This window comes from Theobroma umbraticum, unplaced genomic scaffold (assembly GCF_002168275.2).
Source record: "Theobroma umbraticum cultivar Fairchild unplaced genomic scaffold, ASM216827v3 scaffold_4.1, whole genome shotgun sequence".
Classification (NCBI taxonomy): domain Eukaryota; kingdom Viridiplantae; phylum Streptophyta; class Magnoliopsida; order Malvales; family Malvaceae; genus Theobroma; species Theobroma umbraticum.
In genome coordinates, this window is record NW_018397258.1 from 6,580,950 (window position 1) to 6,652,702 (window position 71,753).

The 71,753-nt window shown below is 33.3% G+C and overlaps 5 protein-coding genes and 2 pseudogenes across 9 annotated transcripts; 3 read left to right on the forward strand and 4 right to left on the reverse strand.

Moving 5' to 3' along the window:
- Positions 1-1,456: 1,456 nt before the first annotated feature.
- LOC110414440 (mavicyanin pseudogene) lies at positions 1,457-2,583 on the reverse strand (annotated as a pseudogene).
- A 3,444-nt stretch (positions 2,584-6,027) lies between these two features.
- LOC110413338 (mavicyanin pseudogene) lies at positions 6,028-7,018 on the reverse strand (annotated as a pseudogene). Its single transcript, XR_016351051.1, has 2 exons — positions 6,542-7,018; positions 6,028-6,443 (listed from the first exon to the last, which is right to left on the reverse strand). The product of XR_016351051.1 is annotated as a mavicyanin pseudogene (transcript).
- A 16,174-nt stretch (positions 7,019-23,192) lies between these two features.
- On the reverse strand, positions 23,193-25,547 carry LOC110414017 (mavicyanin-like). The gene is made up of 2 exons (XM_021425075.2): positions 25,097-25,547; positions 23,193-23,731 (listed from the first exon to the last, which is right to left on the reverse strand). Exons 1-2 carry the CDS (start codon positions 25,263-25,265, stop codon positions 23,349-23,351), a joined length of 552 nt encoding a protein of 183 aa, XP_021280750.1. The 5' UTR covers positions 25,266-25,547; the 3' UTR covers positions 23,193-23,348.
- A 5,487-nt stretch (positions 25,548-31,034) lies between these two features.
- Positions 31,035-35,638, forward strand: RRF (ribosome recycling factor, chloroplast precursor). 3 transcript variants are annotated; one of them, XR_002444958.2, is made up of 12 exons: positions 31,035-31,221; positions 31,301-31,454; positions 31,584-31,653; positions 31,752-31,847; positions 32,244-32,341; positions 32,683-32,794; positions 33,588-33,629; positions 34,127-34,183; positions 34,305-34,355; positions 34,696-34,801; positions 34,993-35,049; positions 35,182-35,638. XR_002444958.2 is itself a non-coding variant. In XM_021424868.2 (11 exons), the coding sequence occupies exons 1-11, from the start codon at positions 31,134-31,136 to the stop codon at positions 35,197-35,199; spliced, it is 843 nt and encodes a 280-aa protein (XP_021280543.1). In that variant the 5' UTR covers positions 31,035-31,133; the 3' UTR covers positions 35,200-35,638. The 3 variants fall into 3 exon arrangements, 2 of the variants coding, with proteins under 2 accessions (XP_021280543.1, XP_021280544.1); XM_021424868.2 differs by lacking the exon at positions 34,696-34,801; XM_021424869.1 differs by lacking the exons at positions 34,993-35,049; positions 35,182-35,638 and having other exon boundaries at positions 34,684-34,775.
- A 4,814-nt stretch (positions 35,639-40,452) lies between these two features.
- Positions 40,453-46,522, forward strand: TKL (TIC-like protein). Of its 2 annotated transcripts, none has more exons than XM_021423975.2 (12): positions 40,453-40,868; positions 40,958-41,266; positions 41,358-41,515; positions 41,615-41,897; positions 42,003-42,342; positions 42,429-42,504; positions 42,614-42,703; positions 42,785-43,007; positions 43,124-43,190; positions 43,303-43,369; positions 43,504-43,893; positions 44,080-46,522. In XM_021423975.2, the coding sequence occupies exons 1-12, from the start codon at positions 40,772-40,774 to the stop codon at positions 45,850-45,852; spliced, it is 3,873 nt and encodes a 1,290-aa protein (XP_021279650.1). In that variant the 5' UTR covers positions 40,453-40,771; the 3' UTR covers positions 45,853-46,522. The 2 variants fall into 2 exon arrangements, with proteins under 2 accessions (XP_021279650.1, XP_021279651.1); XM_021423976.2 differs by having other exon boundaries at positions 42,788-43,007.
- A 610-nt stretch (positions 46,523-47,132) lies between these two features.
- On the reverse strand, positions 47,133-49,840 carry FAP1 (Chalcone-flavanone isomerase family protein). Its single transcript, XM_021423977.1, has 4 exons — positions 49,394-49,840; positions 48,701-48,950; positions 48,188-48,279; positions 47,133-47,793 (listed from the first exon to the last, which is right to left on the reverse strand). Exons 1-4 carry the CDS (start codon positions 49,782-49,784, stop codon positions 47,654-47,656), a joined length of 873 nt encoding a protein of 290 aa, XP_021279652.1. The 5' UTR covers positions 49,785-49,840; the 3' UTR covers positions 47,133-47,653.
- A 13,386-nt stretch (positions 49,841-63,226) lies between these two features.
- On the forward strand, positions 63,227-71,662 carry GA1 (Terpenoid cyclases/Protein prenyltransferases superfamily protein). Its single transcript, XM_021425519.1, has 16 exons — positions 63,227-63,398; positions 63,492-63,605; positions 64,446-64,532; positions 64,651-64,739; positions 64,894-65,197; positions 65,351-65,534; positions 65,723-65,937; positions 66,042-66,162; positions 66,233-66,345; positions 66,450-66,676; positions 67,911-68,026; positions 69,052-69,150; positions 69,403-69,657; positions 70,122-70,245; positions 70,439-70,633; positions 71,152-71,662. Exons 2-16 carry the CDS (start codon positions 63,503-63,505, stop codon positions 71,383-71,385), a joined length of 2,466 nt encoding a protein of 821 aa, XP_021281194.1. The 5' UTR covers positions 63,227-63,398; positions 63,492-63,502; the 3' UTR covers positions 71,386-71,662.
- The last annotated feature ends 91 nt before the right edge of the window (positions 71,663-71,753 follow it).

Sequence of the window (71,753 nt, forward strand, 5' to 3'; positions counted from 1 at the left end):
TACTTTATTTTTAACCCCAACAATACCAGCAGAAACAAGGTTGTAATTCACTCATCTGATTCGTCTCTTTCCTTTTTCAATTTTTCCTTAAGAACACAAATAACCTTCCCATCAAAGTTGTTGACACCTTACAATGATTTCCCTTCTTTTAAGTTCCAAATTTGAAATATTGAGAGTGAGAATTTTATGTTTTAATTGTCGAGGACAATTGTTTTCTTCTCATAAATAAAGGTTTACTTTTAACTACAATGTGATTTACCAGGTCATCCAAACTAGTAGTTAAAGGAAACAGGCGAAAAAACCCTCTGTGACCCAGATCTCCAACACCCCCCCTTCCCAACATTTTTATTTTAGTACGGAATAAACCCATAAGGTATGATAAATTTGGCAAATATGGGACATGCATCTCCTTGGGCTTGGAGAAGACAACTGCCCCAAGCAGTTAATGTGAACCATCCTTGAGAGGTATTCTTGCATTCATGATGGGAGTTCTACCAGCATCTCTGTAAGTTTGAGAATGTGCATCAAGGGCCAACGGCCATCCCCCACTCTCAAATCAACTCGATCAAAATTTGTCCATGATTTGTACGGAATCACAAGGGCAGAGAAATCTGCAATGATTTTGTTGGCAACTTGGGCATATGCTCAGTTCACAAGCAAAAGAGGATAAAAAATGTTTTCCCCGAGTGATTATGTCCCTTTTCCATTGGATTTCTTCCTTGTATGGGGAGGAAAAATCGTTAAATTATCTTTGGTGGAATTAATTTCCACTCAATTTATGGACATTGGTCCCATTTTTTGCATTTATCCCATGGATTCTATGCATAAATAATAACCAATACAAAAAGTTCCATTCTTCATTCCAATTGGATTATCAAGGGACAAAAGTAAAATACTGAAACCGTAAATCCATAATGCATCATCTCTACAATCCTACTGGGTATTTGGGTATCGCCACCCATGCTCATGCAACAGTAATTTAGGTGAGGGTGAGCTAGCTAGGGCCACAGCAAGATTCACGTCCAACCTTTCAGATTAGCCATGATGCTATACCATTAGACTGAAAAGCCATTAAACAATCGCAATCCATTGATTGAAATTCAAGGTCAAATGGAAGGTAGGTTACTGCAAACATTTAATTCATTGAATTTAAGACCATCACTCTTCAAGAGGAGAGACCAGGCTAGTGAGAGGCCGGTTGAGAGGATTGCCGATCTAACTTTTAACAACTTTTTCTTTTTCTTTCTTTTTTTTTGTTTTTTTTGTGGGGCGGGGGTGGGCTGTGTGAAACAATTTTTATTCCAAAGCATTTTTAAAGGAGATGGATTTATAGTGACGGAGACAGTGCTATTGAAAGTTTGTCTCTCGTTTGCGAACAGTTTAATCCAATGAAACTTGTTTTCCTATGAATGAAATTCCAACAAGCTAGGTAATCTAAAGAGAAGTTATCACCTAATCAAACAAAATATGCAAGGACAACCACAGCCAGGGATTTAATGGCAATCTGAACAATGGAAATATGGATTGATGAAGCACTATTAGTACGAGCACTGCTTGGAGCTGGATTCTTAGCTGCAGGAGATGGTGGGAATGGAAGTGAATTAGCTGGAGCAGGGCTGGGGCTGGAAACTTCATGGACGTAGATGTCAACCTTCTGCCCATATTTGCAATGGTTGGGGAAGCCGCAAAGGAAGTAGCGGTGGCCAGGCTGCTTCAAGGTGAACGAATCATTGCCAGTATAGTAGGTTGCAATTGGATTTGTTGCATTACATTCTCGGTAATTTGGTTCAGTAACTTCCTTCACATTGTGAAATATAGCATTATATTCAAAACCTGCAAAGTGAATTATTTAATACAATATCAAAGAAGCTGTATTTTCTTGTAGAGCCAAAGACTAAAAAGGTCGGGTTGCGTGGTTGTAGTAGGGGTTGAATCATAGCACGAAAAAGTTCAGCCGCAGACGAAGCAAGAGCAGGGGGTAGTTATTTCACGAATGACGAAATGACTTCTATGAAATTTATGTAGCAAGCAGTCTTAGAGTAGAAACCAAGACAAATCAAAGGCATTTTTGTCTATGTTTGATTAATGTGATTAGGAGCTGAAACAAATGTTAAAGTAGATATTGCTAGACATGAGACAAGGGTTTAGGATGGGCTAAGCCTAGTGCAAAGAGAATGAGAAATACAATAAATCATATAAAGGAAAATGGATCGCCTTGTCCCTTAGTTTGATCCTTCTGTTGTGAGCATCAAAATTTTCTCTTAATTTTAGACAGATATATTAGTCGTATAGCCTAACAAATGAATAAAAAAACAAATGACAAACTTACACATACAAACAGACGGAATTTGGTAAAAAGAAAAGAGCAAGAACACCAAAAGAAAAATACAAGTTGTTTCAGAAACAGAAGAATAGCTTACGAATAGTGTCAGCAACACAAAATTTCTTGGAAGATGCCCAGTTTTGGTAATCGAACATTGGATGCCAACCAGAAGCATCACCAACCCTGTAAACAGTCCCAAAACAGATAGCAAAAGGAGCAATTATCATGAACATAAGCATTGCATTTTTAGCAGAAACCATGGCTTAACCACAAGACGTGGGGCTGAGAGAGGCAGAGGGATTTCAGGGCAAATTAATGACAGATTGATGACTGATTGACTATCTGTTGTTGGAAAAGTTACCCTTTTTACAGCAACATGTCTGATGCCAGCTTAGGAAAAGAAACGATTCTTTTGGAAACAATTAAAAAAAGAAGAAGAGGAGAATACGTTTAGGATATTTGCAATCAGTGTCGTAAATGTAGTGAATTTAGTGCAATTAATTGTGATTCTTTTTGATAAACTAATAAAGGAAATGTTAATAAAAAACCTCGGACCATGAAAGAATAAAATTAAAGAGTTGAAAGGACCATATCAAAATAGCTTGGACATGACCTATTACATGCTTTAATGTATGAATCACAATCTTATTATCTTATATACATATTTTCGGTGCTTCCCCTCTCAAGAGATCCTTGAAACCCATTTCAATTTTGCTATTGCACTACTTGCTATAACTAATTTCGCCTATGTTTTTTACTTGAAATATTAATACTACCTCCTCTCCTCTGTCCTCACCTCCTCCCTTCCCTGTCCCGTTGATAGTCTTTTACTAGAATTAGTGTCTAAGCTTCCGTCCGGTTTCTTTTCCAGCTTTATTTTCCTGCATAATGTTGCTTTCGTTTTATTTTTCGAAAATGATCTGTTAAATAAATTATCACAACAACTAAAAGTCAAGGGAATTCCTGTAGGTTCTTTCACCTATCTTCTTTATATTAAGAGTTCAGCAATGGGTTGAAGGTTTAGTTTAATATTTATTTGGTTCTCTAGATGGAATTTGAATGCGTTAGATTCGCAAGAAACGCCAATTTTTTGATAGTACAAACAGAGAAAACCATGTAAGGTGCAAAATTAGATTGAACATTTGTTTAATCTAACGATTAAACAAGCCAATTACCATAGGACAAGTCCAAATTAAATAACAATAAAAAAAAATTTCCTACCCGAACCAAGTTATTGAAGTAAAAACCAAGAAACAAAATGCAACAAGACTCAATGCCCAGGGAAGCTTAAGGAGTTGGGCCAGGTGGCGACATCTCTGACTGTGGGTTTGCAAGTGGCAAACCTTAAGGAGGTACGCTTTGGACTTGCTTTTGGGCCCAGGAAAGATGGCGTGACCAATACCTCAGCTTTGCTTGGCAGTGGCCAGGAACTCAGCCAATGAAGAAGTAGTCGCCGGGCCTGTCGAGGGAAGGGGGATGGAATCAGAACCAGAGGTGTAGGAGGCGATAGCGGATGTCCCGCCGCATGATTGGAAATCGTTGAAACTCACTTGCTTCATATTGTGAAATTGACTGTTTTACTCGAAAACTGCATGATGAAGAGAAGGCAAGCAATGAGAATTGTCAAGTAGTAATAAAAGGTGTACACTGTAACAACACGAAGAAGCAGTCTCTCAAAAAAATAAAAAAATAAAGAAGAAAAGGAGAAACAGAGGAAAATTGATAATTGCTTAGAAAACTTACGGAGAAAGTCGCTGATCCACTTGCTCTGAATCGGAGTTTGAAGAAGGGGAATGAGAAATCAATATTTCTCTTCATACTCCAACTAGCAGAGTCGCCGACCTTGTAAACGGCACCAAGGAGGACTCCAAAGAAAGCCAGCATCAAAAGGAAAGCCAGGATTCTCTTAGCAGAAGCCATACTCGAACCACGATTATCAAAAGAAATCAATTAACTGAAGAGCAAGAAAGCAACAGAGAGAGCAAGACTGTAAAAGAAAGCGTTTGCAACGAGTTGGTTAATTTGTGAAGACAACCCACGGTGCTGGCTCACTGGCTCTATAAATACATGTATCTCTTCAAGTTTTGCATGAAAAGGGGTTTCCCATACCAAAAAGGATTTGTATTCTGAAACGGATGCCCACAGTAAAAAATACGATATACTTTTGACATTAATTATTATTATTTTATAATTGGTTATTTATTTTTCCAATTTAAACAAAATTTACTTTTTTTTTCTTCTCTAAAATTTAAAAGATATATTTACATAAAACTCTTACAGTTTTGATATGTTAGTATCCTTTCTATGGATAATGTAGTCATTCAATCATAGTTTTTATAAATAAAGTAAGCACTTGAACGTTAAAAGATAAAATCGCAAGATAAAAAAAATGAAAAGCAGATAAGATTTACGTAAACTTTCTTAAGTAAATTTTGGTAAAGTTGTCAATTAAATTAAGTTATGAAAATTAAAATTGAGAATTAAAACCAAGATATTGAAATATTGTTTATAAAAATATTTAAAAATTTTAATTGAAAAGGTAATTATTAATATCTTTGCATAATTTTAACAAGTTATTAATTTTTGTCATAATTTTTCAAATTCATATGAGTGAAAAGCTATTGTGATGTTTGTCCAAAAAAATGGAGAATTTGAACATTATGATATTAATTTCTCTCCCTTTGGTGCACTGAAGAACATATATATATATATATATATATATCTATATATAATATTATTATTTTAGTTATAATAGAACTTGATACTTGCATACATTTAATCTCAAAATGTCATATTTTCATAAATTTTCTTGACTGTCCATGTGAGTTTGAATTCCTTTTATTTGTAAAATTTTTGACATCACAACAATCTGTCATGTGTTTCATGTTTCACCAGGTCATGCAACATTTAGTTGATTTCAAGAATTAGTTTATCTTAGTTTAATTCCAAACTCAAGTTGCATATACGATCATTTTGAAGAAAATATTAAGATAATTATATAAATTATTTAGTTAAAATTATTATACGATACTATTATCTAGTTAGATTACAACATCTTATTAGAGTTATACTGTAATATTGTTTGTTAGTTTTAGTTAAATTATGAATAAGATTAGGAATCATTTTGAAGAAAATATTAAGATAATTATATAAATTATTTAGTTAAAATTATTATACGATACTATTATCTAGTTAGATTACAGCATCTTATTAGAGTTATACTGTAATATTGTTTGTTAGTTTTAGTTAAATTATGAATAAGATTAGGATTCGCCATATATAAAAGATAATTATACAAATTATTTGGTTAGAGTTATTATACAATAATATTATCTAATTAGACAACACTGTCTTATTAGAATAAGAATATTTTAAGTAGAGTTAGAATATAAATAAAATTAAGATTGACTTTCTAAATATATATACTTTATTTATCTATATAACATATACATAATTTAGATTTCTAAATATACAATTTAGATCTTTTATAACTTATATAATTTTATATTATGTAGGATTTTTTCTTCTCTAACAATTGTCATTGTTTTTTACCTATCACGTTCAATTCAAACACTGTTTCATCAATTCAAAAAAGCAGATTAACATTATAGTGTATTTCAAACATGCCTGTCATCAGTTTAAGCTTATTTATAAATAGAAGACTGTAACATTGGCACAATTACTTAGAAATGAAACCCAATCGGCTAGTAAACGATGCCAGTAACACCTAATCCACATGCAAGGACTGCCAGAGCGGCCCAGACGTTGAACAATTTGAGAGATGGAGAACTGCTCTGAGCTGGGCCTGGGATCGGTTCTATGCTCTCTGGACTGGGTGCCAACGCCTGATCAAACTCTGAGCCTGACTGTGGTAAGTGATTAACACCGGAAGCAAAAGGTTGAAGGTATTCCTGGCCGTGAGCCACCTCAATGTGAAGCTTTTGCCCGCTTAGACAGTGGCCAGGAAGACCGCAGATGAAGAAGAAGTGGCCGGGCCTTGTGAGTTCGATGGTGTCAGAACCCGAGGAGTAGACTGCAATCGGAAATGTTGCGTTGCATGACTTGAAGTTCTGGTGTGTCACACGGAGCACGTTGTGGAGCAGCTTCTTGTACTTGAAAACTGCAATCAAATTAAACCAACTTTATCATGTAACCAAATCATCAAATACTAGTTGAAAGGAGTAGAAACCCAGAGGATCGGGGAGCTTAATTAGTTACCAACAATGTCGCCAACATGGAAGTTCCTGGTTGCAGCCCACTTTTGGTAATCAACTGGAGCAACAATGTTCCATCCACCAAAGTCTCCGACCTGGTGCACGGCCCCCATTGAGACTCCAAAAAGCGCCATCGTAAAGAGTAAAATTGCTGTATTCATACCAAACGCCATGGCTCGAGTAAAGTGTGAGGGATTTGAAAATAAAAAGAAATTGATGATGGGGTGAATATGTGAATAATACAACCTTAATATATAAGCCGGGGGACTCTGTTGATTTTAACCAAGGGAGACTCGATTCTAGAAATGGAAAAGCATGCATCTTCTACGGATTTCTGTAGCAAACAACACTTATTTACCAAACTATACATAGTTTATGTTCCTACTGGCCCATTAGTGAGGTTGATATTATTAATGTGGGGACATGGATTTAATCCTAAGAATAAAAATCAAAATGGTTACCTCTTGGGGGCCCAAATGAGTTCGAGGGAAGTTGGTTTTTTAGCCGAAAAGGGGAAGAAAGAGGGGGCGTCTGCCCACTCCTTCCTTCTCCAGTGCCTACTTGTCGTACCAACACCAAATTTAGCCCAATTACAAGCTGAGTCACTTCCAATTTGCTCAAGTTGAACTTCATTCCAGATCCAGCTAGGCTTCCACTTGATATAAATAAATAATTTGCATTTATGCAGTCTCTTTCTTAAAGCAACATTCGTTCTAACTCTAAGAAGGATAAAAAACTATTTGTATTGTTTCAAGTTTTGGACATTGTGACAATCATTCTCTCTCACCAACGCATAATACTACTTGAGTAATCACCCAATATGTGGTCATTGGGCCTTTTGTTTTAATGTGGCTTAATTCAGTGGAATTCCTAACCACTAAAAGACTGTATATTTAATAAATTGCCTTCAATTTGTAAGATGAGTAATTCAAAGTTGAGAGTAATATAATGCTCTTTTGGGAAATCAAAGGAATGCAGCTTTTCCAAACAGAAAGGTTGACCAACGTGTTGAACCATCTTTTACCTGGAATGATTGGATCACCAACCTAAACAAAACTGTCAACAATAAAATTGATCTCATTTTTAATTTCATCGCACAATATAAACTATCGTAACATTTTTAATTGACAAGTGAATTATTATATCTGAATTGTATTGATGAAAATTCTAGATAGATATCAACTTGGACTAGTTTGAGGTGTGATACATTGTCCCAGATGAGTCATCCTTCAATTCTTACAACAATCAAACTCATTCAAAGGAGATGTAAAAAGTGAATGTACCTAATAAAGAAGATCCCATCTCATTTCAAGCTAGATTTCTCTGGCACCAACAACCAAGCAGAGTGTAAACCCTTGATTCTGGAGTTGTATAAGGGCACTGTTGGTGAAGTCAATGACTTGTGCATCCATGGAGACTCTAATCTCATTGTAAAATAAAGAAATGGTGAGTTTTCTCTTAAAGAGCCTATGTTTGCATTATACAGATTTATTGTCTTGTCATTTTTATAGAAATTCTCAAAGGTGAGATGTGAACATAGTTCAAGATTGATGAATAGACATGTAGACACATTTGCTACTCTAGCTTGCAAGATACAAATGCAGGAGAAAGATCAAAGCACCATTTCGGTATTGAAAAGAAGGCTTCCATATCCATCCAGTGAGCTTATACAACCCTCCATCTATGAAGAAGAGGACTAACGTGCACCTATGGTAAGAGACTTACTCAATCCAAGCTCTACATCTTGTACACACAAATTTCTCGTCAAAATTTCTTGACTTGAAAATTATGAGACAAATACAAATATTTGATGATGTGAGTGATAATCTCTGAAAATTCCTCTGATTAATTTCTTCACTTCATTTTCAAGAGTCACGAACTTGGACTTTGTCTTGATCACGAACTTCGCCGCTACTTTATCACGAACTTCGCTGTTGCTTGATCACGAACTTCGCTGTTGCTTGATCACGAACTTTGCCGTTGCTTGATCTTCACCCCAGAAATCTTATATTCTTCTTGATCTCTGAAATGCTCTCAATCTTCGAATGCTTCTCTATCTTCAAATGCTTCCGAATGAATCAAAATGACTTGGAGGAGCCCCCTATTTATAATGTTAAGTGGGAGACTTTGATGAGAATGAAATCTCTTTGAATTATCTCTAAATTATTTTATTTAGAGATAAATTATGATGCTCATTGAAAGTCTTTTGATTGGTAGGACTTTGAGTCCTTGAATTTTGATTGGCCGAAATTAGGTATTATCTCTAATTTATTTAGAGATAATTTCAATTTGATTTTTATCTCTAAATTAATATAATTATTAGAGATAATTTAAATGACCAATAATTAAATTTTAATTGGTCAAAAATATGAAGATTATCTCCAAATTATTTGGATTTATTTAGAGATAAATTGGATGACCAATAGCTAATATTTGATTGGTCAAAATATAAATATTATCTCTAAATAATTTAGATTTATTTAGAGATAAATTGAATGACCAATAGCTAATATTTGATTGGTCAAAGTATAAATATTATCTCTAAATAATTTAGATTTATTTAGAGATAAATTGGATGACCAATAGCTAATATTTGATTGGTCAAAATATGAATATTATCTCTAAATTATTTTGGGAGATAAATATATACCAATAGGTAAATTGGTTCAACTATATGTCTTTAAAAAATCTAACCAATAAATTAATTATTTTATAATTAATTATATGGTTAAAATATTATTAAATCCACATGGCAGCACGTAATTGGCTGATAATTTTTTTTCTTCTACACATCTATACCACGATTAAAGTATTTCACTCTCATCCATGGTGTGTGTACCATAAGGGAAGCAATGGAGTCTTAGCTAGATGCATTTCCAATCATGAAGTAGAAGAAAAATTGAAAGCAATGTATGGACAATGGTGCGGAGAGGAAAGAACACCGTTGCATCGATTACTCGATAAAGTAGGGTATTTTTGTCCAAATAGTCCAAAGATGTGCTCCAATTTCAATAGCCTTGTCCCAAGTGTTCAGAATATCTAGATGTGCACGAATGTCATTTTGTACGAAGTGCGGGTGATTGGCGTAAACCTTACATCAACTTTTTTTAAAATGGAATTCTTTTAACAAATTTTCCAAGACGCAAGACAATTGAAGAGAAAAGCTCAACGGTTTTTCCTTAAAGGGAATGAATTATTTTGAGTATCATTTGCATGACCTCCATTGAAGTGTGTTTCTCCAATTGATGTAAATCCTTTATTGGAAGAAGTTCACATTGAAAGTAGTGAAGAACATGATAGGGGAGGAAGCTTTATCAGAAATTGTTGGATCTTGGATATGTTTGGCTTACTATGGAAACAGATGCAATGATTTATGCAAAAAAATGCCATGAATGTCAAGTCCATGGAAACCCTATACATACTCCAATTGTAGTACTTTATAGCATCATCATACCTTGGCCTTTCCATACTTTGGAGTTTGACTTGGTTGGACCTATTGGTCTTTTTTCTAAAGATATACATGGATATTTGTAGCAACAGAGTGCTTCACCAAATGGGTAAAGGCTGTTCCCTTGGAGAATGTAATTGGATTGGCTGTAGGCAACTTCATTAAAGAAAAAATCATATGTAGATTTGCAATACCCAAGCATATTTTGTCAAAGAGTGGTACCCTATTTGTTTACTCTAGTGTAAAAGAACTCTTAGCTTTTTATGATATCGACCATGTGAGCCTTTTATTACCCTAAAAGTAATGGTCAAGCTGAAGCCACCAACAAGACTCTACTTAAGATGCTGAATATAATGGTACATGATGATCTTAATATGTGGCATGATGTTGTTCTTATGGCACTATACGCATATGGAACTTCTAAGCAATGACTTACGAACGTTACTATTTTTTCTTTAGTATACTAGACAGAAGTTATTTTGTAAGCAAAAATCCTAGTTCCATTAGCAAAATTGGCCCTAGATGTTAAAATGGACAATGATACTTTACGAATGATGGAATTGGAAACATTAGAGGAAATGAGGGATAAAGCCAAAAAGAACTTTTCCACATATCAAAGAAGATAGAGTAGAGCATATGACAAATTGGTAAGGAAAAAAAGCTATGAAGTGGGTGACTTAGTACCCTGTGCAACAAAACATATTAGAAGAGAAATATAAGTACCAAGTTTAGTCCAAGGTGGAAAGGATCATACATTGTTCATAAGGTGAATGTGAGTGGATATTGCAAACTAATGAATTTAAAGACTAATTCTGTTATAGTACTAGTCAATTTCCAATACATTAAGAAATATCATGTATGAGAATGCCATCCATTATTTGTCTCCTTTTATGAATGACTTCTTAGAGTAAGCTTTTGTTTAATTGCAGTGTATATTTTAAAGTAAATGCATTTTTAGTTGTACCTTTATCGTTTTCATTTTGGCTGTCTTGCGATATTTTAAAGTAAATTCATTTTCACTCATAAGCTTTATTGCTCTTACTTTGGCTATAATATTATTGTTGCACTTGGTCATAATCTTTATAGTTTAAATTTTACACCATATAATTCACATTATCAGTTGCAAGCTTTAACACTCATAATCTGACTGTAATAATATTACGTTATTAGCTGCTAGTTTTATCGCTCACTTTCTGGCCATAGCTTACCCTTCATAAATAGGTTGCAGCTATGAATGCTCATATAAAGGATATGTTATTCTCCTTCATACTAGATTGAAGATTATTCTCTTTAATGTGAAGTTGAAAATCCCTTTTGGCAGCGCAAAATGATACTTGTGAAACATTCATATGTTTGCAAATAATGAAATATAGAAAAATGTATCTCAGTTTATGAGTGAAGAAATAAAACACGAAGAAAAAGTAAATATTTAGCATGAAAAATAAGTCTACAATGTCAGAAAAAGAAAAACTAGAACAAGTTAGTTAAGTATGAAGTTCAGAGGGGAGAAGGATCTATTATTCTCAAAATCGAAATAGTTGTCTAATTTTCCTTGCAACTTTATCTTCCTTGCATCAAGCTTTTTTATCTCTACCTCTATGCTAGGTTTGTCAAACCTCGTCAAAATGTATCCTTTGGCTTTGACTATACAAGTGTCAAGACATTTAATTCGACAACCAGAGTTGAGGACATCTTCCATGAGATCCACCATTTTCTGCAATTCTTTGAAAGCAATGTTGCCTATGGAGAGGAAGCAATCTCTAAGGCACTACCCAATATATCTATATTAGCTTTGTTCATGAATTTGCCTTTAAAATGCCAAAATTCACCTTCTACATTATAGATTTGCTCTAAATTCTACAAGTGTTGCGACAAGACTAGAATGCTATGAAAGTTTTCTAAATGAGTATCAGAAGTATTGTCTCTACATTCAATCATAAATAAAAGAGGATGACACGAAGTGAGTAATAAGAAGGGGTGTAACAATACTTAAATAAATAATATTTATGTTATTTGAAATACTTATAAGAGAAGAAGAAGCATTGTGGATACTATTTAGAACACCCTGAAAGGAGAAGGAAAATTATGAGTAGTATTCAAAACACCCTCAGAAGAAAAAGAATTGTGAGTAGAATTTGGAACACCCCTAGAAGAAGAAGCATTGTAAATAGTATTCGAAACACCCCTAGAAGAATAAGTATTGCAAGTAGTACTCGGAACACCTTCAGGAAAAGAAGCATTGCAAGTTGTATTTGAAACACTCTTAAAAGAGGAAACGTTGCAAGCAACACCAAGAATAACACCAATTCCAAAGTTATTCTGAATGTTTTGGGTAACTCCAAAAGTTTCCCCGGGAATGGTATTTGCATTGTTATATTGAGGCATCCTAAAGCTAAAATCAGAATTCACATCTTGAAACAGTCCCAAGAACATTTAAATTAACTCTAGTAGTGGCATTGACCTCATCACCACCAACATTTTACATAGTAAAAGGTAGAAATCGATCATATCTATTAGACTTTCTTGTATAACTTTACCGTCCACTCCTTTTCTCAAACTCAAATATTCATGTTTGGTAAGCCTCGTTTCAACTGACTCATCATTAGACTCATAATCATTTGTGTGGTCACATGATTCTTTTTCATTTTTAAACTTTAAGATATCTTGTCCCTCTACCTCTGCACTTAGAGTTGACTCTTCCTTAAGAAAAAAAGAAAATAAGAGTAATATCAAGGTGAGAATGTAATGAAAAAAAGAGATGAAAAGAGTAAGAAACAAGTTTACTTAGCGAGAGGTTTTGTTCCTTTTAAAGAATCAAGTGAAGCGACACGTCATTACTACTGATGGAAGGAGCATGCAATTGCACTTTAGGATTAGGCATAACAAACAAGGTCCATTCCTAAAGATAGTCTCCTTAATAAGTATATCAACTAATAGTGTAGGCACCTATTTTGTCAAAGGCTGAAACAACATAGCTTTTGAACTTATCCATATTATGATTAAGCACACCAATAAAAAATAAGGAAGTACAATAAGAGAAGTTTTTAAGAAAAAAGGGTCTAGGTGAAGTTGATTGATTATACCCAAATTGACGCGCCATTCTTTAAAGAAAGTATACTTCGATAGACAACAAATCGATATTAGAACCTAAACTAGTCATCTTAATCATGGAAGGTAATTGAGAATAATGAATCCACACTAAGAGGTTTAACCCACACGAAAAACTTCCAACATTAAATGTTTGCCCATCGTAATAAATTGTTGGATCACTAAAACCATTGGTTGATCTCACATAAGGTTATGCAGTATATTGATCTGCCTTATCCAACACCTTAAGAATGTTCTCTTTATAAGTCTGCTCATGCCATGCCCAAGCTTTATAATTGTCTTTTAAAACTTTATTTGTAGAGGAAGACACAGAAGGCTGATACGCGTTAGAAGTGGAGGCACAACTATGAAATCTCTCCCATTGACACATCTAAATGAATGATACATCAATATAAGTTAAGACTCTATAGCGACCAACTGATTTAGCAATTTTAGAGTGATATAAGTCTAACCTCTTATATAAAGATCTCAAGTATAATGGAGTAAGAGGAAAGCTCATACCTTTAGCAATCTTGATCGCATAAGGAATAACTGAAGAAGACATCCCATCATCTAGACAACTTGGGAGGACATATTGAGCCAACCGTATGATTAACAAAGCCACTAACTCATGAGCGTGATCTAGATATATAGGAGGATTGCTCTAGCCTTTAATATTGAACTTCTTATAAAAGAACCTTACCTAGTTAGAAAAGTGTGCCACTTTGAAAGCTTTAACCTGGCTCTTAAACAAGTCCATAAAGAATTTCTTGACACTTTTCTCTTCCCTAGAAAAAAAAATGAACAAAAGTTATCTCTATCAGCACAAAAAAGTTTCAAAAGAATGCGCATGTCTTCAAGAGTACAAATAAACTCTCTTCAAGCATAATTATAGTATGTGAAAAAGTACTCTACCTTGCAAAAATAATGTGCCATACTTTAATTCTAGTCTCCCTACAAATACGAAATTTAGTGGTGACTCTTACAACATTAAGGGCTCTAGCATTACTGAAAGCAATCACATAGGTGAAATTCTTTCAAAATTTCTGTACCTATTCATCTTAACCTAGGACCTATAGTGATTTAGATCCAAATTTAGTGACAGAAAGTGAGCATTCACCGCGCTTAAATTTGAATTTCATCCCGATTCTCCCTACTAGCAGTTTCTTAGAAAAAAGAGCAATTTTTTCTTTTTTTCCTTGATAATACCATCATCTCAATTCTCCCTCCTAGCATTTTCGTAGAAAGAGAAGTTGCAATAGTATTCTTCTTTTGCTTTCCTAAAGCAACCCTACCAAGCTCACCATAGTGAACTTTTGAGGCAAAAAGAGTCTTGGCCATAAGATAAGGCCACAAAATTTCTACAAGCATGAACAACAAAGACAACTAGATAAGTATTTATGCATTATCATTCCTACTTATGCACTATTACATCCTTCAAAATTATAGAAATATTCTATGTTCATTTATTTGTTCTTATCTTTGCCCTCTGTTTTTTTGTTTATTTCTATCTTTATGCCAAAAGAAACAAGTAAAGAATATATATATATGTGTGTGTGTGTGTGTGTAAATCACTAAACATATACATAAAAGAAATTCCTATTTAAGGAAAGGGGTATAACATCAATAATAATTTTTTTTTCTTTTCCTTTCCTCTTTATGAAAGTTTCATTATAACAAATGAAATAAATAATAATAATAAAAAAATTTAAAAAAAGAAACTGTATAAATAAAACACAATTTTGTTATAACGAGAACTTACTTGTTTAAAGAAACCTTAGAAAGAAATTATAGAAAAATAGATTGTGAATTTCCATAAAACTCTTCTCTCTAATTTATGGTTTTTGAGGAATTATTTTCTTAGTAAGAATCTAATACGTTAAATTTTCTTATTGAATGCTTTACTACATCTTGTTGTTTTTCCACATATATCTTAACTTCTTTTTCCTGTCTTGAACTTTACCTATTAACATACTAAAAAAAATACATAGAAAGTTTGAAGAGAGTTGGTGGAGGAATTTCTCATACTATTTATCTAAACAACACATTTTGTTACTAAGTATTAGCCTTCTTGATTTCCACTGTTTTGTTAAGTTTTATCCAATTCATATATAGTTTATTCATATGCACAATTTTTTCCCAATCTGGTGGGCTTTAAAACTGGAAACTTTCTTCTAAGAACGACTTTATTTCATTAATCATATTAAATATTTCCCTTTGAGGTTCCTCAATGATTCATGATTTCTTTTTTTCAAAACTTTGCTTCTTCACCAAAAAGAAAACAAAAAGTTAAGTAAAATTTAGACAAATACCTTAAAAAAAATTGAACAATATGTTTGTATTTCATTCAAAGCTTGTACAATTCAGTCCATAGATTCCAATGTTGGTTTTGTTGGCAAACGTTTGCAATGTTCAAGTACTTTATCCAAGTTTAAATCACATGGTCGTATTTAACAAAGTTGGCTTCAGGCTTCCTCAAACTTTTTATAAATTAATGGCATGAAGTAGTTCCGCCAAATCAATTTCTATAATATCCAACATGATATCATTAAAAGGCTATGAACTCTTTATTATCTAGAGGATTTATTTTATAAATCAATAGCTTTGTTTGCCGACAAGGTTTGATATTAATCCAATACTCCAATTATGCATGAAATACAACAACAAAATTTCATGTAGGGGGCAAACACAGAAATGCCCAGGGACGTTTCAAGAGTGGAAATGCTGCAGAAATGCCTAAGGGCATTTAAATTGCCAAAACGCTAAGTGGTGTTCTAAACATAGAAACTATTAGAATGAGACTTGCAACCAATTGAGATTGGTTAAAGCTTAGTTCCAATCATGCAATCATATCATTCACATTGATTGATTAGAGGTTTTCATTCATCAATAAGACATCAATGATGTTGGTTTTAAGTTTATTGGATGAAGCCCATGAGATTAATATATCTTACAAGAAAATTGTATTGGATTACAATTATGAGATCCCTATGCATTAAGTATAATCTCTAATGTTCCTTGTTGATGTATTATTGAGACTGGAAATGAATAATGCTAAGAGATTAGTGCATTCTATGTTATTTACTTGGAAAGTAAGTAACTGATCTCATAGATTGAAGTATAGAGATACTTGAAACTATAATGTAGGCCTTTGTTCCATGAACAAGTTCATTGAATATGACCCGAAATGAGAAATGCATTTGGTATCTCACTTTAGTATCTATGCAAATATTTCTCATGTGTCAGTTATACAAATATTCTTTAGACTTGATGCATTAAGTTGTCTTATATATGGAGTGTTGTATATTTAATCATATCCTTATGGGTCTTGCCAAGGATGCCAAAACAAGATATGGATAGTTGTAACATAAAGCATGTGAAGGCAAAGGAGTGATCAAAAAAAGAATCATCACCCCAAGTGATTTATGGGACATATCATAACAGTTCTTGGTTGATATTAACTTGTTAAAGTCCTTGGCAAAGACAACTTGGAGATTACTAAAAAAGATTTATAAGTCTCTATAAAGCTAATGATCTAACCTCAAGAATGAATATGAAAATTAATAAGAGTATATACTGTACGTTGCTTTTATCATTTAGAGACATACGATGAGGGAATGAATTACACTGATAGACTGTACACTGAAAGGTTGTTAAAGAACATTTTTGACTCTTTCAACAATTGGATAGCCATGATGCATTACTATATGCAAATCTTGGTCCATAAAATTGAATTAATTAATTTAATAAAAATTATAATTTAATTTAATTATAAATATATTAGGAACCTAATAGGTCACATACAATAAGTTACATTATGACTTAACTTGGGAGTGTGATAATTTAAGGTGGACTTAAATCATACACTAGATTTTTAACTTTTAAGAACTTAGTTAAAATACTTTAATTAAGCATAAAGCCAGTATTTTAAATAGTTATGATATTAAAACCTTAACTGCAAACAAATAAAGTAAATTTAATTTAATATAATTTACAATGACTTAATTAAAAAGATTTAATTAAGTGTTGGGCTAATATTATAAAGGGTTGCAATATTAAGGCGTTATTTGCAATTTAAGAAGTTAATCAACCTATATATAAATATCACTTTTTAGCTATTCTTCATAATACAAGTGAAACACACAAGTTAGGGTTTTTTAGTTATCAGAAAACTAACGATAAACGTCTAGTTGCGTACTTTTTTGAGTGACTTAGAAAAATAGTTTTTTAACTTTGTGGTTGGTTAGGAGGAGTGTGATTGTGTGGAGATAACAAGTTGTTATCCACATTGCTAGCATAAAGGCATAGTTAAGAAAGCTCATTCTTTGTGAAGATTCAAGTGCAACCATGTATGCAACTGTTGGAGGCGAAGCATTTAAGTGGCTCAGGTTCTTTGCTTCTTTTATGGTATTCACAAGTTGGACAAAAAAGAGGTACAATCGTAATAGCAATATCATTTTGTAAAGGTAATCTTATTTTTTTTTATTATTCTTCTCTTCTGGTTTTGTTTATATTAAAACCACTAAGGAGATCCAAGGTAGGTGCAGTATGTTTTTGTTATTCATTTACAATTTTTTGTTTCATTTCGCTACATTTAATCTGATCATACCATTCCCAACAAAAATACCCAAGTGTGTTTCAAGCGCGAAAACGCCTAAGGATGTTCCACGTGCAGAAGTATCTAGAGGCATTCCAAGCATGAAAGCATTTAGGGACATTTCTAACTGTGTAACACATAACGGCAAAATAATAATAATAATAATAATAATAATAAATACATAAATTTACAAGCGATTCTTTATTCTTCAAAAACAAAAATATATAAAAGCTTTGTTTTTCTTATTTTATTTGCATCTTTTTATATTATGCATAAAACTTTTTATAAGAAGTTTTATGCAAAATGTAAAATGTAGAAGTCTAATTTTGACTAACTATTATTTCTTGAAGTATTGTGCTACAGAATAGGAGCAAGCATGGAACAACTATTCCATATAAGGAAGTGAAAGTAACTCTGAACAAGTGGCAGGGTTTATGAGTTATACACACATTTGGGATGTTCTAGAAAGCTTGACTTGGTGGCTTAAATATGGAGATAGTTAACAGAACTTCCTTTTAATCTTTCCTTGAAGTACATGTGTTTTATCTTTTTCTTTTTTTCTTCCTTAATAGTACACGTGGTGCATTATCAAGTGTCACTACTTCATTACCCAACTACATGGCTATTCTCTTAGCATCCCATAAACCATTATTCAACATGCTCCTCCATAACAAGCATATCCTTCACGATTGAACGTGTTCTCCCAATTACTTTTAAAAAAACATTCTTGTTCAATATAAATATAAAAGCCTCAAAGGTTGGAAGGTAATGAGAAATTATCGAAAACCTAGTGGAGATTATCCTCAAAATTCTCTCAAAGCTCTCCCAACTATTCTTTCAACTTAGCCTTTTCCATCCACCATGCTCTACTGCTTTCTCCACCTTTCTTCTTCCTAATTGCTTGTCACCAAAGCACGTATACTTTAAGGACTACTCTAATCTTTCTCTCTATCTCCTCTAATTCATTCCGTTTCACTTATTGCAACACATTCTCTATCCTTACCAAAAGAACTTTCTACAATGTTAAAAAAAATTAAGATAAAATATTTTATAACATTAAAAAATCAAGATAAAATATTTTCTAAGATCCAATCAAATATTTTGAAACTTTATTCTAGAAAACCAAATCAAATATTCAAAATACCAAATCAGTTATGGAATCAAAAACCAATTCTCCTCTCTGTACCATAATAAAAGGAATGAGTCAAGGTATGGTAAAAATACAGCTGACTATCAAGGTACAAAATATCATTTGGGCTTAGCCCATGTATATACTTACATGTAAGGGGAATTCGCATTTCCTCAAGTCTTAGCCCAATATCATGTGCGCACGAGCCCACTTTTTTTTTTTATTACTTACAATAAGCCTATAATAAGTTTGCTTATACAAAAGCACTAACATTTTTTGTACTTAAGCAATGGGGAATAAAAACCTTATGAAATATCCAATAATCCCTCACATATTTCACAAGGTTTCATAATAGAAAGTTTTTGTTGGATATAATCTCACTCAAGTGTAATACATTGAGACTGGTGCTTTTTAAGCTATGAACCAAGCCTATTAAGAATGAAACCTAAATCACAAAATTTAGGTGAAGTTTATAACTTATATGAACCAAAAATTCTTTATGTGAAATATGATTTCCACCAATCACATTACATCTCCACAATTTTTGCTATTTAACACGGTTTTACGTGAATAAGCCATGCGTGTTCTTGGTTATTCATAAGTGCGATAGAAAATTTGTCACTATTCTCATAAAGACGACCCCACTCTATATTTATATAAATGATTCCATCAAATATATGCTGCAATTTAATACACCATCCATAAGAAATATAGAATTCATTAAAAGTTTAACCCAATTTTTCTTATATTGCAATCTTGCACTATTCACACACCATAGAAGGGACAATAATTTTAATAGTGCATCAATTTATTAACAAATAACTTGCTATTACCCATATGAACCTAATTCATAGGATTGCCGCTCACATAGGTTTGGGTTGCCATTATTGTTGATTTTTCTCAATTGACTTAAGTTCTATTCCCCTCGATGTATCATTAATTAATTTTCTTCCTAAGGATTTAGTCAGAGGATTGGTCAAATTTAGCTCTAACTTTATATAATTAATAGACATTATTCTATCTTTAAACAATTGCTTGACTACATCATGTTTCAAACGAATATGTCTATTCTTACCATTGAAATTTTTTTTCTTAGTAATGGTTATTGTTGTTTGGTAAGCACAATGCATAGACACAGAAACTGTTAGTTTTATTCCTAACAAAATATCTGTTAAAAGTTTTCTTAACCACTTAGACTCATTACCAGCTAACTCTAAAGCTATAAATTCTGATTCCATTGTAGATTTAACAATTATTGTTTGTTTGGTTGATTTTTAAGTTATAGCGCAATTACCAAGGGTGAATACATATTCATATGTGGATTTTGTCTCATCTAAATTTGAGATCTTGTAAGATCACTATATCCTTCTAATGCGGTGAAAAATTGATTATATAAAATATTATATTTTTTTATATCTTTCAAATATTTCATTATTCTACTCAAGCAGTCCAATGATCTCAATTAAGACTTTGTGTATATTTACTCAGTTTACACACATCACAAGTTATATCAAGTCGAGTATAATTTATCAAATATATCAAACTCCCAATAACCTAAGCATACTCAGATTAAGCCACACTATCACCTCTATTTTTCTTTAATTAGATATTAGTATCATAAGGAGTATTTACGTGTGATATTAAAATGTCCAAACATTTTAAGTATCCTTTCAACATAATGTTCTTGTGTTAGTATTAGGTCATGTCCACATCTTATAATTTTAACACCCAAAATAACAATGGCTTTCTCTGTCAACCCAAAAGTTGATATCTAATCTAAATACCACATCATTATTAACTCACAACATTATGCCTAAAGGAGTAGTAAAAATTCCAAACTCGTATATTTAATATAGTTAGATAACGTTCAACACTTCTATTGTCATAATCACAATAAACATGACACTCAGACAGAGGTATAGTCCCTTTTATCTAGGATATTAGTTGAATAACACCATATTTTCACTAAAACCAAATGTAGAACGATATCATACATAACCATAATCACATCACATCTATATATATATATATATATATAAATTTATGGATTACGTGACTAGAACTCTAATTCCACCATCCAAGATCCACATATCATTTTTATGTAGCTAGTTTTGCCATTACAATGTTACATCTAATCTTAGGTGACATGTATGGTCACATCTTATTTTCCTTTGACTTCACACATACTCACAATCTTAAAATCAATTAATAATCCATGTTTATAGGGACATATTTATTCTAATTGGTCATACAAGTTCAATAATACACAATTTTTGACCAATTCCACTTACATGTCATACTTTACTAGATATTAGTCACCATTGTCAAACATAACCAAATTATCAATTTCAAGCATGTTCATGATCATATTTCGAACCAAACATCAATATATTTAGCATCATATTTCAATCATAATGACTCACCAAACAAGGCTCATTTTTTTTAAATCGATGCTTTTTCCCATGCAATTACATACTAGCTTGGTATTTAAGTATATAGAAATGATAGGGCATAACTTTTGGAACATATTTTTAATCCATACACAATCCACACATAAAGAATACAAATATTCACATATGGACCAGAATATCACATTTAACAATTTCACATTTCCAAAAATCACATTTCATGCATTTCAATACTAAAATGGTTTGGATGCAACCCACTCACCAAACTACAGATCCAACCAACCAAGCTATGGTGCCAATTGGGTTATTATTATTATTATTGTACCTCTGTTAATGGTACTGGATTCTATCTTGCATTAGATTAGCCATATTTACAACGATGGTAGTGGTTATTGGGTAAAACCATTGACGATGGTTGTGGAAGTAGCGACAAAGGTAGCAACATTATCTGCATGAGAATCCATTATCCTTAAGATTGTTGGCAAAAATTCAAAGTAGATATCAACTCGAACTAGTTTGAGGTGTGATACACTATCTTAAAGATAATTTTCACCCTTTCGAAGTATGACACTTGATGCAAAAGGACTGTAGTAGTTATCTCCAAGATTCAATAGACTTTTTTTGATTAATTTGCACATATTATTAGGGATACAAGAATAGTTAAAAATTCTAAATAAGAAAGAACTCAGAAAAGTAAAGTCTTTAAAGATAATTTTCATAGTATGAAACACGGTGCAAGAGGACTATAGTGGTTTTCTCTTAGGATTCAATAGACTCTTCTTAATTAGTTTACATAAACTATCAGGGATACAAGAACAGTAGAAAATTCTAAAAAAGAAAGAACTTAGAAAAGTAGGGAAGAGAAAGAGAGCAAAGAAGAACAAGAGAGAATAGTTGGTGCATTGAGAATGAAATGAAGGCTGGTATATATTTTATAACGTTAAACAATCAAGATAAAATCTTTTATAAGACCTAATCAAATATTCGACAATGTTGAAACATTATTTTGAAAGACCAAATCAAATATTCAGAATACCAAATCAGATAGGATTTAACAAACTCTTCTTGATTAGTTTACTCAAATTATTAAGAATATAGGAACAACAAGAAATTATAACTAAGAAAAAACCTAGTAAAAGCAAAGAAGAGAAAGAGAAGAAAGCAGAAAAGAGGAAGAGAGAATAGTTGGTGCATTAAGAATGAAGTGAAGGCCAGTATATATTTTTTAACGTTAAACAATCAAGATAAACTATTTTATAAAACCAAATCAAATATCCTTAAACGTTGAAATGTTATTCTAGAAGACCAAATTAAATATTCAGAATACCAAATGAAACAGGATTCAACAGGTTTTTCTGATTAGTTTACATAAACTATCAAAAATACAAGAACCACAGAAAATTCTAAATAAGAAAAAACTCAGCAAAAGCAAAAAAAAAAAAAAAGAGAAGGAAAAACAAAAAAGAGGAAAAAAGAATTGTTGGTGCATTGAGAAAGAAGTGAAAGGTTGGCATATATTTAATGACGTTAAAGAATCAAGATAAAATATTTTATAAAACTAAATCAAATATTCTAAAGCATCAAAACGTTACTTTGGGATCAAATCAAATATTCAAAATACAAAATCAGTTATAGAATCAAAAACTAATTCTCCCTAAGGTACAAATTATCACTTAGGCTTAACCCACATGTATATTTGTATGTAATCTTATGTGCGTATGAACTTAACTTTCTTTTCTTACTTACAACAAGCTTATAATAAGTTTACTTATATAAAGTTCTAACATTTTGTGCACCTAAATAATGTAAAATAAAAATGTTATGAAATATCCAACGAATTGATCATGATAAAGTAATATAATGGTTCTATCGCGTACCTTGTGTTTGGAGATTTATGATTCTTTTGTTTTATTGCAATGAACGTGAAGGACTTAGATTCATAACAATGGACAAAAATTTTTGATATTGCAAAATGGAGAAAAGATGGAAAAGCAAAGCTATAGTCTATTATATTTTTAAACATTTATTTCATCTAGCAATTAAACAAGCCTAATACCATAGGACCCCATACAATAATGATGCTATCCCGATATAATCATGTCAAGCATTCCCGATACAAACACAATAGTAAGGACCACTCGTCTAGAAGGCGAAATCAAAGAAATAAACTGCAACGAGACCCAATGCCAAGGAAAGCTTGGAGGAGATGAGAGACGAAGCACTGCTCTGAGCGGGTCCAGGTGCCAACATTTCTGAAGGTGGGTTTGCAGGCGTTGGACCAAAAAGAGAAGGGCTCGGACTTGCACTTGGGCCTACGGACAATGCTGTGACCAATACAGCAACTTTCTGGCCGGCTTGGCAGTGGCCAGGGACACCGCAAAGGAAATAATAGTGGCCGGCCCTTTTGAGGGTTATGGAATCAGAACCGGAGGTGTAGGTGGCTATGGCAGATGTTCCGTTGCAGGACTGGAAGTCGTTGTGGGTCACTTGCTTCACGTTGTGGATTTCTTTGTGGTACGTGAAAACTGCACGGAAAAAGGGCAGTCAAATAAAATATTAGGTGGTAATTTAAAAAAATTCTAAACGTCTTTACAAAGCTACAAGTCAAAAGGATTTAGATTTTCAAAAGTGGTGTCAAAAGCTTAAAACTTTTTTAAATAGTAATAACTTATAACCTATCTCTTGCTTTTTACAGTTGTCTAGCAGCTCTGGGGAAAAAATCTTTCCTCTTTCCTTTTTCACACTTCTTTTTGACCATCCGAAAGGAAGAGCATACCGACCACCTTTTATTAGGTTCTGTTTCTACATGAAAATTAAGAAAAATTTCTCTCACTAAGAAAAATATTTATAATTAAAATAATAAATAGTAATTTTTTTAAAAAAATTCATTTCAAAATTTATTGAAAGAGTACTTCAATCAAATTTAATATAATTTTATTTAAAAGATTGTTGTATACTATTATTAATAGAATTATATTATTGTTAGTCAAGACTTAAGTCTTATAAGATAAAAATCTGTTAAAAATTATTACTCATTTCTCATTAATATAGGTTAAATTATTAGAATTAAATGAAATATAATTTTACATAACAAATTATCAAATTTAATAATTAATAATTTAATAAATTTCTATTTATTGATAAAAATTAAATATAAACATTCACAAACTATATAAAATTAAATATAAAATACATAATCAAACAATATATCTACAAAATAAATCTAAAAAAAACACTTATAATTTTAAAATATTATTTGACATGTAAAATTATTTTTTATTAATTAAATTATAATTATGAATCTAAACTATCAAATTAATAAAAAAATTTAAAAATAATATATTTAAAAACCTCATTTAAGTAAAAAATTACTTACAATTAAAATTTAGATGAGTTAATTTTGAGGGAATGAAAAAACACAGTAAAAATCCAAAAGGATAAGACTTAAATTTTTAGATAAGAGTTATAAAAAGAAATTTTTTTATTTTTTATATAATATTTAAATATTAATATAAAATTACTTTTTAATAAATTTATTTTTACTTGAAATCTTTAATTTTATTTTTTATAAAATTATAAAAAAATTAATAAATTTATTAATATATTAACTACGTAAATTCCTAAATTAGCGATACATCAAGTAAATAATTTTGGTAAGTGAGTGGTGTCATGCTCTGAGGTGGGTCCGCCCTTGGATGTGCATTAGAATGTGGTTGCAAAAGTCTTTAATGAAGTGATGGGAGCAGCTAACAAAACCAAAGGACGCGAAAAACCAAGATATATCATCGTGCAGTAATATTACACACAAGACGTATATTTACACTGTGCAACAGAATAGAACAAACTAGAAGAAAGAAAAGAAACAGAGGAAGATTGGTGAGAAAACATACGAAGAGAGTCGCCAACATGGAAGCTCTTGGTAGAAGCCCACTTGCCGTAGTCGAAATTTCCCAAGGTAGTCCAACCAGTAGAGTCACCGACCTTGTAAACGGCACCAAGAGAGACTCCTAAGAAAGCCATCATAAAAAAGAAAGCCACGGTTCCCTTAGCGGAGGACATCCTCGCAAACCACGACTATCAACAAACAATTAATTGAAGATCAAGAAAGCAACGGAGCGAGCAACAGTGCAAAACAAAGAGAAGCTTTGGCAGTGAGTTAATTTGTGAAGAACCACCGGGCTCGGCTCTATATAAAACGAGTTTCTTCCCTGTACTCCTTCCTAGCATGAAAAGATTTCCTTTGCCCACAAGGATGACCAATAATTGAAAAAAATAAAATACTAGTACTGCTTTTAAGGAAAGGCAAAAAGTTTGTGAACATTCTTTGTGTTAAATCTGAGACGTACATGTGTGAGTTTTACTGAATCTAAACCCTCGGATTCTAACGGGAATATATAAGCCATTATGAAAGCGATCAATTGTCCTCTTAATTCTTTTTCGATAAGGAAATGGTAAAGCTTCTGCGGGATAAATTTGAATGCCTTTCAAGTGGGACATGAGATTAATATGAACTTGGGGGGTGTGGCCCAAGAGGCGTGACCCGGATCAGTGGAGCTAATTAATTACACCAACTCAATCAATGACTCCGGGTCCACTGCCAAACGACGAGTTCACAACTAGCTTTCGTGGCTGTAGATTTCAATCCGGACCTGGGGCCATGCGTTGTAAATTTTTATGGGGACAAAAATTAGAGGCTTGGCATCATTTGCCGCGGCGCAGATTTTCATGGCATGGATTTTGCTTGCCTACTTTGGGAGTCGGGGATCGAGGAAATGGCGGAGGACAGCTGTCCTTATTGAGTAAATGACTTAATTGCAATGGGTCGATCGGCGATTGACAAAGCTGCTCCAGTCCTAACTCCACAGAGATAGCCAGATAGATAGGCATTATACTTCGTACATACGCTTCGATCAATTTCCCTGTTTAAGGTATGCAATGTCACATACGTATTATTGTCTTTTAATCCTCTGGCACATACGTATTATTTTCTTTTGTTTTTCATTTTGTCCCGACAATGTAAATAAGAGAGTTTTCCTGTCTTCCTCATTCCTCGGTCCTCACCTTTCATTTTCTTTACTTTGCTAGTCTCCGAACACGATGCCAATACGTATTTGTTTTCATTTTTATGCCTAAAAGGCAACACAATCTTGCCTTCTAAATGAAAAATGTTTCCCAATAAGTGTCCAGAATCCAACTTGTTTCTCTAATTTCATTAGTAAACACAAGAAAATACATAAGAAGTTGATGCGTTTGTCTAATCATAACCTTTTTCTAGACGGTTGTACATTTTACCCATACTCTCGTTCAGATGCATAAAATTACGTTCTTCATACACAGAACTACTATCAATCATATGATTATGGACATATTCATTACAACTATTGCAAAAGTTATAAGCGACATGTTAATTTCGACACCCAAAATCATGCTCTCCTATGCTTTATATATATATATATATATATGGCAATGGCATGGGTGCCGATATTAATCACAGCAAAAAAGGAAATAAAAATCATTCCTCACCAATCATCATCTTTGCTTTACTAGAATTAAAGATGGTGGAGAGATCCCATACCATCTAATTGCAAGGATTATATATATATATATATATATATATATTGAATATGCGTGAATTTATATTATTTATTTTTATATTTTATTAAAATCATGTTAAGTTAATTTGGTTTAAGTAATGAGATGATATTATAGTTTATACTATAATCTAATAAAATGGACTAGATTTCAATAATTTATACGGACTTAATAATGTAGATCTATATAGAAAACTTTAAATAGAATGATAGGCAGGACTAGGAATCACTATACAAAGGAAGATCAATGTCTCATTTTATATTAAGTTTCTCACTCATCAAGTAGTTGTAATAATGAAAAAGGAAAATCTTATCAATGATTACATTATTTTCACTATCAAAAGCATAGAATGAAAGATCAAGTATGTTTTTATATGTTCTAAAATATTTTTATGGTAGATCTTGGATGAAAAACAATTTTATATACATAAAGGTTTTAATTGGTATAAGAACAACTATAGTTTGAATTTATAATCTTAAAGAACTATAAATTGCTAGTATATATTGATTACATGAATTATTTTTAATTGCATGTTAAGTCTTGGTTAATTTTTTGAATTTGTGTAACCATACCATTCAAGTTAATAATTTGCACACATTAAATCCTAAACATACTTAATTATAATATATTGTTGATAATATGATAATTTTGATCAAATTATATATTTGTAATTAGTTGAAATTATGTTTGAAAAATTAGATTTTGTTAAGAGTCGCAGGGTTTAAGGTTTTCATGTCAAGAATACTATAATTTTATTTAATGTTTGTAAAATTATCTTGAGATTATTGTTTAAAATTCGACAATTGCATCAAAAATAAACTATTGCAATTTTAAGGTTCATACCCTCGAATTTGACTTTAAATTTGATTTGAAATTACCATAATTTATGTATTTTAATTCTAATTAACATAGTGGGATAGGCTAATTTGATTTGAGATAGATTATACGTTGCCAAGAGGTTAAAATAATCTATAAAAGCTCGAATTTTGCTTCAATAGCTAATAGAGTCTTGGGTTAAGAATGAGTTTTGTAATCCAATTCTTTGTATTAATTAATCTTGATTGGTTTTGTTTAGTGGATTTTGGTGTATGGGTTTCAAAATAATGTTGATCGAGTTTTCAATGAGTTTTATTGGAATATAATTGACCAAAAATCGACAATTATAGAGAAACTTTGAAATAAATCTGAACGGGTTTAACCCGACCCAGCTGGAGCTTGAAGAAAAAGCCCACACGCACGACTGGCGCCTATGGGCGCGTGTGTTAGCACATGCTAAGTTTTAAAATGTTTCTTGGGCAGGTTAGTCCCATTCTCTTTGTGCTATTTGTTGATGATATTTTTTGGATTATTTATGCACATTTAAATTTTATTTATTTTTTTTATGTGTAATTAATTAATTATTTTAAATATTTTGATAAGATATTTCAGAAATGCGTTTAATAAAAAATAATATGCATGTTTTTTAGTTTAATGGTATATTATCCCTAAATATTTGTATATTTTATATATTGTGAGATAAAGTACAAAATTGATAATCAAAATCTGATAATTTTAAAGTGATATTTTTAAATGCAACAAATTTATTTGATGATGACTAGATATCTCATAAATTATGCGACATAGATGAATATAATTTTAAGAAATGATATTCCATGCTCATTAAGTTTCTAAAAAAATTCATGCTCATTAAGTTACTAAAAAAAACATACCATAAAATTTGTGTGGGTAATATAAGAAAAGTGTCTCGTTATGAGAAAATTTTTATTATACTCATTAAGTTACTAAAAAAATTCATACCATAAAATTTGTGTGGATTATGAGAGAATTTTTATTATGCTAGTTAATTGTTGTCACCAAAATGACCAATAGACTAGTATTGCAAAATTATCATTTTAATATGTTTTAAGAATGTCAATACAAGTTGTTTATCAACACTATAGGGAAATTCTATCCATGTCAGAAGATGAGAGATGAAGTTGTGTGGAAGAAAAATGTTAATGATGTGTATACAACTAAGTCGTTTTGTCAAATGCTGAGCAATAACAGAGAGACTAATGAAAGGGTGTGGAAATAGGTGTGAGGGGACATCGCTCCCCACAAAACTAAAGCCCTTGTATGGTAATTGATCCATGGGAAAGCTGCTATAAAAGGAGAGTTTATGAAAAGAGGTTTGCTAGGGGTGGGGGATGTTATGTGTCCAATGTGCAAAAACTTAGCTGAGACTGGGGAACATTTGTTCCTTGAATGCATGGAGGTATGGAGATTATGGAGAGCATGGTGTCAATAATGGGAAGTTACTAGGGTGATGCCACAAAAATTTAAAGACTTAATGATTATATGGAACTCAACTGAGGTGGGGAGAGATGAAAATAAAGTGTGAAAAATTGCGATCTTTGCAATGGTGTGGATCATCTAGAATAGTAGGAATGAGGTGGTTTTTCTAGATAAGAAATAGGATACTGAAGAGATTTAAGAAATTATTAAGCTTAAGGTGGCCATGTGGGCTTGTGCAAGATGGCCAAATGATTATGAGTTTGTGTTGGACATCTATCGACAATTGAATGGGACCTTTAATTGTAAAACGAAGAAGCAGCAAAGAACTAACACTTCATGGGAAAGTCTAGAAATTGGAGTGGTTAAATTCAATGTGGATGGGGCTACAAATGAGAGTCTGGAAGCGGCCGGCATAGGTGGTTTGCTGAGAAATGAATGTGGATAGGGCTGCAAATGGGAGTCCAAGGGAGGCCAGCATAGGTGGTTTGCTGAGAAATGAAAAAAGGCGAGACATTAATTAGATTTTCTAAAAGCATTGGCATTAGTAATTCTAGCTTGGTTGAAATTTTAGCATTTAGGGAAGCTTTTGTGTTATTTTTTCGGATCTAAATGGGTAGATAAGTATAGTCTTATTATTAAAAGTGATTCAACTAATGGAGATAAATGGGTGAACGAACCAAATTTTGCTTTATGAAAATTTAAGAAGTGGATGCTTCAAATTGAGGTGTTTAAAAGAAAAATGAATGATTGGAAAATTAAACACATATTTAGGGAAAGAAACAATGATGCTGATACTTTGGCTAAAGAGGGTGTGAATAGGAAAGTTGATTTAGTGAAGATCAATAATGATGTAAATGTGTAGAGTTGCTGGAGGCAAATACAAAATGTTCTTGAATTTTGGATGGCAGATTGGTTCCAAGACCTCCATGTTGTGCATTTCCTTCGACTTTTTCTGTGATTTTTCTGGGCCATTACCCCGTATTGGCTTTTGTATAGATTGAGATTTTGCAGTTCTCTTGTTGTTATGAGATGTGGACAGAAATGTTATCTTGATCTCACAAGTAATCAGATGAAATTGGGACGAGTTTTTTCTCTAAAGTGATAAGGATAGAACTTGACTCCTTTTTCTACCTTGTTTTTGTGGGGTAGATTTTTGTAAAGTTCTCTTTTGAATACATCTCCTACTTTTCAAAAAAAAAATGTTTTAAGAAGGTCTCAATTTTGGTGAGCATTATTCATCTAAATATAATGTTTGTGTATTAAAATTAGAGAATAGTACATAAGATCATGTGCTTTGGAATTGACTACCTTTAGTAGTTTAATAGCAAGTTACAAAAGTTTTGTTAAATTCTCATGAGCATTTTTATGTGAAAGGTTCATTAGTTGCATGCCGACTATACAACCTCAAGGTATTTACGTGATAATGTGTTTGAGCTTTTTAAGTGTTTACATAATAATTTGTTTGAACTCTCTTATTATAATAATTATATTTATTTATGATTTTGATATATATTTTTATCTTATTAATTAAGTTGTATTATTTTAAATTTTAAGTAATATTTTTTGTTAATAATAATATGATTAGGTTATACCTGAGCATTTAGCTTATTAGTTGATGCATGATCTCTCTATTTAAAAAGTAAAATTCGAATATCTTTTTTTTAATTATAAAAAATATATAATCAATTAAAAATTCTAATTAGATCAAATTTTAAGAATTAGAAAAGAGATATGAAATTTACAATTCAGATAATAAACATGTACGTGACTATTTGGTAGTGTATCCCTTGAGCAAACATATGACTTCCTCAATTTTTTGTACGGAAGAGTCCACTTAAGCACTGGAAGGCCTTAAAAATTAGTTTGGTAATAAATAAACGCCACACGGTGCAGAATAAACGTAGACGTGTAACCAAACAAAACCAACCCGAAGCGCCAATAACGAAAGTTCTTATCCACAGCCTCACACTCCCTCCTTTCTTACTTCTTAGCTCCTTGAAAGCAAAGACCAAGCTCTAGACTTGAAGCACCAACAAAATTCACAACCATTTCTGCTATCAAATGGCCGCGCCCTTTTCTTCAACCAGTACAGTTGGGTCTATTTTCAGGCCCAATCCAAATCCTCCCAAATCCCTCCTCTCGCCTTCAGGTTCTGTCTTCTTCCTTCTTCCAATGCATCTTTTTATTGTTTTCTTTAGATAGCATTGTCCTAAGCTTTCCACTTACAGATTCTTTCCAGAAGGGATTCCATTGCGTGAAGTGCCGTTCCACTAATGTTAATGTGTACTCATGGAGCTCGGCTGCGAACTATGCCAGGCTTCGTCACGGCGCCTCTAAATTATCCGGCAAACCCATCGTTGTTAAACATTTGCTACGTAAGAGGCAAGTTGGTTCTTGAATATAGTTCTGTATGTGGTTGAGGAAATGCTACAACGAAGTTCGAGGATATCATTGCTGTGGCTTCTTTTCTCTCTCTTTAATTTTTCATGTTTATTGTTTTGGACTGTGTAGAGCTGGAGTTTTGAGGTGTGCAACTATTGAAGAAATCGAAGCGGAGAAATCTTCCATTGAGAAAGATGCTGTGAGTGTTTTGCTCTTTTTATAAACTTAATTAAGGGAAGGGAACTTTTTATACAAGGCAACGATTGTCATTATTATCATTATTTTCTTTTCTATCAGAAGGCGAGAATGGAGAAGACAATCGAGACAGTTCGAACGAATTTCAATTCCATAAGGACAGGGAGGGCGAACCCGGCAATACTTGACAAAGTTGAGGTATTAATTTTCGTACAAGGTCGCGTGGTTTATTTGGGATCATGGGATATTAGGTGAACAAGCTTTTTGAGAAAATGGTTTGCGAAAGCCATGGTGAGGACACATTATAAAATATCTCCAAAATTATTTATTCTAAGATTGAATTCTCGACATTCGATTTGAGGCTAGTCATGAAAGGATAGAATTTCTTGCTTATTATTCAACAGTTTTAATCTATAGCTGATGATGGCAGTCCTTCCTCTTATCATCCTATAGTGCAGTAAAAAGTTAAGACACTGTAGCAAATCGAACAAATTGAACAACTATTAATGTCTTTCAGATAAGAATTTGATATGTTATGTTGATGTCTTTTGGCTTACCAAAGGCTTAGAAAGATTTAATGGAGTGCTGTTTTAGGTGGAATATTATGGAACTCCAGTCAGCTTAAAGAGTATTGCGCAAATAAGTACTCCTGATTCAAGTTCTCTCTTGGTTCAGCCCTATGACAAATCCAGGTATAGTATAAACCGGAGGTGATAAACATTAGTTCAGATTTGTCTGCTCATGTATGTAGTTTGCAGAATCATCTTCTGCAGTATATATTGTATACATTTAAGAATTAAGGACTTTCAGAACTTGCTGGTTTTGTAAAGGTATAGCAAATAAAAGGCAAAGCAATGCACACAATGAATCTTTATTCATATGTTGACTATCTTTTCTAAGGGAGATAAAGTTGTTTGATTTATATTGTTCTATTGAAAATTGATATCCTGTATTTGCAAGAGTGCCCCATGAAAGCATTTATATGGTTTCTCTCAGTGACATATGCTATCTTTTGACATGTAACATTTTTCAGCTTAAAGGCTATAGAGAAAGCTATAGTCAACTCTGATCTTGGTATGACTCCAAACAATGATGGTGAAGTCATTCGCTTGTCTCTCCCTCAACTGACAACTGAAAGAAGAAAGGTATCTTTCCTTTTTCTTGATCTTTTGGCATGTGGAGGACTAAAAAAATCTTTTTATAGTATCCCCTGAATTCAAATTATTTATTTTGATGTATGCCATATTTAAAAAATTATAGTTTGCCTTTAAAATATTATTTTTTCCTTAATTGTACAATGATGCATCCTAAAACTTTACCTTTTGAAGATCTTATGTTTTTGCTGTTGTTTTCGTGAAAATTTTCCATACTATGTATGTATTGATCTCTCTCTGTCTATCTATCTCACATGATCACTCTTCTATATTTTCTAATTCACGCCTTTGAATCATAGTGTGGGGAGTTAACATGAGCATTGTATAATTGCTTACAACTAAATCATTATTTGATTTCTGCTTTACCCATGGCCATGGGTAATTCTTTTTTATTTTGTGAAGCATGCATTATTCTAGTTATTAGGCTTGGCTGTAGAACAAGCTCATCTTTTTGTGGACACTTTAGAGGATGTGGATGCAGCTGCACTCTTGATGCACTATCACAAGTGCAAATACAGTGAAAATTATATGTGTTCTTGGAGCTACTTTGAACAGAATTTGGAAATATTGTTATTAGCACAGTGGAAAATTATGTTGGATATTACTAAGAGAAGTGGTGGCACGACACTCTCTTGCTAGTAGATAAAATCACAGCATTAGTGGTAGAATTTATTTGCTAATGTTTTGGGATATTGTATTTTCTTGAGATGTGCTTAGCAAGGTGTCTTGAACATGCTTCTGGAGAGTTTGATTTTTGATTTCTCTATATTTTACATGGTTGCAGGAATTGTCAAAAGTTGTGGCCAAACAAGCTGAAGAAGGGAAGGTACTTAAAACTTTTGTGATTTTGGTTTGAACTTCAGCCACTACACTTCATGCTTAATTTTGTCATTACGCACACTCTCTCTCTCAAAAAAAAAAAGATTTTTGATATTTAAGCTCAAGATACGTGTAACCAGCATAATCCTAAAAACCCAAAAAGAGTATATTTCTTTTTTTTCTTGGATAAGTAAAGATTTTATTTATCCTAAAAAAGCAGGTTAATGTCCTGCTAGAAAAAGCAAATGACGAAAGCAACAATCAGATGGAGTCTAAATATTCAACTTATGATTGGGTTGTCTTGGTCAAAAACCTTTAAATATGGTTCAGGGGAAAAAAACCTTAAGTGCTTATAATTATTTCCAAGCACATGGAAGCATTACAGGAGTATCTAAGCACATGCATTCCACATTCATTTGCTGGGTAATTTGGTTAATGGTGGATTGTATACTCTATTATGACTGGTTTACTTGAATCATCATTTTGTTGATCAACTGTTTGTAGGTGGCAGTGAGGAATATAAGAAGAGATGCCCTTAAAGCCTATGAAAAGCTTGAGAAGGTTTGTATCTTTATAGCCATTCCACCCTCTCACTTTTGGTTTATGTTTCTTTTCTTCCTTTTCCCTTGTTCATGTTTTCTTGTTACTTCTTTTGTTGCATGGTTTTTTCAATTTTATTCAGGAGAAAAAGTTGTCTGAAGACAATGTGAAGGACTTATCAAGTGACTTGCAGGTAACTTGAAATTAACCTCGCTACCTTCATTTTCGTCATCATCATCATCATCATCTTCTCTCTCTCTCTCTTTTACGAAATCAAAGGAAGAAGTGCTTTTGTCACAATAAGCTAGAACATAGTATGCAATTGCTTGTTGGTCATGAAACCAATTAGCACTAAATGGCTTGGATGATAGTGCTGAGGTGATATATAATGTATGGGGTACTTTCAGTACTTAGGTTTTATAATTTCATCTAAAGACCTGATCAAAGTGTTCTAGTTTTATAGAATTTTGGTTACAACCGCTGATTTAACCAAATTCTTCTTTCCCTGATGTTTGCAATAGCTTATTTGACAGTGGTGCTTAACTTCCCAAATGGAGAAAGTGTACCGTGGACCAAACTCCCTATTGACAGTAACTCTGAATCCCTAATGACTCACTGTTTTGGAGGCACACTTAAAATGTAGACTAGATAGGCTTCTTATTTTCTTTAATTTCTTCTCTGTCCATAACTTTATATGTACTATGTATGTGTTTGTGCATTGGTGTGTACGCTCTTATGCACGTACATGTCTGTTCTGATAGATCAGTCAATTTGGTGGGCTGCACATTCCCCCTAGTACTCAAGTTTGTGAAATCTTTTCCTTCATGCAGAAACTCACAGATGAGTATATGAAGAAGATTGATAGCATCTTCAAGCAGAAAGAGAAGGTATGCTTGTCAAAAACAAGTTCATTTTTTTCTCTTTGCTCGATGAAATAAGGCCATGTTTTCGCCTCACATTTTGACCTAATATATTGATGTTTTGCACATGTTCATAATTCTTTTGCTGCTGTCTTTCAGGAGTTGCTGACGGTCTAGGGATTGTTTGTAAAAAGATGTGAATTGTTGAGCTTCGTTGCTATCGAGACAAGAAAATTAGATGTCTTTGTTCTACTCACTTTGGTTGGGGGGTGGAAACTTGTGGTGCATAGCGTCTATAATTCTACCTAGAAAAGAGCATTTTGAAAATTCTCGTGTTGTGAATAGGTATCTTGGTTTGTAGTGAAATGGAAAAATTCAATACCCATGACCTTCGTTTAAAAGTTGTGTGTATAGTAAGCTTTTGAGGGCTTTGGACATAAATAACTTGTTATTAAGATTGCAAGCCGCCCTGTACGGTTTCCAAGTAACTTGGTCGTTGGAGACTTTAAAGTCATCTGATGTGAGAGTTCTTTTGTGTGTATCCGGCCACGTTACGGGGCCAAGTTTGACACACGTGTTACAATTTTTTTACTAAATAATACATATTAGTTTAAAAATATCATATTTTTATTTTTAATTAAAGATTAATAATATTTTAAAAATTCTAAAAAAGCAATTTTAGTATTTTGCTTTTTTAGAATTTTTTTATTAGAAGTAATTTTTTTGAAGTAATGTATGTTCCTTGATTGAAAAAAAAAATCAAGTTAACAAGTCATTTTTTTAACAAAAAAATCATAAAGTCAAATTTCATTTTATAAATTTAATCCATTATTTACTATTATTTAAAACGATTTTAATAAAAGTATAAAAATGAAATTGGATCGAATTGTAAAAACAATAAAACTGCAAAATTCGAATAGTTAAAAAAGGATGAAATTCAAACTTGTAACATTCCTCTATTACGTTCCTAGTAGGATTGCTAGAACCTGTTGGGCCTTTCAGATTTTAAAGCTAACTAGCTACAAAGAGTAAGAAAATAGGCCCAAGTTTGACAATGGTGTACAGTTGAAAAATGCTGGTGCTGATGCAGAAATTTTTACTCAGTAAAGCTAGAGTCGTGAATCAATGCCTTCAATCCTACTACTATTTACCAATGCATATGCATATGCATGTGCGTATTTTGTAGTTGTGGAGCAGGTGATATTTGGAAAAGGTGTTTTTCTGCACCGTTCAAAAAGTGAGTTTGATCTATGGATCTATGTTTCTGGCTTTGAACGACTTATGTTCAACAATTGCTTTATTAATTGCACCCAGTATCTGTCTCCCATCGTGATGCATCAACCACATACATGCAATCCATGCATCAAATTCTCTTACCAGCCCTTGAGAGCTCTATCAACAGCACAAGCTCTGCCAAGAAGCTACTACAAGGACTTGTTTCATCCATCACCCAATTCTGTCCGGGTTGCAACGTAGACCCCTGAAGCCGAATCGGCTGAAACAATTGGCTCGTGAGCATCTCACCAGGGGGTCCAGGATGTGTAGATTGCATCATACGCCAATATGAATCACTACAAATTTCTTAACTTTTTCCATGTTCGTCCAATCCAAGTTAAAGCTACGTCTTACAAAAGACAATTTCTTAGAAACTTCCAAGAAGAGATAAAAACACTGTCTGGACGATCTATCTCTGGACCACTAGCACAGGTTCCTTTTAATCCAAGATAGTTTCTTTTTTATATATATATATATATATATATATATATATTGTTTTCTCTCAGGCCTTTATTATTATTTTTATTCAAGTCATGGGCCAGCTAGACTGCATCCGGTTAAAGAAGATAAGCAGCTTTTGTTTACTTTAAGTTGAGCAAATCATATGCCCCCTCTCCCACATTTGTTTTAAATAAAACAATAAAAAGAATAAAAAAAGAAGACCAATTTCTATAGCGTCCCAGTTGTATCCAAAAGGAGTCATCGTTAGTGCCATCATCACCATCACCCTTTGTCCCCGTTGCTTTCCAGTGATGTTATATACTAGTCGACTTCAATCTTGTGAATAAGCTTTCGAGACCCAACTCTAGATTAATACTTGAAACTTGTTTGAGAGACAGCTCTGTGGCCCCAGCTTCAACGGTTTGCACCTACCCTATTAGGCAAAAAATCGTTAAGGACTTAGCCAATGTTTCATTGCTATGCCACAACCTAAAAAGCATAAACTAAAGTCGCCCAAGCATTTTTGTTTGTTTGAAAAGAGCGGTTACCTAATTAGAATTCTTCTTCTACACCCAAAAAACTTGCATTTGGTTTTTAGTCTAGCAGTGCAAATTTAGTGGTAATGCTCGATGTGGAGGATGTTTCTTTGAAGCATCAATTCTTTTTGCTAATTGGTAATGTGAAGAAATGAAAGGCTTTGATGATTTTCCTGTCATGGCAATTTAATGAATAGTTTTAGTAAATGGGAGAATTACTGGGAAAAAACATGGGTCATTGGGCCCTTTGCTGGAATCAAAATTTTGAACCTCAAAAAGGGTGGAGAAAAGAAGCACAGAAAAAGACATTGTATTCCACTCTTTGCTAAATCATTTGGTCAGAAAAGGGTACACATCAAAGAGAAACGTCATTTCCCTTCCTACTTCAACATTATAAGCTCTTCAACCTTTTTCTCCTATGACCAAATTTTTTTCTTCAAAAAAATGCTTTTATAAATTCTTATACTATATATATATATAATGTATAATGTATAATTAAAAGTCCAAAACAATTCATGGAGTCTCCTCCAACTCTAATCCAACTAAAACTTCAAAAAAATATATATAATAATTAAAGCAAAGACTTTGAATAATTTAATGAAGCTTGACCATGTTAATTAATGTTTACAAATAGCAAGAAGACTAGCTTCGTACCTTCCCGAAACCTCTCTCGAATGCCGCTCCATCGCGGAACAACAAAACAAAAACAAAAACAAAAACAAATAAAACCAAAAAAATGCTTACCACATTGACAAATCCGTCAAGACAAAAATATGTTTTTCTACTTTTGTCTGTTGATCCCCACTTGGATCCAAGATCATTTTTCTTATAATTAATTTGATAATCTTCATTACATTTCATTTCATTATAATATATGTCACTGGAATTGTTTGTTTAGTCGGATCAAAGAACTCGTCTCAATGAACCAATATATTATATTGTTTTATTCGTTGTGCATGTCCATAAAATATAACAAAAGGCAAGCTTAAGTCAAATTACAATAAAGAGTTTTCACTGGATTAAGGATCAAATTTGGGTATAATTTATTGTAATGAAAGCTGAAGTGCGCGTGTAATCACGTGGAGGACTTGTGGTTAACCCCAAAACCAATCATCAAAGTTGATGATGAGGTTGTGCATAACCTTTTGTTTTATTTTAATGGGGAATTTTTTAAGGTGTTTGCTTGTCAAATATTTTATATTAATTAATTTTGAATATGGGCAAAGTGGAAAGAAGATGGAATCCTTTCCCATAGGGTTTAATTTTATAATCTATATAAAATTTACAAACACAAAGTATTGAAAAGCCAAAGAAGCATGCTTTTACTACTTTTTTTTTTCTTTAATAATAATAATAATAATAGAAAAAAAAGGGGGACTAGTTTTTAAACTTTAAATAAGGTACCGTGCGAAGCCATCATCATAGAATAAAGGATTCTGGTGTTCTTTGGATTTCTTTATAGTAAACTAAGGGGTTTGCTTTGTTATCGTATGTTTATTGGCATAAAATATTATCCCCACCACCCCTTTTTAGTGGCCTAAAAGATGAGGGAATATTATGGAGAGGGTTGATTATTTTGAAAGCAATCAGGTCCGAATCAAAGGTATATTTGCAAACCATGGAGTATGGAGCTAAAATGTTTTACATCCTTAATATTCCTCAACTCCAAGGCATGTCTGCCATTCATTGCATGCCTTAGCTATATAAGGAAAAGGGTGATTGTTTGAATATTATCTTTATCAAAATTGAAAGATTAACAGGTAGGGTTTAGTTATAATTTAGTAATTTATAATTTTGTATTTTATTTGTTAATATTCCATTAGTTGATAAGTGTTGTATAGAATAATTTAAACAGCTACCACAATTGACTATGTTGAACATTCTTAAAATAATTTTGTGCCGAACTGTGTTAATTTCCACTCATTTAACAAGAAAAATGCCAGTATATTCTGAAAAATAAAATTACTTAAATGGTAATTTTTAATAAGTGGAGCGGGTGTGGCAATAACGAGATCCGAGGCCACGAGCAGTTAGAACTAAAGAACAACAACCCCCACTGTCGTGATTGCTGCCTTGGATCGTGGCCTATTTCTTCCACGTGTAATTTTTCAGTCCCTCTCTCCCACTCGCTTACGTACACTCAACCCTTTTATACTCGCCATGTTAGAAGCACACTTCTTGCTTGCCAACCAATTCTGCCTATCACAACGCGAGTACCCAGTTAATATACCTGTCTTTTGAAACAAAGAAAATTGTCCTCTGCCCCTACTATTCTGAGAGTCGAGCGTAGGCTATAATTTCTTGTTTTCCCGCCACTAATTGTGACGTCATCAGATATGCCAGGTCAGCAAAACCCACGAGGGCCCCGCCATTCTCGCAACTTCAATGATCGCGACACGAGTTCTGTACGCTCTGCTGCCAAAGCATCATGGACCGTCCGATTTTTCGGAGACGGTTGAATGACGGATACCAGGTCAGATTCTCTTTTTTATGATGATGGTTTGTCAAACCCAAGTTAAAGCCACGTCGGAGTCCAATCCAACGGATTTTCTTCTCCTACCGGCAGCGAAGAACAAATCTCGATCGTTTAGTGTCTCTGCGGGTCCCAAGTGAAAGAATTTGACCGGCTGGAGCGGTCAATTCGGACCCCGCCAAGTACCACGTGACTGATCTGCGCCTTTTGTGAACTGTACGTTCAACTTTTAATCTCTTACGGGCAACCGGCCACGCCGGCTTCCCTGTGGACTGTACGGGAAGGGGAAAGGTAGAAATTTGCTTTTGGAGGAGTGGACGAATAAATAGTCGACAAGTGTGCTTTCTGGAGCTGGATCCACCCCTTTTGGTGGATGATGTTCACATAGTTTCTCTCACGCGCCCGACAACGTGTGGGATAGGATTGATAGAGATTGTAGAAAGGTGCGCCCCGAAGATAAAAGAAGATATGTATAGCGCCTGACACGTGGCGAGTTAGTGGGCATTTGCTATATTCCATCAGAAAGCGACGTTTCTGCCATGTTGGCATCTGGAAATCATGACCGTCGATTCATCAACAGCGCAACGGTCGAGATCAACCCAGATGCTTGAAGGAGAAATCTGAGCCGTCAAGCTAGCTCTGGAGTAGGTTCCCCGTGAGTGAATGAACAACAAAAGAAATAAAAAGAAAGGGCCGAAGAGATAGAGATTTTGAGCACAAAAGTATCACAAAACAAAAAGCCAGGTAAAAGAGCAGAGAGGCAAACGGGGAGAAGAGAAAAGAGAAAGAGGAAAAACGGTGAACTTCCTCAGCAGCAAAATAATAATAATCATAATAAATTTCTACTTCGTTTCAAGCTAGTTTCTTCTTCTACTTTTTTTCTCTGTGTCGGTTCTTTCACCGTAAAGAAGTTCAAATCTGAAATTTCAACATTGTTTCGCCGCGAACTATGGTGAATTGCCAGCCAGCAGCCTATTCTCGCCGGAATATTGTATATTTTTGAGATTTAATCGAAAAGTATATTATGGAGAGAAACAGAGACGCAAGAAGATCGAACCTGGCTTCGTCAAATGGATTGCCTAGACGTCGTCAAAGAAGCAATAATCTCCGAGATTCACCTGGTTTGATACTTCTCCATATTTACCTTTATATAAGGTGTTTTATTAAATTATTTTCCCAATCATTTTTCCTTTTGTGTTCTGGTTTGCAGAAGCTGGAGAGATGGAGGTGCAAGAAACGGTGAGGCTAAGAGAGAGAGCGAGCAAGAGGGAAAGGGACCGAGATTTGTTGAATCGGAGCAAGCGTAGGAGAGCAGATAAGGTGGTTTTACAAGGGAGCAATAACAGAGAAGAAGGAGAAGAAAGCACGGAGGACAGTTCAGGTGAAGAAGAAGACTACGAAACCGAGCAGCTCAGTAACCGTAAAATCTCACCGTCAGCTAGAGTCTCCAGACAAGTACCCCCTTTGAAGTCCACAGATGAAATGATTAGTTTTCCAGTCCCGAGAAAAGCTCGCTCAGGTATCAAAATTGTTGTTTATAATTTTCTATTCATATATAAAAGATGGAGATAATTTTTGGGAGATTTATTGATTTTTGTTTTTTTTTTCAGCTTCAGTGAAGAGGTCACTTGAGAATTGGGTGGCTGGAAATGGTGTGTTTGTGGAGGAACAAAATCACGGGCGATCTTCGATTTCACCGGCCCGTCGGAGCGTTGAGTCAGACCGAGTTTCACCGTCTTCTTCAAATGGTTCATTTAGGAAGAAGATGGTCAGCTATTGAGGCTTTTTAGATTTTTTTTGTGTTTTAATGTTTGACGAAATTGAGAGGATTGAGGAGTTGCTGGGTTTTTTTTTTTGGATGTTGCAGAAGCCTAATGGACCTAAGACTCGGTTTCCAAAGGCGACCAAGTCTTCAAGCTCAGCCCAGGAGGATATCGAGATCGAAATCGCAGAGGTTTTATATGGTTTGATGAAGCAATCACAAAGCTCCAAGAAGGAAGATAGCGCTGGAAATCCTTTTCCAAAGCTTGAATCTGAAGATGCAAATGGTTTCTCTACCGAAACCAAGCCCTCAGGTTTATCTCAGATTGCGAGCTCTGCACAGAGTCAATCCCAGACAACGGTTTTGGCTGATCCATTGGTTGGCGTTGGTGGGTATTTTAAGCATTCAATTTTTCTGCTAGAAAGGTTTGCTTTTTTTTTTTTTGGGTTAAATTGTTTGTTTGTTTGTTTTTTTTTAATGTTGGCATTTGCAGCGTCAAAGAAGAAGAAAGTGGAATCTGAGAATTCTCCTACTCCGATGAAAGTTGAGAATGAGCAACGGGCAAAAATAGAAAATTTTTCGCCGAAACGGGTTCAAATATCAGTACTTAATGCGGTAATTTCTGAGTCTAGTTTTGATACGGGTAAAACTGCATCAGTGTTAATGGAGTCAGGGGAGAACGTGGTGATGATTAAGCAGGGAGATTCGAAACCATCGGATGAAGAAGAACCAAATTCCATAGATGGAGCTGTGACCAGGGAAAAGTCTGTTTCGACTGAAAAGGAATCTGCTAAATTGGATGTTGATTTTCAGGATTCGACAGTGACTAAAGCGTGAGCATCAAAGAATCTTGCTTTCTTTCTCTTTTTTTCTCCTTTGATTAATGCTTTCAATGTATCTGATTTTTTTTTTGTTTTAGTGTGGGATATCACAGAATATCGACCGTTTCAAAAGTGGAGAACCAACGTGAAGAGAAGTTCAAGATCGATTTGATGGTGAGGATCTCCTTCTGTCGAAAATTCAGATTAGATTTCTTCCGTTGGTATTTTGCTGTCCGAATTACTCAAGAAAAAGAGTAATGAGTAATGCCCCCCTTTCCAACAGGCTCCCCCTCCGATGGCGTCATCTCCGGAAAGGGATGGCCCTGTGGATATCGCATTGGATCCTAAGTACAAGGTTCTGGATATGGAGTTGGTAAGTGCCTTTTAGCTCTACTAATTTCTCCTTTCTTTTTTGTTCCTGGACTGAAATTTTTGATTTCTCATTTCGACGTAGAAGATAGAGACTGTGGTCAAGGATGAAGCTAAGGTTGTGAAGAAAGAAATGAGGGCAGAAGATAGTAAAGACAAGAAGATGGATACCATCGGGGAGAAACGAGATTCATTGAAACTTGATTTGGAGAAGCCTCATCAAGATAATGGTAGTGATTGTTGTAAATTTGAGCATGGTAAAAAACAACAGCTATCTAAACCTGGCATTCCTAAAGTGGAGAAAACCGGTAATTTTAATAAGTTTCAGCTTTGACTCACTGATGCTCAATGATATTTATATTAAAATCTTTTTTTGCTTGATTTGTGATATGATGAGTTTACGGATTGTTCTTCTTTTACTCAGCTCAATCTAGTTCAGTGCCTGTGCCAATCACCCTTACTGGCTGGCCAAATGGTTTGCCACCTCTGGGGTAAGCTATCAAATAGCTTCATTCTGGTTGTGCATTTTGTTTTTGTTATATATCCTTGCGGTTAATATTATTTTGTATCTAAGAAGTAGAAACCCTTTTTTTTTTGTGCCAGGTATATGCCTCCCTTCCAGACAATGCCGCCTACGGATGGGAGTACTAGATCATCTACGGCATTGCAGGTATGAGTACTGATTTCCTTATGATGGCAAAGGTTTCAGTTTATTACTCTCTGTTAATATTGATGGCTCTTGTTGATTGTGCCATATTTTCTGTGTCTTTGAATTAACCATGAGTTTCTATTGGAAATATGCAGCCTTCTCATTTCCTTCTTTCTCAACCTTGGCCTAAAAGATGTGCCATGCATCATTACATTGCTCGTAACATACACTTACACCAGCAGTTCGCAAAAATGAACCAGTTTTGGCCATCAGCTCCTGGTTCTGCTTCTCCATGTGGGGCCAAGCCCAACAATCTCAATGTGGTGCCATCTGCAGAAAATTTGATTTTTGGAAATCCTTTGCAAGGAAGTTTCCCAGTTGTGAATCTAAACTCTACAGAAGAGAAAGGTAAGGTTATGGCGAGCTTTCCTGGTCTTACCAGGAAAGATAAAAGCTCTGACTGCACCAATTTATTGGACACCGCACAGAGAAAGCAGGTCGTGCTTCAACTGGCTTCCCAACCAGCAGCTGCTGGTAACTTGATGGTATGGTACTGTTCTTTTTTTTTTTATAAATTTTATTTGGCCAATAGTTTGTTAATGCTTTTCAAGTAAATTTAGAAATTTTTAGCAAATCCTTTTGCTTTTCGGGCTTCATTAGTAGTTGGATCATTTTCTGTTAATTTGTTGAATATTCATTTTTCTAAGTCTTGGTTTTTTGTGTTATTACAGCATGGCCCTGCTTTCCTCTTTCCTTTAAGCCAACATCAAAGTGCGGCAAATCAATCTGGGCCTTCTAAATGTGCTACTTCCACTAACAAAGCATCATTGAGTAATAATTCAACACCCGGAATTTCCACTGGCTCTGCAGCATTACCAGGAGTAGCAGCAGCTGTGAGCTTTAATTACCCAAATTTGGGTGCTAATGAAGCTCCATATTTGACAATATTACAGAACAATGGTTACCCTTTGGCTGTCTCTGCTCCTGTTGGAAACCCGTCAGCAATTAGAGGAGGAACCCCAACTCAAGCGTTGCCTTTCTTTAATGGGTCTTTCTATTCTTCTCAGATGTTCCATCCTCAACTTCAACAGCAGCAAGCTCACTCTCAGCCTGTGGTTCAGCCGCCTTATCAGAATGCAGTCACATCAAGTGGCTCATCAACATCCCACAAGCAACCAGAAAGTAACCAGCCACGGGGTGGACAAATTAGTGGCAATAATTTTTTGAGCTCAACAAGCATGCAGTCGCAGCAGTTGCAGAAGTATCACATGCTCACATCCAATCAATCTCGCAAATTGGATCCTGAGATGAATGGGGAGAATACAACCTCAGACACCCAGAAAAGTGTTTATGGCCAAAAGCCACCACTTCCTAATCAGCCACTCAACTATGCCTTGGTACCTTCTGCAACGGTGGGTGGTGGCAGTGTAAATGGAAATCACAGTGAGAAGCAGCTTTCACAACAGAAGAATTTGAAGGGTGGAGTTGATCTCGTCCCTCCACAAGCATTTGCCGTGTCATTTGCTTCTTTCACTGGAAACAACATACCTTCAAACCTTAACTTCTCATCTATGGCACAAAACCCCACAATTTTTCATAGCCTACCTGAGATGGCTCGGCAAGGGTACCAGGTTGCACCTGTGCCGCAAGCTGCACAGCAGAAGAATCACCAAATATCTGACGGGAAGAATGGAGGTGGTTCAACCAATCTGGATGATGGAAAAAAGGTAAGTTTGGGGAAGTCACATACAACAAACGGGCAGACATATGTTTTTGACAATCCAGCTAGATCTTTGAACTTTGCGTCATCTCCTGTCGCTGCAAATTGGCCTCCTCGCTCCATCACCTCCACTACAGTAACCACAAATCCTCCCATTGCTGCTAATTCATCAAATTCCCAACAACAGCTGCTTCTACTTCAGAAGCAGCACATGGTGCAGCAACATCAGCAGCAACCTGTTGCAGCTTCTCGAAGCAAAAGTCAGACAGCCAACACCATGCCTGCAGCTTTCGTTGCTGCTAAATTTTCTAGCAATGCTGCTATATTTCCACAAACTGCGCCCCAAAGTAACAGTTCTGCACAATCAACCCAGTGGAAAAACTCAGCAAGGACCTCGGCTGCCCAGGTGGCTTGTACATCAGTTGCAGCTACCAACGCCTCAGCCGTTAAAAATCTTCCCCAGCAACCATCGAGGCTTCCACAAGGCCAAACCCAGATATCGTTTGGGGTAAATACCAAGTCCAGCTTATCGCCACAAGTACAAGAAATACCTATCAGTAGCCAGTCAGCATCGCCTATGATAGTTGGGTCTCCACCTAGTAGTGGCAACTTGAGAACAAGTTCAACAGGCAGCAAAGTTGGTTCATCAGTTCCCACAATACAATCACAACAGAGCGAGAATTCTTCTCCTGGTAACGGCCAGAAATCCTCTCCGGTGTGTGGAAGGAACGTGCCTTCAATTTTGAGCACATGCCCCAGCCACCTTTCCGAACTCAAGTATTGAAACGTAGCTGCAATTAGAATATTGCAACAGCAGCCTGCCTTCTTCTCAGGCCTTGTTCTCGAGTATTGAAATGGGAAAGGCGCAGGACACGTTAGAAAGATTTTGCGGGAACCCAGTTTTCACGTTAAGTGAAAGGCACGTGGGTTCTTGAGCCTTGGGGAACTAAGGATTTTGATTATGTCTGGCAGATGCACCGGAGGTGTAAAGAAAAGGAGCTTGAGAATTGAATGTGAAACGCAGTTAGGCCGGAAGATAAGTTTTAAGTGCAATCCCGAGACTTCTTCCGACTAGCCAGCTCCGTACCGGTACTATGATCAAAGTGGACGTGATGCCAAGCGGTTGCGGGTAGCAAGCATCCCAGTCACAATGACTTGGGCATCTGTTTTGTGTGAGTTGGCAGGGGATTGGGGTCAAGGGTGCAGGATAATGTTTAAAAGGAGGTTGGGCTGTGTCAGGTCTTACAGTTTTGAAGTCGGACCAAATTCGGGACCTACCATAACCATATTCTGGGGACTATTGTTTGTTGCCGTATTTAAGGCTACTAGGTGTTTGATTGTTCTAAAGCTGATGCTAACGTGTAAATAGGATAGTCATTTGCAAAGAATACAATGTTCCTAGTTTCATTATTTTATTTGAGATTATTCCTCACCCATTTGGGTATCTGCCCTTTTCTTATTGCCTTCCATCTTGTTATTGATTGCGGTGGTGGGGGTCCATAAGAGAGAGAGAGACAGAGGGAGAGAGATATTTCAAGTTTGAAAAGAGAGGCATGAAAAATCTTAAGAAAAAGAATAGGTGAAAACGGTGGACCTGGAAGCAACTCCATCTTATTGGCCATTTGGCTTTTTTGGTGTTCTTTTGTTCCTCCTTTACCTTCCCTCCCACCTTTTGCGTTGTGTGCGGTGCACTAGCAAATCTGTTGGATTCAAACTCATCTTAGCCTTTGACCCAACAAAGTCATGGTTTGACGCCAGCTAACTTAAATCTGTCTAAATTCAAATCATATGTATATTATTTCACTGTTGCGCCTGCCAAAATACCACGTTTCACTCCTTACATTATCTTATTCTTTGCTAAAGGATAGGCAAAGGTGGTGGCCGGGGAATGAGGTTTCCACCCTTTCTTCTTTTCAGTGGAGGCATGGAGGGTATCTAATCCAATCTTAATCTCTCTCTATCTAGCACAGTGTTTGCCCTTTCTGGGCGTCGTTAAGTTAAAAAGTTAAAAACTGTTCAATTTCATTTATCGCTATCTACATCAGACATGCTTGTACACTATAATTTCACAAAAGAAAAAAAGTATTCATTCCTGTAGACAAAAAATTGATGATCATAGCATTTCCATAGACTTTTTAGACATTCTATGTCACCTGTTAGCGGAATTTTGTTTCACAAAGGAAATGGCGCTAGGCCCCTAAACACACCAAAACAACAACAAAAGAAACACTGACAAAATCAGTCCGCTTGAAGGAAGCCTTTGAATGTGAAGTTCATTCCTCATCATCCTGTGTCTGAGTATCAGCTCATGGTCCGTGGTGTCAAAGCTCCCAAAATTCTGCTTCTTGTGCACTCCTCTATCATAATCATGTCAACGCAAGTAAGTGCTATAACTTTTCTGAGGGTGGTTTGGGCCTGAGGGATAAGATACTGCCAGACGTTTCAGTCTCTAACAACAAACTTAGAAGAATCATTTCATGCAGATAAAAGGCATAAAGAAACCAGTTCCATGAAATACAATATGGTGGAAGAAAATGAAAGGGGGGAAAAAGAAAGGTTCTGAGTGCCTTTTGATGATTCCTCATCTACTTCTGTACGAAAGATGCTGCATTGACCTCAACATCTTCTTTGGCTCGTCTATCAAATGGATCCTCACCAATGTACAAGTCCAAAATTGATCTACAAAGGAGTTTGCTCTGTATACTTCCTACCTCTTTACCATCAACTACAAAATTTAGAAAAGAAAAGAATTAGAGACTTACATTTAATGCAGTGTAAAATCATATAGAAATGAGACAAGCATAAAATAATGGTTTTTATTCATGCAGTAAAACTAACCTTGGAGAACAAGAAATTTATATGCAGAAGCAAAAACAGCCTTTTAAACAGTTAAGTATTAATCAAAGGTCTCATATTATACCACATGCTCCCCATTTGAAATATATGTCTAGCATTATGTAGATCAAGATACAGTTATGTAAGAGAAAATAGAAGGAATAAAGGACACTTGTTGCACTAATAGATGGAAAATCCACACAGAATGAAAGAAAATGAACAGAAAATCTTAGAAAAGGCTTCTTACTTCTAATTTATTGGTAAATAGACGATATATATCTTACTTGTTGTCTTAAGTATATGGCCTCGTTCCCTTATGAGATCTATCACAGATCCCCTTGGTATTTTATATTCATCTTTGAATTGAGAAGTGAACCTGCAACCAAGTTCAACATGACATAAACTAACATTAAGAAAATGTTAAACAGAAAATAGAAGCAGGAAAGTTTGGGGCCATAGAAGTTTAGAAACAGATAGAAGAGGAAAAATTGAAGAAAAGAGATGCCAGTGCAATGCTGGCAAAAATTAGAAGCAAGTCAGAGGCTCAGGGTAGTCAACTTCAGCGAATTTAACAACTTAGCATATTGCAAATCATATTCTTAACAGCAATCTCCAGAAGAGCCAAAAGCAACACCAAAAACATCAGAAAATGATGACTAATTTGTAACCTCAAGAGGTATGAAGCTGCTAATTTAAACACGTGAATTTCTGCTTATCAATTGAAATTTATGAACTACAAGGTAGAAGTTGACAATTAAAACTATGGGTAGAAGTTAACAATTAAAACTATAGTTCACCTTTGAAGCAATTCTTTATTATCTGATCCCCCGAACTTTTGGAGTCTGCTTCCAACTGACTCTTCAAATGCACTACGCACAGAACGGATGCTCAATTTACTGTAGACAATTTGAAGTCTAACAGTCATGCATATATCAGCTTCCATAAGATCATTATTAAAATCCTTATTGTCTTTAAGTTCAGTAGCAGATAAATTTCCATATTTCTCACTCAACAACGTCTTTAAATCATCCCCATTAGCATACACACCTGCAAGAGAACCAAGTTATTAGCATAAAGAAATTGCAAACGACATTTTTGCCCCTTAAAATAATTGATTCAATAGCTCAATTTACATTTTACATCGATGATCATAGCTCAATCTATATCCACATTGTAGCCCATAATTCAATACTTTTGCCAATTGACGTCATTCACTTATGCAATATTATTACCAAAAGTATCCTTTAAATTCTAGAAATTCTGGCATGAAAGCCTCGAATTCAAAAGCAAAACGAAAACTGAAACCTTGCACGTCATGCAGAATTCCAGATAATAGAAACATAAACAAAGTTTCCAAAGACAGGAACAAAACATGTTCCTAGTACAAGATGTCTAAGTGGGTCCATTGTACATTAACAGAAATGAAGAATCACATAGAAACAGAACAAGAAGAAGAAAATTTCAAAGAAGAAGAAAAGAAATAAAGTTACCAAATGCATAGACATCGATGTTCTTCAAACCCAGGATGCTCTTTTTCCTCAAACCAATTCCAAGAAGTTCAAGGGAATTTCCCAGAACCGAAGGGAACGAAACTCCAGTCTTTGATTCGACGACTGGAGCTGAGCCATCAGCAAGAGAGAGCGAGCCCCAAGGAGGAGAAGAGTGATCCCGAAAGAGAAAATTCACTGCGTTTTGGAGAAACGGGTGATTCGGATTCTGCGAGACGACTGCCACGCCCGCCGCAGCCGCAGCTCCTACGCCTGTTGCTGCGGCCAATGTGGCGGAGAAATGACGCGAGGAGGTATTCCGGTGATGGTTCTGAGGGGTGCCGGGTAGGCTAGTCGGCTGAGAAAACAAGAACGGGAACCGCAGGGACACCATCTTTTAGCTACTTTCTTTTTTTGTTAATTATCGAAAATGGGTTAGTTATGCGTCACCTTATGATGTGGACGTATATGTTCGTGAACAAAGCGGAGGGGTTTTTAGGCCTTCGACTAAACCAGTTGCCCAAAAGGCGTGGCCCAAACTAAAACCTCTAAATCCATAGTCCATAGAACAATGGTCGCCTTCATCCTTAGATTTTGGGCTTTGTTGATTGGATTCCTCCCTTTGGGCAAAGCCAAAGGCCAACTGGTCGAGGTTTAAGAGACTTGGGCTCCGCCTTCCTACGAGCTTCTTTCTCAGTACCATACATAATCCGCATTTAAACAAGCAAACTGAAAGCAAAGCGGATTCAAACCTAAGCATCACGTCAAGAGCTCAGCTAATTTGAAGCAATGTAGTTTAAGCTTTAAAGTAACTCTCAATAAATTAATGTATTAGAGTTAAAACAAGGCGCTTCTAATGCCTGATTTAAGACAATCATTCAGCGGCTTGTCGTTTCCAAGAAATGCTATTGCTACCTTCTAAATTTTACCAAACCCATCACTGCCAAACAGGAAAACAACAATTATTTCCCACATTTTTTAACTAGATACAATAGGATCAGTTCGATATGGAAATTAGTGCTATTTAAATAATAATGCTGAATTTACTCAGGCACAAAATTTGTAATGAATCATTATTGTCCCGCAAGAGACAAAGAAGAAGCAGGGATTTAGATTCGGAAAATACAGGCAATGATTAGCCTGCCATGCTCCATGAAGCGTGCTACGAAAAAGATCAGAATTGCTAGGAAAGCTTGACTGATCAACTTACATGCAAAATTGATTTTTTTTCCCTTGTTCTTCATATTCTATTTTGTTTATCTTGTATGTTTTTCATCTATTGAGAGGATTCTTATGATAAGAAATGGCAGTGTTATAAGTAAATAAAAAGATATATCGGAGATGATAGATGGGAAGATTAAAACAATTTATGGAGTACAGTGTTATGGTGAAAGGTAGAAAATAGTTGAGAATGTGATAAAAAATGATTAAATATAAAAATATTTGAGAGATAATATTTAGAGGGAGAGAGTTAAGAGTGAAAGTGTATATGTTTTAAGAGTAAAAATGTATAAAAGAGAAACACTTATATTTCACGAAAGAGGAAGATATTTTAACTATCTATATCTGAATCATCAAATCAAACTTTTCAAAATATTTTAAAGTGAAACTACTTTATGAATCTTTTCATTTATTTTGAATAATTTTCGTTGTTGTTTACGATATATAAATGTTCCATTCTTTTTGCTTATTCTTATTGTTTTATGTATAGCAAGAGAGGGTAGGGGATTAGTACGGCCCTTAACAATTTTAAAATTTTTATAACAATCCTTTATTTTTTGAAATTTTATAATTTTGTTTATATAATAATTTTATAACATACTCTTGTTATTTTAAAATCTTATAATTTTACCCCTACAATAATTTTAAAATTTTGCTCCGTATTTTATAATTTATATAATATATTAATATCTTATTTGAATTTGTGTTTATCTTGCATATAACAAATAATCTCTCAAAAGCTTTAGAACTTAAGTATCAAGACATTCTAAATACAATTCATTTAATATCATTTACTAAAAAGTGTTTTCAACAATTGAGAAAAGATCAATGGAAATCTTTATTTGTGTCAATGAAGAAGTTTTGTTAGAAATATGAAATTGAGATATAAATTAGGTAGGTCATCTTCAAAAGAATCATGTTATAGCGCCATTGTCGAGTTGATTTGTTTCTGGTTCTTATTGACTTACTTTTGCAAGAATTGGATTATGGATTTAATGAGAATATGGTGGAGTTGCTCACTCTTGGCATATATATAAACTCTTAGAATGATTTCGAATAATTTGATATTGAAAGTATTTACAACCTTGCAAATATATTACCTTGATGACTTTACTGAGTATGATAAAATACATCTAAACTATCAATTAGATATATTCAAACTTGACGTTATTCATAATCAGGCTTTAAAAAATGTATTTACACTTTTTGAGCTATGTCAAATGTTAAAAAAAACAAGAATATAAAAAATTTACTTCATTGTTAACAAATTGATCCGATTTGTCTTAACTCGACTACAACATCAGAACGTGCATGTTTTACTATGAAACTTGTTAAGAATTAGACTCTTAATAGAATGTCAGATGATATTTTTAAAAATTCATCCATAATTTCTTATTGAAAAAAATATCATTCGAGGTTTTGATATTGATTTAGTGGTAGGTGCTTTCAACTCTATGAAAGATCATTGAGTTAAATAAAAAATGTCGAATCTTAGAATGCAATAGTTGTTAAAAAATGTTTTTATTTTGTACTTAAAACATAGTTGGAGTTATTTGTATAATTGTTACATAACTTTTTTTTATCCAAGTTACTTTATATTTTTATCAAACATTAAACTTCTATTATGACTAGTTTATAGATATTACTTTCATCTTTAAACGTGAAATCCTAACTCCGTCAATGTGTATAGAATTTTATTTACAATAAATTAAATCCTAAAAAATAATAAATTAATAACCAAAATCAACAATGTATGTCAACTAAACCAATAGGCCTTAAACTCTTTGTTGTTGACAAAAGTAAACATTTCAATCATCTCGTTTGCTTGTGTGGAGGATCATTCTGGCTGGAAGAAAAGAATCTTAACACATAGACCAAGAATACTCTTCAGACTGGTTTACATGCATACTTTCCTCTTATATGTTCAGTGTTTGTTTTTAAATTTCTTTACAACTTGATTATTCTTCATCGTACGTACTAGCATGCCAAACCTTACTTTTAAGCTTGTAATTGGTCTCTACCAAATAAGAAGAGTTAATTTCAAAGAACTGATTTGCTTAGTACATCGTTGTTAATAGAAATTAATTAACTGGCATTATTTCTTCGCTTCAATGAGGTGAACATCACGTAACATAACATTCGTATGGAATTCTTGACCTCTGATTTTGTATCGAGACATTAAAATTGATGGATTAACTGATTAATATAACAAAAACCAGTGATTGGTACCGTATCGTTGCCATAAAGAAAAACAATTAAATCGTTGATTAAGTAGGTTATGTTTTAATTGTTGTTTTCATTATTTATTTTTTGTTATAATTATGTGGTACACAGGTTTAGGATAATCAGCAGCAAATGGGACCCACAACTGCTAATTGATCAATGGCGTAAACGAAATGGTAGCCAATCGCCAAAGATAATAGAGAGAGAGCATCAAGGTTAAGGGAAAAGCTATTAGATTCCATGGTGGAAACGAACACTGGGACTACTGGATGGCTTGGTTTCCCGTTTTAATGAAAGTGCTGACTGCGACAATGGCTTTTTGTTCGTTTGTGTTGGTGTCTTAAGCAAAACCTAAATCCTGCATTATTATATAGGATATTTATCCAACACTCGCTTTCCATTTGTCGGAACCTTGGTTTAGTACATATCATATATTAGCAATTAATTGTCTGACTCAACAGTAATGATAGATTAATTCAATTTCTTCATCAGCTGATAATACTCCTGAATCTCATTACTGTGTACATAACAATATTATATAAACGTATACTAGTACTATTTGCTGCATGCCTTAGATACGGAAGCAAGGGTCAAAACTATGTCTTGGCAGTTCAAACAGAGTTCCTCCCTTTGGTAATTCACAATTGAATATCATATGATAAATTTGTATAAACAATTATACTTGTTGATGCCCTTACAGCATGCTTGGTTTACCGGAAAAAATAGAATGAGAATAAAATAGTCATTCCAAGATAATAAAATAGGAAAAGAATAATGATTATATAGATTAATTTATGAGAATGAAATAAGATAGAATATCTATTATTACATATCCCATTGTTTGGTTAGCAGGAATAATTTTAAAAATAGTTAAGGAATAATAGATAATAAAGAAAATACCCTTTATTAAAATTTAAAGGTTTTTTAATTAAAACACAAAAATACTATGATGAGAGAAAAATACTCTTTATTAAAATTAAAGAAATTTTTTTGTTAAAAGATAAAAATATTCTAAGTAATAAAATCAAAATACTTTTTGCTATAATTAAATAATATTTCACAAAAATACAAATATATTTTTACTATAATTTAATAATATTTTGTATTAGAAGATAATTAAACCTTTTATTATAATTAAATAATATTTAATATTACAAGACAAAATATATTCTTCATTAAATTTAAATCATACTAAATAATATTCTTTATTATATTTATTGTATTCAAATAATAATATTAAATAATATTCTTTATAATATTTATTAAAGTTAAATATTATTAATATATTAAATAATATTTAAATATTTTTATTTTCCTTTTTTTTTGGAAATGAAGTAAAAAATTTTGTGTCTTCTAGAGAGAGAACAAACATAGGTTTAGTATTATTTTATAAGGTAGTTGTTTAAATTGTAAAAGAATATATTTGTTTAATCAATTTCTTTTCTTATTTTCAACCATTCAGACTAGCCATTACCAAAGGGGTCTTGGTAATGGCTATTCAGGCCTCTCTTAAGATGGCTATTTTGAGAATAGTCATTCTATTGAACCAAATACAATTTTATCTTAAGAATGAAAATAGGGGAAGAATGGCTATTTCATTCCCTCCAACCAAGCACGCCCTTAAAGTTTTTTCTTATTATGAGCTTCATTTATGATAAGGGTATAATATAATTAATGCAAAATATTAGCTAGTATTGTTTGGTTACTAGAATGATAAAATAAGCTTCAAACAATGGTAAAATTCTCATTTAAATTTTTATTTGTATTAATTGAGTTTAATTGTTTTTTATTTAATATCAAATGAACTCAATCTAAATGTAAAACACTGTTACAACCAACAAAAATACTTATTTCAACATATATGAGATAATTGGGACCATTAATCACACCAGTATTTAATTTTCATAGAAATTAAGTTCATTTGACATCAAATTATAAGTTAAGGGCTGAATTAAGACAAATAAAGGAATTGTTCTAAATATTTTGTGAATATCTATTTATATTATCTATATCTAGATTTGATGTAAATTATGTTGGATTAGAATTTAATCCATATAATCCCTAAGTGTTATCTTCATCTTGTAAATTCAATCTAGATAAGGGGTTACGAACTTATAAATAAACCCCTTCACTTCATTTGAAAATACACATTTGAATAAAATCTTCTTACTCCCTCTAAATACGTTCTCTTATATTTATCTTATAGTTGTTCTTTTCAGATTTATTTTATAATATGTTATCAGTACAATTCTCTGATCTCTCAAGTTTTAGAATTATTATGTTTTTATCATTTTCAAGTTTCAAAAAGATTTCAAAGATTGAGTTTTAATTTCTGATTTTAGAAAATCAGGTAAGTGGCTTGATATCTCTTTACTATTTTCATTTTTTAAAAATCAACCTTAATATGAATTTTACAATCATGTTGTATATATTATATTTTATCTCTTGATTGGAAAGTGAATTTGTCATTTTATAGCTATTAATGAAAGATTATGAATGTTTATTCCCTAAAGTAAATACGACAAATGAGCTACTAATAAAATAATTATAATTTCGCCCATTCTCTGAAGTGAATGTGACATTATTTAATAATTATGGTCATAATCATGAATCCATTCATTCCTTGAAGCGAATGTAACATCATTTAATAATTATGATGGCCATAATAACTTGCACTATAACTTTTTTAATTATAATTTTACCACTAGAAGTGGATGGATAATTTTACCATCAGAATCTAAGAATAATTTTACCATCAGAATTTAAGAATAATTTTACCACCAGAAGTAAATGGATAATTTAACTATCAGAATCTAAGGATAATTTTACCATCAAAATCTAAGGATAATTTTGTCACTAAAAGTGGATGGATAATTTACCACCAAAAGTGGATGAAAGTCGTAACCTACAAAAAAATGGATAATCCACTAGAAGTGGATAACCCATCATATGTGGATCACTCACCAAAAGTGGATGTATACTTGTAACGTACCACAAGTAGATGAATACTTTTAATGCACTAAAAATGGATGGATACCTTAACTCACTAACCCACTAGAAGTGAATAACCCATCAAGAAGTAGATGAATACTTGTAACCCACAAGAAGTGGATAAATAATAAAAAACATAAAGAAATATAGAAAACGTATTGTCATTAATGTGGCATGAAAACCATTAGTTACGTACCTATTGTACGTTTTGAATTTTATCAAGCATCACTGAAAACTAAAACATCTTGTGATGATTTAACCATAGCCAAGTTGATATAGCACATCAAGATATTTATCCACACTGAAAGAGGAATTAATTATATGATTGGTAATGAAAATATCGATTATTGATTTTCTTGTCCTAAAAAGAGAATTAATCATTCGATTGGTAATAGAAATATCTGAAAATGAACTTAATAGTAATTGGTATATTTTAGTATAACTATATTATGAAGATGCTTTAATATGTTTTCATTATGTTTAAATGATATGTTCTTATTATGTGTTTTAATTCTATATTTAATATTTTTTTTATGTTAACTTATAAGTTTCTTATTGTATATATCTTATTTTATTAAAAAATATATATATTCATATTGTTGGGTCCAAGATCTATAATGTAGATATATGTCTAGCAAATATTGCTATGACACACACTATATTTAAAGACAAGAAATATTTTACTTAACAATGAAAAAAAAATCAATGTAAATTCAATGTTTGATAGTACAAGATTAATTGAAGGCTCTAGAAGAGTTAATATCTTATTACCTTGAGGAATAAAGTAATAGAGGGTATATTATTTTCTATTAAGTTTCAAAGAAGTTTATTAAGTTTTAAAGATATTCGTTTAAATAAATATCATATTGAGAGAACGAATGAAAGAAATACTTAATACCTCCATATTACACCTATTATCTCAAGTAGAAAGTGTGTGTTGAAAAAAAAATTACTCACTTTATTCTTATAGTTAAACTATACAAATATTAGAATAATTAAAACTCATAGTAAACCAGAAGTTTGCTAATGATTTTAATGTTTGGTATGATCGGTTGGACCATCCTGGATCAATAATGATGTAAAAAATGTTTGAAAGTTTATATGATCATTCATTGAAAAATCAGAAAATTTTTCAATCTAGTGAATTTAATATGCTACTTGCTCTGAAGGTAAAAAAATTATAAAGCTATCACCAACTAAAGTTGCGATTGAATTCTCTATATTTTTGAATAATATTCAAAGTTATATTGGATTCATACATCCACCATGTGAACAATTTAGATATTTTACGATTTTAATCAATGCATTGACTAGATGGTTATATGTGTGCTTATTATCAGCTTGTAATGTGGCATTTACAACCATTAGTTTGCAAGCACATTTTCTTACTTATATAATCAAGATTATTTATCTTAACAATGTTAGTGAATTTACATCTCAAGCCTTTAATATTGCATATTAGTTAAAATAACTATTGAATAGCCTATTGTTTATGTTTATATACAAAATAATCTATCAAAATTATTTGTTAAATGCTTTCAACTGTTTGTAAGGTCATTACTTATGAAATTCAAACTCTTAATGTCTGTTTAGAGGCATGCTATTTTAAATGTAGCAATATTTGTATGTATCAGGCCAAATGAGTTATTATAAATTCTCCCTATATAATTGGTTTATGGTCAAGAACCAAATATTTCTCATTTAAGAATTTTTGAATATGTAGTATATGTTCCAATTGCTCAACCACAACGCACAAAGATAGGTCCTCAAAGAAGGTTAGGAATATACGTTGGATACGAATCTCTATTTCTAATTAAATATTAAAAATTATCAATAGGAGATTTATTCATGACAAAGTTTGTCAATTGTCTTTGTCATATTGATGAAATAATTTTTTCAAAATTAGAGGGAGAAAAATAAGTAGCTACAAAAGAAAATTTCTTAGAATGAATTATCATCATCTTAGTTTGATCCTTGCACAAATCAATATGAACTTGAAGTTGAAAAGATAATTTTTTACAAACTATAGTAAATCAGTTGCCAGACATATTTATTGACCTAAAAGAATAACTAAATCTCATATACCAGCTACAAATGCTCGTATTAACATTAATGTCCTTGTAGAACAAGGCACGTCAAAAGCGTTAAGACCAATCGATTCTAAAGATAAAATCTTCGTAAAAAAAAAGAGTAAATATTTACGATGGTCAAAAAGATGAAATAGAAACTTTAGAAGAGATCCTTAACATAATTAATAAATATTGAATAAGAAATTTAGATACTTGAAATCAGTGAAAATAAAGAGATCTCAATAAATTATGTCATAATGGAAAAAGATGGAACCGGTAAATAAATATCGACAATATTTTATATACAATATAGAGCTCAATATTATGAAAGAAAATGAGAATCTTGAACTTTTATTTATTGAAGAATGTAGACATAGAAATAATTGGCCAATGTGGAAAGACACAATTAAGGAAGAGTTGAATTTATTGCAAAATATGAAGTTTTTGGACTTGTAATCTGTACATCAAATAGTGTTAAACCAATGGAATATAAATGGATATTTGTGCAAATGCAAAATGAGAAAAATAAGATTTGCACAAGGTTTTACTTAAAGATCTAATACTAAATATGAAGTTATATATCCTTTATGGTAGATGCAATTACAATTCTATATTAAATAGTGTGGCAATATATGAGAGGATCGAAATGCATCTAATGAATGTAACTACAACCTATTTATCTGGCTTATTTGACATCGATATCTATATGAAAAACTCAGAAGGATTTAAATTGCCTAAAGCATAAAAATTTGAATTCTCAAGAAATTTACTCAATTAAATTAAATAAATCTGCATATGGATTCAAGCAATCTAGACACATGTGGTATAATCACTTTAGTACATATTTGTTGAAAGAAAATTATAGAAATAATCCTATATGCCCATGTATTTTATAAGAGGGTTTACATATAAATTTATTATAATTGCTATTTATGTTTATGACTTGAACATTATTGGAACTCTTGAAGAATTATCAAAAATCGTGGATTACTTAAAGAAAGAATTTTAGGTTAAAGACCTTGGAAAAATAATGTTTTGTTTGGATCTTTAGGTTGAATACTTGACAAATAGAATTTTTGTTCGTCAATTGAATTATATAGCAAAAATGCTGAAATAATTTTATATGGATAAAGTATATCCATTGAGTTCACCAATGATTGTGAGGTCATGAGATATGAAAAAAAGACATTTTTTGACCTCGTGAGAATAATAAAGAATTTTTTGGTTCTAAAGTACCATATCTTATTGAAATTGAAACACTAATGTATCTTGCTAGTAATATATGATTTAATATATCATTTTTTGTAACTTATTAGCAAGATATAGTTCTTCTCCAACTTGAAGACATTAGAGTGGAATTAAGCAATGGATATAAACTTATATTATTCAAATGCATCAAAATAAAATTTAATTGGCTATGTAGAAGCAGAATATTTATCTGATCCACACAAAGCTCGATCCTAGACAGGTACTTATTCACATATAGAGATATGGCTATTTCATGGCATTCTATAAAGCAAACTATAGTTGCTTTTTCTTCTAACCATATAGAAATTTTAACAACTCATGAACAAGTAGTGAATGTGTCCGGTTAAGATCTGTAACTCAAAATATTCAAGAAACGTGTAACTTGTCAACCAAGAAGAAAATTTCAACAATATTATATGAAGATAATACTATTTGCATAATACAGTTAAAGAAATGATATATTAAAGGCGATTGAACAAAACACATAGTTCGTCAAAATTCTTCTTCATTCATGATCTTCAAGAAAATGGTGAAATTAGTGTTTAACAAATTCAGTCAAGTGACAATCTAATAGATTTGTTCACTAAAACCCTTTTTACTACAGCATTTGAAAAGTTGGTATAAAATATTGGAATGCATCATTTTAACGATCTTTATAATATAGTCATCATGACGAGTAAAATACGTATTGTACTCTTTTCCTTTATGAAGGTTTTTTAATTGGGTTTTTTTATAAGTTTTTTAATGATACGGTATTTTAAAAGCATATTCTTGAAAAGATTATGTATTATTTTTCTTTCACTTTGATTTTTTTTCTTCCCATGAGGTTTTTTTCTAATAAGGTTTTAAAGAGGTATATTCTTAATATAATGGATATTCAAGAAGAAGTGTTCTAAATATTTTTGTGAATATCTATTTATATTACCTATATCTAGATTTGATGTAAATTAGATTGGATTAAAATTAATCCATTTAATCTCTAAGTATTATCTTCATCTCATAAATTCAATCTAGATAAGGAGTTACTAATTTATAAATAGACCTCTTCACTTCATTTGAAAATACACACTTAAATAAGATCTTCTTACTTCCTCTAAATGCTTTCTCTTACAGTTATTTTTTCATATTTATTTTATAATAGGAATAAAGTTTTTTACAAAAATTTTATCATAATTTATCGTTATACCTTTTACCAATAAAGCTTCCCTAACAAAAAACCGTGGCATCTAAAAAACTCTAACCAGCGTTTCAACCAATGACAAGAAAATGTTTGGAGAAGGATCTTTCAGCGCCATTTCCATCATGATATACGATGGAATTTCGGTGGGAAACTAACAACCATAAAATCCATTATCTTATAAACTAAATTAAAAAAAAAAATTCCTTGTGTCTAAGTGGTTTCCTATATAAATTTTCTGTCCTTTTTTGATTGTCTGCAAACTGCTGAATTTTGTCATGATCGGTAGTGCAAACTGATTACGACATTGCTGTAATATAGTCGGATATACTTCTCAAGAGAGCTGCGGCAGTACGACAATTAAACGAATAAATTGTTACATGCAATAAAGATTCCCACATTTTTTCTTCCATTATTAAAATAAAAAAGAAGAAGAAGCAATAATTTTCTAATTAAATCACTGACGTGGCACGTTGATACCCTTAAATTACATTAATGAAGTCTGATTCACATGCCTTATTAGGAGTTAGGATTCTAAATTGCACGGCACCTAATTCAAAGCACCTGTACTGTTTCCTTTGCTTCACGCAAATTTCTCTTACTAATTTCTTCAACAGGAGGTTCACTTTTATTAAATCTTAAAACATTGGAGAATAGAGAGGATCTTTGGAGTATATCTTCACTATGTATTCCTTGGATACAAAATATAAGAAAAGAAAACCCATACGTAATTCCTTTCAATTCATATTTTTTGGTTCAATTAGTCAATTCAATTTAAATAGTACTATTTGATTATAATCCATCCTAATAATTGTCATGATTTTCCATCTCAACTAACATTGAAAAAAAAGTGCCTTCACAGAGCTCTCTGCATGCACATAAGAATATTTTTAAAAAAATTTTATTTCAAATATTAAAATTTAAAAATTATATTTAAATAATATTTAAACATTTAATTCAATAATAGGTGTACGTATTCTCTTATTAATGAGAATTGTTAACAAGTCCAACTTAATTATTAAAGGAGATTAGTTCTTTTCCTCTTATTATTATTATTTTTAAAGAGAGTAAGAGATTACAGGTTTTATAAGCAAATTATAGACAGAGATGCATGCTTATTGGTTGGTTGGTTATATATGTTAAGAGAGTGATAGTGAAATTCCAATTGCGTCCTGCACCCATGATACAATCCCCAGTTAGAGAGAAAATCATACGGACCAATGGACAAAGCCCGCACAATTGGTTCTTACATTTTTTGAAAGGCAAAACTTAAAATTTTATTAATGAGAAAATGTATAAAAATTTTGATTCTTACATTTATGCACGTAGGTTTTTAATTAGTAAATTACAGCTATACATATAATTGATTTACATCTTTATTACCAAAATACTCAATCTTTATAATTTTAGTATTATCAATTTTTTTGAAAAGTAATTTTTTTTTATTCATTCATTACTCAATGTGCCATAACAAGTCTTGAGCAGAAGACTTAAAGTGACATTAATTTTGGTATAGGCAAGTGAACGGTATATTAACAGAAATTTCCACTACACGAAAAGTTTTGAGAATGAATACACTCTTTCAAATGTTATGATTTTTCGCACTTAAACATTTGATTCGATGATGCTTTTAAATGATAGTTGACATATATTTTTTCGTTAAAAAAGTGGATTCAAATTTTGTTCTCAAAATGAAAGAAAGTATGATTCTTCATTTGCATAAAATCTTATACAATTAGAAAGTAATAAATTTGGAATTATCTTGGAGCCATCCCTAATGGATTTTTCTTCAACCAAACCTGAATCCTCTATTCCCATTTCCTACCCCATTATATACCTTAACTTTCACAAATGCCATATGTCTATTTTTTTATTATTATTGAGCTAAAATATGTTTGGTTTTAATTTTTTTTCTTTTTAATTTAATTCTCCTACCATGGTTGGAAGTTACTCAAAGAGACATGACTAACTTTCACCCAAGATATGCTTTCACTACAACAGCAATTAGTAGTGCAGAGTATACACCATGATTCCGATCGACTGCGAAAAGTATGGGGAAGAATGGATATTATTAGCCAAGAAGTCACATCCATAATTATCAGAACCAAGAATAACTAAATCTTAAGGATTGAAAAGTTATTTGCTTCAATATTAGCCAAGCTGATCAAGGTCCTAGAGATTCTCATCTTGTTTGGCCACAAGATTGGAGATGTTTGATATACGTATTAATTAATTCAATAATAAAAAAAATAGACACGTGATAATTTGTGAGAGTTAAAACATGAAATAGGATAGGAAATGGGACAGAGGATTTAATTTCTTTTTATCCATATTTGGTTGCTACAAATATGGTGGCACAACTTTACCTGGGTCAAAAAGTTAATTGTTATGTTATTTCTTGCTGGCAATTTAGCTCAAATGGAAAGTACATCTGTTCTTGATTACAACTCAACTATTTAAAAATTTAACAAAATCTTTTTTCTTACCATTCTTAGAAACAGGATGATTCAAATTACAACCTCAAAATCATTCTGGTTCAATTTCCGCACTAGGTTTCATACGTTGTATGATAAAATACTTGGTTTGTTCGCGTGATACATAAGAGGTTGAAAATTTTGCTTACAAAGGAAAATATGATCGAAAATTATACAAGGAAACTAAGGTGGGAATAAGTTTTTGATTGAAGCATATGGAAAATGTAGTAAAAAATAATAAGAAAAAGAGTAAATATAAAACGCAGCGGGGGAGGGGGAATTTCAACATTTTGTGAAGCAACCGCTTCTCGATTCTTTGAACATCGAGATTTTATAATTAAATAGAATCTTATATCTTTGCCATATACCATAAAGGAAAAATCTATAAATATAACTATAAATACATAAAACATATTATGCATATCACAGAGCATATATATATCAGTATTGCTCACCAACAAAGAAAAGGAAGCAGTGAGACAGAGTAGAGAGTCGCGAAGAAGGGGAGAGTTAGAAAGAGAGAGATAGAGGAAAAGGACAGGACTGCCCTCAATTCCATGGATTTGGATGATCCCATGCACCTATTAGCGGGAATCTCTTGAGAAGTCGGTTCTGTCTGCTTGCCTTCTTTCTCTATACTTTTAAATGCTGTGTCTGTGTATTGATACTTGTCTTTTGCCACCATATCCTCTTCGCAGCAAAACAAAACATGTCTTCCCATTCTATCCACCAGCCCTTTCTCACAGGCTTCTCTCCGATTCCTTATTCTTCTATTTCCTTCTCCGACAAACATCCTCCCATACCATTTGCAGGTATGTTTTCCAACATATTTGATCACTTTCACTTTGTATTCTTTCTTCTTTTTTCTGTTGTTCTTAATGTTAGGAATCACGGTTGCAGACATGTGTGGAGAGAGAAAAGAACTCTTACCAGCTAGTCCTTTGTTTTTTATTATCTGTTTCTTTTCCTTTTTCTCTTTTTGCCTTTTGGTTTTGCGATATGGTCGTCAATCAGATCTTTCTTCTCTGAAAAACGTTCTCATATATATATATATATATGGGATAACACACATTAAAAGAAAACGGGGGAAAACGCTCAGGAATTTCATAGTGATTGATTGATCATCTTTTACTTTGAATTTTCGGAGTGAAAAACCAGCATGCAAAGCCAGATTATTTCTCTTTGATCAGAAATCGACATGCAATTGATATTGTTTCTGCAGGAGGGACAAAGACATTGATTACGTTCTCTTCTCTCTCTCTGTTCTTTTTCTGTTTTTTTCACCCTCTTGTTGTTAAGTAAAGAGTAATATGAATTATTCAGAAACCTTTTTTTTTTCCAAAAAAAGAATTGATCTATAATTGTTGTTTGCTTTTAGTTCTTATTTTTACTTCCCAAAGAATGGCGTTAAAACAGTTCAATAGCAAGTTCTAAAACTATATTTGTGGGACATTGCTTTTAAAATTGTTATCTCATAGCAACATGATGTCCATTTTCACTATTCAGGAGACCCTAATGTTTGTTATTTTGTATAGCATTTTCTTTGCCTATCTTTGTTTTATGCTTGGGTCAAAAGTTCATAAATTACTAATCACCTCAGGTAAAAAAGTGGATTTATTATAGTAAATCTAATTATTTTAATTTAATTATAGGCAATTTGCGGTTATGGGGAAAAGACAAAGGTGAAAACTTTGATATTCGTCCTCTATGCAGTGCTATATCCAAACCCCGCACTCAAGGTACAATGTTTACTTAATTACAATTTGAACAATTTTTGCGTCTTGGATTTTGGATTTTTTCTGTATCACTATCATTTATCACCATTTTGATTCTAAGTAATTAATGTTTTATGTGCAGAATATGCTGGCGTGTTACAAAACGGTCTGCCAGTGATAAAGTGGAAGGAGATTGTGGATGATGACATAGAAGAAGTGGAAGCTCTTAAGGTAAATTCAACAGGCCCCCAACCTTTTTTTGTTCATATATAATCATAAGCAGTGAGTGAACAAGACCGATGAAAAGTAATCATGATGTTCCATTTTTATATAGAGATGTGATGTGATTTGCTCTTTTTTTTTTTTTGGTTCTTTGTCCACAAAGGTTTTCGAATCGAATAAGATAAAGGAACGTGTTGACACCATTAAATCCATGTTGGGATCCATGGAGGATGGAGAGATAAGCAGCTCAGCTTATGACACAGCCTGGGCCGCTCTCGTTGAAGACGTTAACCGCGGCGGAACTCCTCAGTTTCCTTCTAGCCTTGAATGGATTGCAAACAATCAGCTCCCTGATGGATCATGGGGTGATAGACAAATTTTTATGGCGCATGATCGATTGATCAACACTTTAGCATGTGTTGTTGCGTTGAAAACATGGGATGTTCATCCAGACAAATGCGAGAAAGGTATTGTAAAATTTTGCTATATAAAACCAAAAAAGACAGTTTCATTAAGTGGGCTTTGCCTAACCTTTTTGTTTTTAACTCGGTTTAATCTAACCTTTTCGTCAGCTTTTGGCTTGTTTTTGGTTTAATACATGTATGTATATATGGATATAGGAGTGTCATTTTTCAAAGAGAACATAAGCAAACTCGAAAATGAAAATGCGGAGCATATGCCTATCGGCTTTGAAGTGGCTTTTCCTTCTCTTCTCGAAATAGCTAGAAGTTTAAACATTGAAGCACCGTATGATTCCCGTGTCTTTCAAGACATCTATGCAAAGAGAAGTCTAAAGCTCACAAGGTAGTTTCCTAACAACTCAAATTCCCAAGCTTCCACAATTATTATGTTGGTTTCTTTTGATAAATGTTGTAAGCTAAAATGAAGTAAAACTCAAAAGTAGCCTTATCTTGTGTAGTTTTTAAAAAGTGTAGGACCCTTTGTCATGATCTTTACATGTATGTAATGTAATAATTATGCGTGTGGGATAGGATACCAAAAGAGATAATGCAGAATGTGCCCACAACACTACTCCATAGCCTTGAGGGGATGCCAGGATTGGACTGGGAAAAGCTTCTGAAGTTACAGTGCCAAGATGGGTCATTCTTGTTCTCTCCATCCTCCACTGCCTTCGCACTCATGCAAACTAAAGATGAGAATTGTCACAGATATTTAAACAAAACTGTTCAAAGATTCAATGGGGGAGGTAAAAGTACTGCCTTTTGTCAATTCATTATTGGAAATCTTACTTTCACTTGTCGAAATGTATTTTCTTTCCTAATTTTGCGTACGTATTCTCATTTGATTTAGTCCCCAATGTGTACCCGGTTGACCTGTTCGAACACATTTGGACTGTCGACCGCTTGCAACGCCTTGGAATCTCAAGATATTTCCAGCCAGAAATTAAAGAATGCCTAGACTATGTGTATAGGTATGGCCATCATGCACTTATTTATACGAGTAATTAAGACATCAAGGAAATTAACTTTCCCAAATTTCAGATACTGGACTGAAGATGGAATTTCTTGGGCCAGAAATACTAGGGTTCAAGACATTGACGACACGGCCATGGGGTTCAGGTTACTTAGACTACATGGATACGAGGTTTCTGCTGGTATAACCTCAGGACCCCTATCTCTGCAAATGGACTGTATCATGCTTGTTTTCTTTTCTTTTTTTTCTTTTTAATACAAGAACATTGGATTTTATATGTAACAGACGTTTTCCGACATTTTGAGAAAGGAGGCGAGTTCTTCTGCTTTGTTGGGCAGTCTAACCAAGCTGTAACCGGGATTTTCAACCTGTTCAGGGCTTCCCAGGTGATGTTCCCTGGAGACAAGATTCTCGAGGATGCCAAGCGGTTTTCATCCAAGTTCTTAACAGAAAAACAAGCTGCTGATGAACTTCTAGACAAATGGATCATAACCAAAGACTTACCTGGTGAGGTAATACATCCGTCGAAAATTCTTTGCCTTTCCTACTTTTTGGTTGCAATTTTTTTATATCAAAGGCTCAGGCTAGATTCTTCTTGGCTAGTTATTTTAGTCTATATCTCAGGCAACATTCATTTATTTATCTACATTACTAACAAAACAGGCTTTTGCAAACGATTTAATTATATTAGTTTCTTTTTCCCTTTAATTGCCACTAGAGTCTTTCTTCATTTTCTTAAACCCTTCCCCTCCTTTTTTTTAAATTAAGGATTTGAACTTGAACTATTTTTGAAGGCAATGTGTGTACTTAACTGCATATACCTGATAATTTTGACCTTGGCCACCATTATCAAAAAAATAAATTAATGATTTCATGCTATATATTATATATATTGCAAAGTTGTAGATTTGATATTTAAGAGTGGATCGAAAATTTAGTCATTATATTTATTTTGGATCATGAGTAATTTCTGTTATATATGTGTGTGTATATATATATATATATATATTTATATATATATTTTAATAGCATCTAATATTGAGTTAGCTAGATGATGGGAGGGATAACGTACCCTCTCTATCAATTAAGCAACATTTTTTTATTCCATTAAAATCCTTTGCAATCCAAGTGGCACCTAGCATTGCCTACTTTTTGAAATTGGTTTTCCCTACTGATCTCTTCGACTTACTTTTACTCCTTAGTCATTACTCTGTTTTCTCTTTTTGTTTTCTTTCACGCACACAATTGTGTGTGTTTTTTAGTTAGGGTTACTCTAATGCGACAAACTCTTGTCAAGTGCCCCGTTTCATCCCGACCAACCAAGCATAGAATGAACGTCTTGCCACATCGGTTTTCCAAATAAGCTAGTCATTAAAGAAGAAGAAAAAAAACCATTGCCACTTAAAAAGTTAGAAAGAGTCATTATCAAAATAACAGTAAAATTACTGAAAGCACTTACGCTTAAAACAATCTATAGCACTTACAGTTTATTTTGTTATGGAGCACAATGTAATGACTATGAGCAGCTAGCATACCAACATAGGTAGTGGGCTTATGACAAGAAAGCCAAGTTAAAAAGTTCTTTGCTTTTATAATTTTGTTCATCTCCAAAGAAAACAAGCAAGCTTTCAACGCTAAATCAAAAGTGAGTAAGTCTTAAATCTTAATTTGGTCCAATAATGGAGAAATTAACAGCTGGTATCATTAAATACCTAAATTTAATTGTAAATGCTAATTGCTTAACAGGTTGGGTTCGCATTGAAGATTCCATGGTATGCAAGCCTGCCTAGAGTGGAAACCAGATTTTACATAGAGCAATATGGGGGCGAAGATGACGTATGGATTGGAAAGACTCTTTACAGGTAGGTTATCCTTTTCTTTATCATATAGTAAAATTAAATACTGTTATTTGTAATGAACAAAAAGAGGTGAATATTAAGACGGGAAGTGATTAAAAAGAGTTAACCTTGATATAATCCTTCCATAAAATTAATTAAGTAAAAGATTATGACATTTAGATATGGTCTTGGATCCCATCATTTCTTTCCCGCAGGTTGCGATCTCCTGCTTTTCTTTGTTTAGTTTACTACGTGTCAATTTTTACTTTGTTTCTTGGTGTTTAATTTTTAAAGCAGTCAGCTTTGACATCTTGCAAAGTCGAACCTAGCTTGGTACCAAGGTTTTGGCCACTATTCTCATGATTAACACCCCAGTTGGCTTTGTTGCCTGCATAATTAAGGAGTATAATATTGGCTGTCTTGGCCCGCCTACAAGGACCCATTCGAATATTGTTTTAGATATCTTGTTTGTCTGTATGCAGTGTGGCATGAAGATGGATTTAATACTATAGTTGTCAAGATAGTTGAGTGTTTCCTTGATGGAAGTGCCTAGTTGCCATTATTAGAGTGCATGCTCTCTGTTTAAATTCTTAAAAGCATATTGTCTCAAAAGATTCATCTTTGTGATTGCCAATTGGATTAAAGAAACAAGATACATTCTTTACATTAATATTGTATTTGCGTCATAGCATGTACACTGATCACGTACCATAATCATGAGCAGCAATTGAATTCTATGCCTGTCTCAGCTTTTTGGCTGGCCAATCACTCAACCCCACAAAACCTCTTATATATCTTATTCCAAAAAGAAAACTACTACTAATTATATAATAAGTTTTAGGGATGATTAATTTCATGCATTTTTTTAAAAAATTTATTTTAATTATACCTTGTACGAGTATGTTTGATATTTTAAGGTATGAATGATATAAAAAAGGGAAATTATACACATATATATAATATATATTCTTAAGAGATTAATTGCTGCAATATAGATATATATATATATATATATAGTTATTTGACTCTCTAATGAGTTTTTGGTGCAGGATGCGTTATGTGAACAACAATGTGTACCTTGAGCTTGCAAAACTAGACTACAATAATTGCCAAGCTTTACATCAGATGGAATGGAATAGTATACAAAAGTAAGCATCCCAATCATAGAGTCCTCGGTTGCTCAATTTCTGACAATGATTCCCAGAAAAGTGGATCGGAGACTCAGTCAAACGCAATACGCTCCAGGAATAGCTTTGACATAAACTCAACTTTTTTTAATTCGGCTATCAAATTTTTCGAAACAGGATTGCTTTTTCCTGATCTTATGCAGTGTGATAATCATCCTGATTAACAAGATAGTTATGTATAGCAATGAGTTATATATGTTATGATTTGAGCAGGTGGTACTCGGAAATGAATCTTGGTGATTTTGGGGTGAGCAGAAGATCTCTTCTCTTAACTTATTTCATGGCAGCAGCCAGCATATTCGAGCCAGAAAGGTCACAAGAGCGGCTGGCATGGGCTAAGACTGCCTTCTTGGTTGAGGCCATCGCATCTTCTTTTGACAATGAAATGAGACCTAGTGAGCAGAGAAAAGCATTTGTCCAAGTCTTCAGAAGTGTTGTTGATGCACGATTTAGCCACATAAATGGAAGGTAAATTATTTCATTAAATCCCTGAACTAATCTAAACCATAAACTTGTCTTTGACTCTGAGTCTTGGCTGTAAAATTAGTGAAATGAAATGGCCTTTCGCAGTCGACGCATGCATGTGAGATAATTGGAATCGTTCTTAAGTAGTGTTAATTACTTTAAGATGATTATGCTTTAAATTACATTATTTAGCAATTTTAATTCTTGCCTTTCTTTACATGGGAAGAAATTATTGCAATTGGTTAGAAAAATAAAATAATATATATACGGGTGTGTATAAAAATAAAAAAAAATAGTTTCTTTTAAGTGTCGAGAATAATTTTGTTTGTACTGGAAGTACTAGTCAACAAAAAAAAAAAGATTATACTTGAATGTAAGCCATTGATGCTGAGGTGGTGCGGGTCAATCTGTTGTGTCCAAGAAAGCCTGACAAGGAAAGTGATGTTTACATGTGGATTTTGTTGCAGGAAGTTGGACTCAAACAGGAGGGTACAGAAGCTGATAGACACTTTGCTTCGGACCCTGAACCACCTATCATTGGATGCACTTGTGGCTCATGGTCGAGACATTAGCTGCAGCATTCGCCGTGCTGTAAGTAATGATATTTTTATTTGTCGTTATAGTAAATTTCACATGCAAAAGGTAAAATCTTTTGAGTGAATCAGATTGTCCAAGTTCCCTGCCCCATGAGTCAATCTTTCAGCTACGTGCTGTCAGAAACTACCAAAGAACTCATTCCAATGTGTTAATTTCGTTTTTATTTTTCTTCTGGGAGAGAAAACAGTGGGAAAAGTGGATGCTGATGTGGCTAGAGGAAGGCGACAGGCACCACGGAGTAGCAGAGTTAGTGGTGCAAACGATAAATCTTAGCTCGGGCCGTTGGTCCTTGGAGGAGCTGTTGTCTCATCCTCAATACGAGCGACTCTCCAGTCTCACCAATACAGTTTGCCATCAGCTTTGTCACTACCAAAAGCAAAAGGTCAGTTGCGTGAAACCAAGATTGTACCTAGCTAGCTTCGACAAATGAAATGCTTCTCTCTGGAATCTTTCTAATCGCTTGGCTGCATTCTCTCAGCATCTTCCTTCTACTTTTATACCTACTCTAGTATATTAGTATATATTTATTTGTCAATTTCTTTTGAGTCATTATGGTTTTCCCCCAAATCCTAGGCAAGAAAGCAGGCACTTCTACCCACCTTCAAGGCCATAAAAAACTAGTTCCAAACATTACAATTTGTATATGGATGTTACTTGGACTTGTGAAAACAGATTCATTGAGCTATATATGCATGGGAAAAGTGTCGGAGTAATTTAATGGTCTTGAGAATAGATGATTTCAAAACAAAAAAAAAATGCCCACTGACCAATTAATTAAGGTAATTCCAAGCATGGGGTTAATTGTCACCAGGTCAAACAATTAAGCTATATAATCCATGTAAAGTAAAAAGGTCTCATGCATTTAACTTTTGCTCATCAATTTGTTGTAAACTGTTTCAGGTACATGACAATGGGTGCTATAATACTGATACGGGCAACAGCAGAAGCCAGAAAATAGAGTCCGACATGCAACAGCTTGTTCAATCAGTACTGCAACATTGCTCAGATGGCATCAACCCAGATATCAAGCATACGTTTCTTACAGTGGCAAGGAGTTATTATTATGCTGCACACTGTGACTTAGAGACCATCACATTTCACATTGCTAAAGTACTCTTTGAGAAAGTACGCTGATCAATCCTTTTATCAAAGGTTGATGTGACCAGTTTTGCGCATCAATTCCATTTATGTGTAAAGCAAGTTGTTAAAAGGGAAATTGATCATTTAGATCTGATTTCAAGGCCACAGAAAAATCCAACAAATCTTTTTAGTCCTTGAGATACATAGGGTCCTCATGAAAACAAATAGACAAATGATAAAAGCAATGGCTATATATATGCCTTTGACAAGATCCATCGTTTGTCCAGTTATACAAAATATCTGGTCATCTTGATTTTGATCATGCAACTTAGTTGTGTCATGATAAATGAAATGACAATAAATGATTATAAAATTCCAAAAGGAAAAATCTGATTTAGGTAACATTGCCAAATCCATAAAAT

Coding starts and splice junctions, on each gene's coding strand:
- RRF (XM_021424868.2), top strand. CDS start 31,134: ATGGCCGCGCCCTTTTCTTCAACCAGTACAGTTGGGTCTATTTTCAGG. Junction 31,848..32,243: donor CAATACTTGACAAAGTTGAG/GTATTAATTTTC, acceptor GTGCTGTTTTAG/GTGGAATATTATGGAACTCC. Junction 34,356..34,992: donor ACTTATCAAGTGACTTGCAG/GTAACTTGAAAT, acceptor TCCTTCATGCAG/AAACTCACAGATGAGTATAT.
- GA1 (XM_021425519.1), top strand. CDS start 63,503: ATGTCTTCCCATTCTATCCACCAGCCCTTTCTCACAGGCTTCTCTCCG. Junction 64,533..64,650: donor ATCCAAACCCCGCACTCAAG/GTACAATGTTTA, acceptor TTTTATGTGCAG/AATATGCTGGCGTGTTACAA. Junction 70,634..71,151: donor GTCACTACCAAAAGCAAAAG/GTCAGTTGCGTG, acceptor AAACTGTTTCAG/GTACATGACAATGGGTGCTA.
- FAP1 (XM_021423977.1), bottom strand. CDS start 49,784: ATGGTGTCCCTGCGGTTCCCGTTCTTGTTTTCTCAGCCGACTAGCCTA. Junction 48,951..49,393: donor CATCGATGTCTATGCATTTG/GTAACTTTATTT, acceptor GTTCTCTTGCAG/GTGTGTATGCTAATGGGGAT. Junction 47,794..48,187: donor CCATATACTTAAGACAACAA/GTAAGATATATA, acceptor TAAATTTTGTAG/TTGATGGTAAAGAGGTAGGA.
- LOC110414017 (XM_021425075.2), bottom strand. CDS start 25,265: ATGTCCTCCGCTAAGGGAACCGTGGCTTTCTTTTTTATGATGGCTTTC. Junction 23,732..25,096: donor CCATGTTGGCGACTCTCTTC/GTATGTTTTCTC, acceptor TTTTCCGTGCAG/TTTTCACGTACCACAAAGAA.
- TKL (XM_021423975.2), top strand. CDS start 40,772: ATGGAGAGAAACAGAGACGCAAGAAGATCGAACCTGGCTTCGTCAAAT. Junction 42,343..42,428: donor GATTCGACAGTGACTAAAGC/GTGAGCATCAAA, acceptor TTTTTGTTTTAG/TGTGGGATATCACAGAATAT. Junction 43,894..44,079: donor CAGCTGCTGGTAACTTGATG/GTATGGTACTGT, acceptor GTGTTATTACAG/CATGGCCCTGCTTTCCTCTT.